The sequence below is a fragment of the Peromyscus eremicus genome, chromosome X, assembly GCF_949786415.1.
Source record: "Peromyscus eremicus chromosome X, PerEre_H2_v1, whole genome shotgun sequence".
Classification (NCBI taxonomy): domain Eukaryota; kingdom Metazoa; phylum Chordata; class Mammalia; order Rodentia; family Cricetidae; genus Peromyscus; species Peromyscus eremicus.
This window is the reverse complement of record NC_081439.1, coordinates 118,274,969-118,347,057: the sequence shown is the minus strand read 5'-3', so window position 1 is coordinate 118,347,057 and position 72,089 is coordinate 118,274,969. Positions and strand designations below refer to the sequence as shown.

Here is a 72,089-nt window from a genome sequence, read left to right as displayed (position 1 = left end):
TTCTCATGTGGTTCTGAATCCAATTTGTTCTACTATCATATATCAGATAAACTGTACAAACTCCTGCATGCATTTGAGAATTTAATAATTTGAGAGTTTAATAATGTCGTTATGCAAACCTGACCTTCCAGACCTATTGAATGGCTCTCAGAAACAAACCCTAAATGATCTCCTTCCTATAATTTGCAACCTACTGGGTTAAGCCACTTATAAGAATCAGTGACAGTTCCTTTTGTTATGTTATCGGAGGACAAATTAGATTGGGTCAGTTGGTCAGTTGTGAGCAGTCAGAAGAAACCATTTGGTATTTGAACACTGCCTGTAGATGGTCTAGAATGCTGTCAGAACCAGGTCTTTTAGCATTTATTCAGCTTTGGAGTCATAAAGTAAAGCGAGTCTGCAAAATTGACTATTGCTTTAATCACAAGGATTGGGAATGCAGGAAAACCTATCAGAGTTCCTCTTTTGAATACTTTCCTGAGTCCTGCTACCAAGGAAAACAAACAAAAGAGCAATGCAGTACAGCCCACAACCCCCGAAGTTCTGAGAGACCGTGTCTCAAAGGGGGTTGATGATGTTTTTAAGGATGACACCTGATGACCTCTGGTCTCTGCATGCTTGTGCACACACATACATGTTCACCCACATCCACACACTTGCAAACCATATGCACACGGACATATACACAATATAAACACACATATACATGCATTAAAACAGAAGGTGAAAGGAGCTGTGCGTTTGGTTTCACTTTACAAAGACAGAAATTGAGAAGCCAGCCAGCTGTGGTGGTATGTGCTTGTAATCCCAGCACTGAGAAGGTTAAAGCAAGAGGATTGGGAGTGAGACCAACCTGGCTGTATAGTTAGTTCTAGGCCAGCCCAAGGTACGACATAGTAAGACCCTGTTTCAGAAACACACACACACACACACACACACACACACACACACACACACACACACACCCCTCTGAAAAGTAACGGGTTCCATTTCTGTTACAGAGAGTCGTGTCGGAGATGAGTTTCCTGTAGCTCTTGCCTGCCTGCTTCTCAGCCCATGTGGAAAAAACACCACTCAAAAGATTTTCAGCCCAAATGATGGGGATTTTTTTTTCAGGTTAATATATTGGACCATGCAAAGAACCAACAGCATATACTTCTTTCTTTTCTTTCACTTAAAAGCATTTTACTTGTAGTACTCTTTATTCCTAAAATTGTGTAGTAAGTGTGTAAGACATTGTGCTGGACCAAGTCTCATCTCAGAATACTTTTGACTTGAAAATTGTTTCTTCTCTGTATACTTTGTAACCAAATGCAATCAGCGTGCCTTCAATTATTTAGCTTATTATTAATTAAGTTGAACTTAGGGCTCTAGAGTAGTTAAGGGCAAGTGAAGCACAACATTATGATTTAATACGCTTTTTAGACCCAGCCCTCCTTTTAGTCCGCGCAAGACAATGCAGGGTTCAGAAGTACTGGGGGGTGGGGGAGGCATTAGTAAATTCTCTTCAGGGCTATTGCCTTTTCTATGTGCCAAGATGAACATTTCCTGATAGCAGTTTACAAAGAATCACATTTAAAATGTAATATTTTCATGCTTGTTTCTTTTTCTGAATTTATGCTTATAATTCATGTAGCAAATTAGTTGTGCTCTATTATCTTCTGGACATTTCATGCTGTAATTCTTCTTTTCCAAATAAAAATGAAACCTTCGGGTTACACAAATTCATACTCTAGTTTTTGTTTGTTTGTTTGTTTTTCCCATCACAAATTAATCCCATTTATTTATTCCTTCAGAGAAGAGTGGCTGATGCTGCTACATTTGTCACGGAAGCAGGAAGTGAATTCTTTCTGTGACAGTCAGCAAGCAGTTAGGCACGTTGTCAAGCTTGTAACATGTGATTTTTTATTACAACTCCATAGTCTGAGTGAAATAAGGCCCTAGCAGACTGGAGGAAGAAAGCTTCAGAAGACCTCTGAGGGAGTAGCTTCTCCATGAGGAATCTCAGGATCAACGGTAGACGAGTTTGCAATGGGTATGGGGACTTCAGGCTGGTGTGCATGGGTAGTGAGTCCAAGTATCCGCCATGTCCATGTCTTTGTTACACAGTCTTCAGCAGCAGAGATCACAGGGATGCTTTTTCATTTTCATTGCTTCAGCCGTGCTTACAGAGCTCACCACAAAGCTGGCAAACTTTTGTTGAGTGAAAGACGCTGTGAGAGAATTCTAGGCTATGCAGACTTGCTATTTACTTAGGGCTCAGGGGATTTAGTTGGTCATTGCGCTTTCGTAATGTGACAGACCACATTCCATTTGGTTGTTTAAGTCATTTATTAATCACATATCTAATGCACACTAAGTGTCAGGGTCTTTGCTTTGACACTTTACAAGAGAGCCATAATTCTCTTTATCAGTTTCAATATTGACATTTGAGCTTTACCATCCAGTTCTTATACATTTGGCAACCATGGTTCTGCCCACATGCTGTTGAATTGTGAGAGCACCAAAAGCTGGAAGATAATGCTTGAAAGAATATTGAACGAAGCTCCCATAATTATTTCAAAAAATATTGAATGAAAAAATTATGTCTCCATAATGTCACTAACTTGAACTAAAAGCCACACTGATTGTACTCTCTAACTCTGAAGGTGAGTGAGCACATGTATGAAGCTTGGAGCTGGAGATATGGTTCAGTAATTGAGAGTATTTATTATTCGTGCAGAGGACCCAGGTTCACTCTTTAGGACCAACATGGTGGCTCACAGTCATCCATAACTCCAGTTCCAGGGGATTCAATGCCCTCTTCTGACCTCTCTGGACACCAGGAACACATGCGATGTGTGCAGGCAAAATGCTCATCACATCAAATAAAATGAGTAAGTCATTAAGTGTGAATCTTTAAAGTAATAACCTGTTCCCCCCCCCCCAAGTCCTCTGTAGGTTATTTGAAGGACTCAATAATGTGCCATACAAGCCCTTGAACACGTGCAAGCTCTCTATGAAAACTTGCTACAGTGTAACCCATGTGCTCTTGATCCTCTGATCCTAATGCATTGATTGGTTAGGTTGGTGAAAAATAACAGAAGAAAAGAAGGTCTGATTTGAGGAGATAGTTTACAGATTTTCATTGGGTAACCATAGGGGTCAGAATGCCCAAGTTTGCAGATATAATTATGATTAAACTGTCCAATATTTGAAGGCCAAAATTCCCTAATATTTGCCTAGTATTACACTGGTGTGAAAAATCTTTCTGTAATTAGAAATAAAGCTGCAAATAAATTATGCTTGTTAACATTTCATGTTTCCTTCAATAGATTGGTGTGTGTGTGAGTCAAAAACTGTAAACATGTTAACCTTCTTATAAGGTTGCTGTGATAATCTAGTTAATAATCCTTCCAAATGCTTTTATGATGTTAGTCCTACTGTCCAAGAATGCTTTACCAATTTTACCAATGTATATTTTTATTTAATTCTAGGAACATGTTATTTTTGTGTGGATAGCTTCCCCTACCTACATGCACATATACATACATTTACAGGCAGGCACACACACACACACACACACACACACACACACACACACACTCACGTACACCTGTGTCTGCACCCAAGACTTCAATGTGAATAAAGCATGAAGCAATGAGAAATAACACAGTGTTTCTGTTAACCCTACCATTAAAAAGGAAAGAAAATTTTCTTTATACAACAGTATTCTCATAGATTTTTATCCTTAGTGACATTTACCTATCTATAAAAACACAGCACACAGATAACAAGATTGATTCACATATAATTCCTATGAAATGCAGGATTGTGCCTTGTGTACCTTGTATTGAATTCCATGTGATGGTACACAGTTTTTTATACACATCTAAAAGACTAGGAGTAATGTGTTTGGTTCCAAGTTTCATGTATACAGTGAAACTAAGACTCTCAGTGGAAATACTGGGTCACATAGGAAAGCCAAAACGCTCCAAGCTGTGTCACTTCTGAAAGGCTTGCTGCACTCATGGTTGGATTATTTAGATAATTATTGAATTATTTAGATGGCTAGTAATCAAAGCAATTTGTTAAACCAACAGTAAGAACTGATGATTAGATATTTAAAATCTATTCTCAACAATTGTACCACACACAATTATTTTTCAGACTATGCAGAACATTCACTAAGATAGAACATATGCTGTTTTATGAGACAAATCTTAATTAAAGAGACTGGAATCATTTAGTGTGTCTCAGGGTTTCTGTTGCTGTGACCAAAAGCAACTCAGGGAGGAAAGGATTTATTTCATCTTACAGTCTGTAGTCTGTCATCCAGGGAAGTCAGGGCAGGAACTGATGCAGAGGCCATGAGGAGTGCTACTTCCTGGCTTACTCCTGATGGTGTGCACAGCTTGCTTTCTTACAGCACCTAAGACCACCACCTCAGGGAAGGTACAACCCACAGTGAGCTGGGCCCTCCCACATCAATTACTAATTAAGAAAATACCCTACAGGGCCAGTTTGATGGAGGCATTATCTTAATTGAGGTTCCCTATAACAACATGACTCTAGCTTGTGTCAAGTTGACATAAAAACTAGCCAGCACATAGTCTGAAGGTATTATGTGATCGAACAGTATTTAAATTTGAAAGCGTATACATGTAAACAATGTATAAGATCAAGATGAAAACACAGAGGAAATTAGGTTGATTTCCAGTTATATGAACAAGAAAATGTAACATCAAAATTCATGGATGTAGCTAAAGAAGGAGGGAAATGTACAATTTTAAATGCTTACATTACATACTTAAAATCAATATGACTCACCAAATTAACATAATGAAGGAGAAAATTACATGTAATCAGTTCAATAGATGCAGAAAAGCAGTTGACAAAACTCTATAGTCATTCACAATAAAACACTGGAAAGAAAAGGACCTTTTTCAGTCTGGTAAAACTCACTGATGAAAAGCCACCAGCTAACATACATAATGAGGAAATACTGGATGCTTTCCTTCCAAGACTAGAAACAAGTCACAGATAGCCCCTCTGACAATTTCCATTAAGCATTATACTAGAATTCTTAGCCAGTGCTATAACTTCAGGAAGAGATAAAGGGCAAGAGTGCCATGATTACTGGATTATATATGTGCACAAGACTATAAGGATTCATGCACTAGAAATACTGGGTGACTTTTACAAGGCTGTAGTGCACAAACTTACTGTACAAGAATAAATTGTGATTCTATCTCCTAGCAACAAAGAATTGAAAAAAAACCCTAAAGTTAGAAACAGCTATATTTCTAACAACCTAAAGTGTTAAATAGGAAAGCATATAATGAGATGTGAGAAGCTTATACATTGAAACGTACACAATTTTGTTCACACACATTTAAGATGACGTAAACAGTGAAAGACCATGTTTGTAAATAGGCATTCTCAATGTTAAGAAATCTGTAATTTACCATATTACATATAAACTTGAATAAATTTACCTGTCAGTTCCATGCAGCTTAAAAATCCAAATCTCATCAGGCATTTTTGAAAAAAAAAAAAGACAAATTGTACTCTAAAATGTGTATGAAAAGACAAAGCTTTAAAACAGAAGAATTTTGAAAAATTTGGAGGACCTAACTCAACTACATGGTATAAACTACAGTCATCATCAAATGATGGCATAATTATAGAGATTACAGACATCCTTCATACAATAAATGTAAAACATCATTTGATTTTAAATGAACATAAAATTACATTAAATAGAACACAATTTGAAATTTGCAGAATGACTAAATCTACCTAATTAGCATAAACATTATTGTCTCCTTTTGGTGAAAGCATTTAACATACACTTGCTTTTTTGTTTTTAGATTATTTTTATTGAAAATAATTGTTTCATACAATATATTCTGATCACAGTTTCCCTCCCTCATCTCTCAGATCCTCCCCACCTCTCTACACACTCAACTTCATTCCTTCTTTCTTTCTCTCTTTAACGGGCAAATTAAAAAAAAAAAATGAAACAATACAGACATGGAGAAAAATTTAAAAAACACGAGAAACACATTCAAACACACACACACACACACACACACACACACACACACACCATAAAAACACAAAATCAGAAACCATAGTATATAAGCAAAAAAGACTTGTAAGGTAGAAAGTGCCCAAACAAAGCAATATGAAACAACAATAACAAAAAGCAAAACACAAAACCAAAATCCTCCAAAAATAGCATTGAGTTTATTTTCTGTTGGCCATGTACCGTTGGGCCTACAATTAAGAGTAGTTTGTTTCCCCAGTGAGATTCCATTAGAGAAAACTAAGTTTTCCTTTGCAAGCAGTTGTCAATTGGAGATAGCTTCTGGGTTAGGGATAGGGCTTGTGTTCTCTTCCCACTTTCAGTACAAGGATCCCATCTGGCTTGAAGCTGTGCAGGCCCTGTGCATGCTGCCACGGTCTCTGGGAATTCATGTGTGTGTCAGTACTGTTGTGTCTGGAAGGCACTAACCTATACTTTCTTAGTATTTTACTGAATACACTCAATTTCTATTAACAGTAGTCTCCACGTTGTACAATAGCCTGCCCTCTTGAACTTATTCCAACATCATCTCCACCCAAACTGCTCCAGATATTAGTGATTAGGCACAGAAACACAATGCCACATTATATCACTCATGCATGGAATCTATAAAAAATGTTTTTAGTCATGGTGTCATGGCATGGCAATGGAATGGTGAAAGGAAGTCTGTTTTGACAAATGGTCTTCAGCAACTAGGTATTCACATGGAAAAAATGAGCCTCCATCTTTATACCTGATTTCATACAGGTTTATTTGAATTCAACCATAGATCTAAACATAAAACCCAGAATGATGAAGCTTCTATAAGTAAACACAGGGTACTGTGTTCTTGGCATTATGTAGTTAATAATTTCTTATATAAGGCAATAAGTACCTTATATAAGGCAAGAAAGACTATAAGACAAAAAATATTACATAGAAATTGAGTACTATTGAATAGACTTCAGTTTTAAACATTACAATAGGATAGGATAAATCTAAGGCATTTATTTATTATTCTAATCACTATCAAAAGTTAATTTGTTCTAACAAATTACATTTTCCCCAAGGTAGCTGATTCCATGTTAATATAACTGAAGACTTAAATCTGAAAATGCAAGCCAAGCATGACAGTGCACTGCTGTAAGCTTAGCACTCATGATGAGGCAGGGGACTAGCCTGGGCTACATAATGGCACACTACCTCAAAAGAAAGAAAGAAAGATAGAAAAAGCTACAAGACATTTGATCAAGTTGTGAGCTGCTTTTGTTTGTTTAAATAGTTAATAAGAAAAAAACCCATGAGTCCCTTAAAGAGCTGTTTAATACATCTTTTAAAATATATAAATCAGGTTTTTCAGCCTTAAACACATATAGACATGAGCAACATTAAATGAACTCAGCAGGTTGTATTTATATATCTGTGTGTGTGTGTGTGTGTGTGTGTGTGTGTGTGTGTGTGTGTGTGTGTGAGTATGTGACCATAGTTAAGAAGATGTCATGAATCTGAGAGGAAGTGTGGGAAGCATGGGAGGAGTTCAGGGGAAGTTGAGGTTTCAGAAATGTAAGTACAGTTTTCGTAAATGAAATTCTCCAAGAAATGTAAAAAAAAAAGTCAGATTTTAGAAGCAATTTAGAAAAACCAATGCAGTCAAGAAATAGCAATGCGATGTATTTGCTAGAAAACAATAACTTTTCCATGCTCATGCCATCAAAATTCAATAGTAAAATCTCAAAGCTTATCTGCTTGAGTTCTATTTACTGTTGACATTTGCATTCAGCATTGAGAAGATTTATTATAGTGTTTTTTTTTTATAACTTAGAGCCATCATTTTAAATATAGTTGTCCTCTTACTTAATTCAGGACAAAATTAATTACTTTAATTTTTAGCTAACTAATGAAGGACATATAAAATTACATATTTGATTAGCTTTAATTGGAAGTGACTCCATTATTGTAACCCCAGTGGACTTGGGACTTATTAAAACCATTTGACAACTAGATGGTAAAACAACAACTTCATCTGCTCTGAGCCTGTGCTGATTTTGAAGCATGGAGAGCTAACTATGTGTTTTGGGTAGAAATAATGTTACTTTCTAGTTACTTTTCTTTTTCTTTTGTTTTTTTTCCCAAGAACAATGATGCTCTTTTTCATCACATCAAGCTTTGCTTTGCTCTTGAGAGAGTCACAGTACAATTGATTTACATGCCATAACTATCTAAGCATTTATTTTACCCCAATGCTGCATGCTTAGATAAGGTGATAAGGTCTCATTGGTTTGCATTCCCCAGAGGGTTTTTTTTTTTTAACTTCAGACATAATTGAAATATCCATTACTTGTTGAGAGCTCAGCGGCGAAGGCGAATAGCACCAGCTGCTCTTGCATGGGACCCAGGTTTGGTTCCCAGCACCCACAGGGGAGCTCACAACTATCTCAACTTTAGTCCCAGGAGATCGAAGCTCTCCTGTAGCCTCCAAGGGCACCAGGCACACACATGGTGCACATACATACATCTAGGTAAAACACTCATACACATAAAATAAAAATAAATAAGTCTTTAAAATATTGAAATAATATGTCCCTGTGCACAGTGATATTAAAGTAAAAATTTTAATAATTTAAGACAATACCAAGTTCTGTAGATTCAAATGTAGTTATGGTCTTAAATGTTGTAATCACTGTAAAAAATGCTGTATTTGAGTTTGTTTATAAATGTAACTGCCATATATTAATTTTATTAGGCCATGAATGTGTGTTACTATAAAACATAGCAGCAATTTCCCTTGAAGTCTTCAAAATTTAATTACATTGTAAATGTACTTACAATGCAAATGTAGTTGCATTAATTCTACATTAAAATGTCTAACCTTAATTTCTTAGTGTATTTTTTCAGGTTACTATGATATCATTTATAGTTAAAAATACCTTTTTTCTCCCTGAGGGGAACTGTCCTGTCTATTTTATGTCAACTTGAAAGAAGTTACAGTCATTTGGGAAGAGGGACTCTCAACTGAGAAAATGCCTCCATAAGCTTGGCCTGTAGGCAAGTCTGTGGTGAATTTCTTAATTAGTGATTGATATGGGAGGCGCATCCCATGGTGGGTGGTACTACTTCTGAACAGGTGGTCCTCAGGACTATAAGAAAGCACTCTAAGCAAGCTAGGAGGGAACAAACCAGCAAGTAGCAGTCTTCCATGGCCTCTGCATCAGTTCCTGCCTTGAGTCCCTTCCCTGACTTCCTTCAGTGGTGGAATGTGACCTGGAAGTGGTAAGATGCAAGAAACTCTTTCCTCTCGGAGTTGCTTTTGGTTATGGTGGTCTATCACAGCAGTAGAAACCCTAAGACAGAACTACAAGTACTTTCACTTAAATGTTTATCTTCAGGTTTTTTGTTTTGTTTTGTTTTCTGAGATACGGGTTCTCTGTGCCTTGGCTGTCCTAGAACTCGCTCTATAGACAGGCTGGCCTCGAACTCACAGAGATCTGCCTGCCTCTGCCTCATGAGTGCTGGGATTAAAAGTATGTGCCACCACTGCCTAGCTTTATCTTAAATTTTGCTTCCTGATTGTATGTATGTGACAGAGAGGGTGGTGATAGGTCTGATCATAACCAATTTTTAAAAAAGTTGATAAAGTAGTGCTTTGCTCAAAAGTGTCTTTGCTTTGCAATTAAAGCAGTTTCAGGCCTTAGATAGCCATGAAAAAGTCCACTTCCATACTGCCCTTGGAAAGTACCTAGCTACATACATTTGTTCGAATTATCACTTGCTTTTGCCAAAGTCTCTTAGTTGCGAGTGCTAGACCTAATGATCTCTTTATATTCCACTTAGGAGCTAGAATTTGCATCTTAAGGTAGAGGGGGGAGGACTTGACTGAATTTTCCATTTTTGCAACATTGGGTTTGTTTTTAACTTAGTGTGCATCAATTACAAGGTAAGTACCTTTTTGTGTCTTTATTTTGAGCTCTTAAGGAAGCACCATCAGTGAACTAGTTAATGAATATTTAATTCATTTCCAGATAATTACCTGAGAAATAAAATGTGTATTCAAGTTTTTATTTCTTTGTTGGCTGAGGTGTAAATATTATTGTTGAGATTTCTAAAACAATGCATTGTTCTCACAATATAGAATATATAGATGTTAGAGAAGTCACTCTCTGGGTGATAATATTCTGTTAAGAAGAGAAGACATTCAGAGTGTATTTTAGAAAAGGTGAGTGAGAAGAAATACTCCACTTGAAACGAAATTAGGTCTGTGATTTTGGTCAGGGGTTAGGAAGAAATCAATCCAGTATCAATCACGGACCTCTGAGGAAAGTGCCTGTTACCGGTAAGTACAAAAATACAGGGACCTCCTTTCTGCAGGGCAGCAGCCTCTGCAGTCAAGTGAGCAACCACACAGCAAACATGTTATTTTTACTATATGCCACCGACTTCTTCCTCTGCACAATGCTTTGGGATAGTCATCTTGGAAGGAGTCTTATGGGATAAAACATGTAGAAAACAAATAGTATTTAGGACAAAACTTAACTTATTTATATTACCCAAAAGTAAGTTGATAGACCTGACAGACAACCTGATGGTTTATTTTTCTTTAAAAATGTGAATACATTTTAGGTCTCAGAGTGTAGCTCAGTAGTACAACATCCAGCTAGCATGTGCAATGACCTAGGTTTAATCTCTAAATGAATGGGGGAAAATAAAAAGAAAACAATTTCTTTCTTTTTTAAATGATTTATTTTTATTTTTATATGCATTAGTGTTTTGCCTGTATGTGTGTCTGTGTGAGGGTTGTTGGGTCCCCTGGAATTGGACTTACAGACAGCTGTGAGCTACCATGTGGGTGCTGGGAATTGAACCCAGGTCCTCTGGAGGAACAACCAGTTCTCTTAACTGCTGAGCCATCTCTCCAGCCCCAATTTATTCCTTTCTAATTCAAAATTTATTTTGTTTATTAAAATTTCATGGACTATTCAAATCTCCTGTTTCTTTGGTATTTTGTGAGGGCTTACCTGCTGCTACTTGATCACTTGATTTTTCACATGTATAAATAAACACATTTAATTCTGAGGAAATATTTTTAGCTTGTTTCCACAGACTAGGACTAATGATGCGTATTGAGAACAGTCAGGGGTTGGACTTTGTAAAGATAAGCTCCTTAAGCTAACTGAAACATGCCTGAAATGCAGAACAAAACAAAATGGAAAGCATTTCCATGATAAATTTTATCTAAATATTTGAGAGGTAAACACTAGTTTGATTACTCCCCAAATAAGCCAATGCGGCCAGTCTGCAGAGCAGATGGGAGAGTCAGCGTGGGGCAGAATCACAATGAAGAGAACAATTTCAAGCATGCGAAGAACATGGTGGGCTGAGCTCCCTTGGCTAATAGCTTGTAGTGCACTCTGAGTACACCTTTTCAGGTGGCAAGTTATGAGCTATCACACTAAGGCAAGTAACTTAGTAGGCTGTGCTTTTACGAACAGAATAAATGTGATGGAAGGAAAAGTCCTAATGGCATTTTAGAATTTAGCGTTGGAGGCTAATATAGAAAAGATATGAGTATCTCTGTACATGTACAGCTGTAGTAGTTTCAAGATACCTGGATCTGATGCAAAATAGGCATCTATCTATGAGGTTTACTAGCTTAAAAATCTGTGTGTATTTTTTAAAATACCAAGTGTTGGGAAGGACATGAAGAAAGAACTGTGTCATTCCCTGCTACTGGGAGCATAAGTTGGTATGAGTCTTTAATTGCTGTGGGATGTTCTGTATGGCAAATGTGTTGCTCTGATTGGTCAATAAATAAAACACTGATTGGCCATTGGCTAGGCAGGAAGTATAGGCGGGACAAGGAGGAGAATAAAGCTGGGAAGTAGAAGGCTGAGTCAGAGACACTGCCAGCCGCCATGATGACGAACAGCATGTGAAGATGCTGGTAAGATGCAAGCCATGTGGCAAGGTGTAGATTAATGGAAATGGATTAATTTAAGCTGTAAGAACAGTTAGCAAGAAGCCTGCCACGGCCATACAGTTTGTAAGCAATATAAGTCTCTGTGTTTACTTGGTTGGGTCTGAGCGGCTGTGGGACTGGCAGGTGAGAGAGTTTTGTCCTGACTGTGGGCCAGGCAGGAAAACTCTAGCAACATTTAATGACTTGTTTGCTAATATCAAATGTAGTTCAAGTGTGTGCACTAAGGCTTAGTGATTTCTCTGGTGGACATGTACCCACATAGCTGCCAAGATACTTTTACTAGCATTGCTTGGCGGAAGGAAAAAATTGCAAATTTGGAAGTAAACAACAAGCAGGTAATTAGATAACTACATTACAGAAGGTGATGCAATAAAATCTGTATAGAAATAAAAGGAGATGACTTAGAGCCACACATAGTATCACCAATAAACATAATCTCATATAAAAGATATAGAATAGAAACAATATGGTAGCATTTATATAAAATTATGAAATACAAACTATGCAAATGATATTTAATATATAACTTAGAGTAAACCAATATGATTCAAAATAATGAAAAGAAAACCAAGGATAGGAGGTAGAGAGAGAGAGAGAGAGAGAGAGAGAGAGAGAAGCACCCAAGAGTTCATGTTATTCTCTATACATTTTTATGTCAGTAATATTTTCATATGAAAAGTATTCTGCCTTCTTTGGTACAAGGAAAGTGTAATAAAATGTCTTTTCCCATGATGATTGATGATTGAAATGGCATCAATATTACCTTTCATATGTCCCTCTGGGTTTTATTTTTATTTTTTTGTTATTATCTTACATGTGACTGAAAATCAGACAAAAACTCTTTCTTACAGGTTTTATAAATAGCTAAAAATTACTATGAACAAATATATTTACACAGCGGAAATCTACCATAAAATAAATCTTCATGGATTTATAATGAGTAAATATGCTGTGTGGAAGAAATACTTTCACTTAAGAATGTGTGAACAGAGCTGGGTGGCACATGCCTTTAATCCTAGCACTTGGGAGGCAGAAGCAGGCAAATCTCTGTGAGTTCATGGCCAGCCTCATGTACAGAGCAAGTCCCAGGACAGGCTCCAAAGCTACACAGAGAAACCCTGTCTCGAAAACAAACAAACAAAGTGTGAACAGTTGTCATCTGAGAACCTCTTAAAAGCCATCATAACTCAATACTTTTACCTTTTTTTTTTTCTTCATTTTGAGACATGGTCTCACTGAGCAGCCCTGACTGGTCTGGAACTCACTCCGTAGACCAGGCTGGCCTCAAACTCACAAAAACCTTTCTGCCTCTGCAGCCCGAGTGCTGGGATTAAAGAATATTCTACCATGCCTTGTAGCATGAATCTTAACAGTTCTTATTCATAAAAACAAACCTGGAGTCAGGTATTGGGGTGAATGCTGGAAGATCAGAGAAGCAGAACAAGCCACAGCTTCCTCACCTTGCCAATTCCTCAGCTGATCCTGTTTTCTCAGACTGGAAGCCTCTGAGTCCTCATCCAGAATGAATCTCAGCTGAACTGCTTCTCAAAAGCCTGAATGCTTAACCAGCTAAAAGCTTCTAGTTTCTGGTCCTCATGCCTTATGTATCTTTCTGCTTTCTGCCATCACTCTCTGGGATTAAAGGTTCACTTTCTGGGATTAAAGGCATGAGTCACCACGCCTGGCTGTTTCCGATGTGGCCTTGAGCTCACAGAGATCCAGAAGGATTTCTGCCTCTGGAATGCTAAGATTAAAGGTGTGAGTGCCACCATTTTCTGGCCTCTGTATCTAGTGGCTGTTCTGTCTCTGACCCCAGATAAGTTTATTAGGGTGCACAATATTTTAGGGAACACAATACCACCACAATGCCTGGTTCATCCTACTTCCTTTTAAATATTTTTATTTATGTGTGTGTGTGTGTGTGTGTGTGTGTGTGTGTGTGTGCCTGATTGTGAGCATATATATCACATGTGTGTGCAGTGCCCTCTGAGGCCAGAAAAGTGTAGAAAACCCTCCAGATCTAGACACAGATGGTTGTGAACTAGACTCACAGATGGCTGTGAACTGCCTTTGGGTGCTGGGAACCAAACGTACTCTACAAGAGCAGCAAATGCTCAGATCTGCTGAGCCATCTCTCTGGCCCCACATTTTCCTTCTTGAAGTTTTTTTAAACTATAATTTGCAACATGTATTTAGTGCCCTTTCACAGCAATAATTGAGTTTCTGTGCCCCGTAGAACTTCTGAGGAAGTGGCGGCTGTTCGGCTCAGGGACTAGTCCTGAGCAGTGAAAACAGCTATAGAAGTAAGAGTTCAAACTAAGAATGTAGTAACTCCAAGAAACTCAGTGTACACTTGCTAGATAAATAAACCAATGCTAGATATGAAATGGAAGGGAAAACCGAGACTACTAACCACACTCTTGTGCAAAATTCCCAAGTATCTAAAGTAGGAATGATATATTTGTCTTGAACACAAAAGACAATAAATATGCCAGGGACTTGACGGATGGTTAAGAACACTGGCTGCACATGGGCCCCCAGTTCTGAAAGAGGGAAGTGGACACTGGCTCCCATCCATAACCCAGAAGCTATCTCCAATGCCAACCAGTCACAAAGGAAAAATTAGTTCTCTCCAATGGAGTCTTACTGGGTATATAAATCACACTTAAGGGTAGGCCTCATGCCTAGCAGTAGATTGCCAACACAAAGTGAACTAAATGACATTTTTTTGTAGACTTTTTGCCTCATATTTGCTTTGACTGGGCTTTTTTTTTTAAACCTTACTGGTCTTTTGTTTGTATATTATGGCTTCTGATGTTATGTTTTTATGTTTTTTGTTGTTGTATGTGTGTGTTGTATTTGCCTGTTGGTTTTCTAAAGAGAGAGGGGAAAAAAGGCATGGAGTTTGGTGGGTGGTGAGGGTATGTGAGGAGAAGAAAGGAAGCCGTGATCAGACTATACTGCATGAAAATATTTATTTTCAATAAAACAAAAACAAAAACAAAAACTGGTTACTCTTTCAGAGGACTTGGGCTTGGTTCCCAGTACCCACATGGCAGCTTATAATAGGGCATAGCCCCAGTTATAGGGGATTGGTGTCCACTTCTTGCCTCCATGGCACAAGGCAAACAGTACACATACATGAAGGCAAAACACTCATATACATAAAATAAAATAAGCAAACCCTAAAAAGACAATATATCTATGCAGGCATCTACATAAAACAAAATAAATCTAAAAAATTTAAAAAAAAAACACTATACCATAGAAAAGGAGACAGATACAGAAGCCAACTTTCTTCATCCCTCTCTTCGTGGGACCTAAGGATTATATTATCACTAATGCTTTGGTAGTGTGAAACAGGTTAGCGGAGAGGACTGCCTCGAGCGCTCGCCTCTTGCGTGGCGCTTCCTATGCGTTGCTTTCTTTTCTTTTCTTTTTTTTTTCCAGAGCTGAGGACCGAACCCAGGGCCTTGCGCTTGCTAGGCAAGAGCTCTACCACTGAGCTAAATCCCCAACCCCACGTTGCTTTCTTGATCTTCAAGCTACACGGACCTCTCTCAGCAGTGCTTCCTCTCTTCACTAGGCAGCTCTGTTGTTATTATATCTTATGCTTATAGATTCAGTTTTCTTTGCAATTTTATTCTTCTTAGAATATGTACCCAAATGAGCTAATAATGAAATTTAACATCTCAGACAAGCTGTTGTTCTTGGACACAAGGATTTTTCAGCTAGCCGGTCCCCTATATGTTTTCATGTCTATGCTCTCTTCCATATTCTCTGTTTTCAGTCCTAGATGATAAAGTTTAGGAGTAGAACCCCTGGGGCTGGAAATGATGGCCCAGTGGTTAAGAGCACAGTTGTTCTTTTAGAGGATCCGGATTCAGTTCCCAGAACCACATGGTGCCTCGCCTCACAGCCATATTTAACTCTAGTTCCAGTGGCTCTGACGCCTTCTTCTGGCCTTCAAAGAAGTCTGCCATGCACTGTATACACATGGTACATAAACATGCATGCAATTAAAGCATCTATATACATAAAATACAAATAAATTTTTAGCCCAGCTGGCCTTGAACTTGTGGTTCTCCTGCCTCTGCCTCCTTCAGCAAATCCTACTGGCATGTGTCACCACAACTGGCTTCTTTAAGCCTTCAATAAATTGTTAAATCTTTAGAACCTCTGCTTCCTTGGTTTATAAAATGTAAAATTTGAGGAACAGACAATGCTATGGTATGGGGGATCTGATGCTCTCTTCTGCCCTCCACAGGCATCAGGCATGCATGTGGCATACATAACACAGTGCAGGCAAAACACTCACACAAAAAACCAAAATAAATAAAATAACTTTAAAAAGGAACACTTCAGTCAAAAATCAATTGAACACTATTTATTTGAGCACAGAACAAACTGCAGAGTGGGGTCTTGCTCAGACCCAGCACGATTTATTTGAGAGCTCTGTAGCAGTGTGAGCAGTGAGCCTTGATAACCGAAACAAAGGAACACAGCAGAACTCCTTCCTTAGTTAAATGGTAGTGCACGGTTCTGATTAGTAACATCTCTAGTTCCTTCCACTGTTCACACTAGACTTTAGTGTACTAAGGAAGAAATCCTAGTCTAGTAGCCTCCCAAGTATTTTTTAAACAATATTTTTTATTAATTCTTTGTATGAAGATCTTGGGTGGAGGGGCTAGAAGATATAGATGGTGAAGGATGAGAAGAGGGGTTCCATCTACACAACCCTGGGGAAGCCATCATCCCTGCTGGGTGAAGACCCCCCAGTTTGGCTGCTTAAGATCACCTCAGCTCCTGCTCATACCCACTCCCCCCACACACACACACTCACTGCTTTGTAAATCTCACAAACTCATTGGGGAGGAATTTTAGTAGCAAACCTCATAAAAATGCATGTTTATTTTTGTTATAAAGTTCAATAAGAAAATATTTTTATGTACAGAGGAATGTTTATTAAAACTTGTACTATGTGTGAGTCTTTTGTTTTGTTTTGTTTTGAGACAGGGTTTCTTTGTGTAACAGCCCTGGCTGTCCTGGAACTCTGTAGACCAGGCTGGCCTTGAAATCAGAGAGATCCACCTGCTTCTGCCTCCCGAGTGCTGGGATTAAAGGGGTGTGCCACCACTGCCCAGTGGGTCTTTTTTAAAATCTTAATGATCTCAGCAAGCAAACCATGTCATAGGTACAGAGCTGCAATCACTCTAAAAGTTTAAGATTGATAGTAAGTTGGTAAGATTTTATAGATTGGTAACTTCAAGTTTCACATTGCACTGAAGCAGCTTTAATTCTTTAAAATTACATTTCTTTGTGTACATGTGTCTTCATGCCATGGTGTGTGTGTAGGTCAAAATTGTGGGAATTGGTCTCTACTTCCACCATCTTGATTCTGGGGATGGAATTAGGGTGGTCAAGCAGGGTAGCAGGAATTTCCCTGGTTTTGTACACTTACCACTCACCCAAAAGGGTTGCTCTTGGACTACAGTGAGATGGTCTGGATAGATCAAAAGAGCTCTGCCATGTTCTGTGGGGTGTGGAGAAAACACCTTGACCCCATTTCAGTAACTTGTTTCTTTGTGCATCTGCTATTCTTACCTTTTATTAGAAGTTGTGATTAACTAAAACATCTGAAGGACAGGCTGAAAACAGTCTGCTTGAAACTGTGGGAGGAAAGGAGGAGACAGATGTATGGATATAGAATGGTTGGAAAGAATGTGTTCCCAGTGTTCCCACAGTCTTATTTTTTTCCTGCTACAAATCCTTCAACAGCCTCTATGGTTTACAGAGCACTCATGATGTTTGTGGTCATAAGTGAGATTTCTAGATGGCATGAGTCTCACATTGGTAAAAGCACCCTGATTTCTGATTGCTTTCCCCAGACAGGCCTGTCAGCAGCTGTAGTTGTTCCCTGGCTTGCATAGCTGCACCAGCGCATTGTTTGATTCCTGGTTCCTGTGGCCTCTTGGAGCTATCCAACAGCTCCTGCAGTAAGTAGCCTGCCGTCTCCTAGTGCTGCACGTGTCTTCTCCCCCAGCACGACTGCAAAGACTAAAGTGCTATGGTGCTGGGTTGTTGTGTGCCAGATGACGCCGAGCAACAGACTCTACAAGTCAAATGTCACATCTGGAAGGCAAAGTGCTCACGGTTGGGATAAAAGCCAGCCACTAGGACTGAGGGTTCATATTCATGTGTTTACTGAGTACCTGCTATGAGCCAGGGACTGCAGCTCCAGTTTATCTGACTGCTGCTGTGCCTTCCAGGCTACCTACTGCTCTTGATTTTATCACTTGTTTTCCCACTCAGAATATCATTAGTAAGAATGCCAGGCAGCTTTTACTCCCAGACTTTCTGAATAGATTTCCATCAACGCAGATAGCCCTGGCTGCTGTACAAATACAGATAGTAGCAGGAGTGTACTCTAGCTGAAAGTGCTGTGTTTCACAATGCAAGATAGGAGATCTGAACTCTCTTCTAGGCTCTCCATTGTGTTACTTGGGCCTGGCTTTCTCTTGACCTCAGTATCCTCATCTGTACAAGTGCAGTGGATTGGATGATATTTAATGGACCTTGCATTTTGAAACTTTTAGGATGAAAATATGTAGAATTTATAAGGAAGCAGTTTGTAAATGGTTGTGTTTAGAAGAGTTCCCTTTCTTTTTCCTTTGGCGAAGAAAATAGGACTATATTTGGTTCTTGACACCATAAAGTAACTAATATTTCAAAGAACTAAAAGCAACCAGATTTAAACAGCAAGGTAAAATGTGTGCATGGTATTAACACACTTTTCTTTACTCAGCAAGAGTTCTATTTTAATCTGTCACTTCCAATATTATACTAGCATGTTTCAGCCCATTTAAGTTAAGTAGCTACAACAATTTGGAATGCATTAATGACTCTTATCTAGTGACTGCAAGTGCCCTAGGCAGAATCCAGTGAGGCCTTGCCTCTGGGACTGATAGCCCATAGGCGCACTTAAAGGCCCACATGTTTAGTAATGGCAACATGTCGCAGACAGCTCAGAATGGATTCAGTCATTTTTGAACTTATGGGAGAAAGGGTAATTATGGCTCAGGGGTTCAGAAGCTCAGAAGCTTCTCCCTGTGCCACACAGAGGGCCAATGGCTTGAGGTGTGAGGTGAGTTCACCATTGCTGCTTTTGTAAGGGGTGGTCTCCATGACAACATGATCAGTGACTCTTTTCCCAACTGAGCACTGGGGTCATAGAGCCTTAGCTATTCAAATTTGAAGTAACATGCTTCATTCTCCTCAACTGTAAAATTGACACTTAGAGTGGCTCAATGATAATGGAACTGATTAATCAAAGTATGGTCCTCTTTCCTGATGCTCAATGCATGACTAATTGCTATTCTGGAATAAACATGAACTCCAATTTACCTAACATTTAAAAAATTGTTTATCTTTATTCATGTGTATGTGCGTGTGCCTGCTTGTATGTAGAGCATCACATGTGTGCAGTGCCCATGGAGGCTGGAAAGGGGCATCAAATCTCCTGGAGCTGGAGATACTAATTAATGGTTGTGAGCCTCTTGATGTGGAGCTGGTAATTGAACCTGGGTTACTTACAAGAAGCAAGTGATACAGCAAGTGCTCTTAACCACTGAGCCATCTCTCTAGCTCCAGCTAATGTTTATTGAGCAACTACTGTATCCTAGTGTAGTATGTACACTGATGGTAATTTACATACTTAAAATTTTTTTTCAAATGCAAACACGCTTATTTCAAAATTTAAGCAGCATTATTGGTAATATTATGCAGGGAACTCTACTTGAATATTTGTTGAATGAAGGAATGAAGAACAAAGAAACACTTGGAGAAGTTTGGAAAGATGTTTATTGATACTTTTTACAAGACAAAAAAGAGGAATTAGTGGAACTTTAGTAAAATCAGCAGTAGTGAAGTAGGGTTTGTTTGATGGGGGCAGGTGACAGTGCCAAGGGGTTCAAATCATGCTTTTGTCATTTGTCCCCTTTATGCATCATTGAGTACTCAATATCAAACAAGTTTATACAGAGATCCATAATATGAATTAAAATACAAGTTCATTAAGTCCCAGATGAAAAACGTGTTGGACAGTCAGTTACCCTCTAGAAAATTCAATATAGCAAGATTAATTATAAGAACAAAGCTCATTGGTGAGCTGAAAACCAGAAATGGGCAATTCAGTTGGCCATTTGCAATGACTCCGTCCTTGAGCCCGCTGTAGGAGACATGACACTTACGTTGGTTGTCTTGTCGACTGGCACTGGAGAAGGCTGAACACACACTGTTAAGATATTCCTTGAGAACTCAGCTAGTTCTAGGTTAAAAACTGACTAAAGCATTGTTTTAGATCAATTTTGTATGTTTTCTCAACTCCCTTGTTTAGTAATTTCATGTTAATAGCTTGAAATCTACCAAGATTATACCATAGAGATGAGTAGTTGCTACAAATAAGGTTCTGAGTTGTTTTTAAGAGCCCTTGCTTAAATATTTACCAATATGCTACTATACACAGTGAACTTACATGGCTGAATTCATCTTTTTTTTCTTTTTCTTTCTTGTTCTTTTTCTTCAAGACAGGGTTTCTCTATGTAGCCCAGGCTGTCCTAGAACTCACTCTATAGACCAGGCTGGCCTCAAACTCAGAGATTCACCTGCCTCTGCCTCCTAAGTGCTGGTATTAAAGGCGTTCACTACTCTGTCTGGCTCATCATTAACTTTCTATTACCATGATTTCTTTCAGACAGGAGGCGATGCATTTTGATCAATGTCATTGTTTTTATACTTGCAATGACATGTGGGTTTGCCTTCTTGGAACCATCCCTAGTCAGGCCTCCATGATCACCAATTATACATTCTTAGGGAACTATCCTGGGTGGTGCATTGAAGGGGCAATTCCCCTTATGATTGTAGGTAGTGCACCTTATCCCCATGTTATTAAAAGTAAGTTTGAGACCAAACTGAAAGCAAATATGGGTTTGCTGGGTGTGTATATATGTGTATGACATTTAAAAGGAGTCCTCTTCCTCCTCCAATGGCTAGGGAAAGGAAGAGTGGGAGTGAGGCGGGGAACACTGATTTGGGGGTTGAGAGTTTGAAAAGATACAGGATTCAGGAAAAAAAAAAACAGGAGAGGAAGTAATGCTTTTGATGAATTTTAACCTATCAGCGGCTCCTGTGTGCCTCTGGCCTTAAATGGGCTAAAGATTCTGGTAGAAAACCAATAAACTTGAGAGAGGCAAGGAAGATCTAAAACATGGATTGCAGCTAAGAAGGGAGAACCAGGTAAGTCACTACAGTCGAGGACCATCCTTCCTGATGGGCACCATGGAAAACTTTCCTTTCTAATTTTGTCAAGGGCTGCACTTATGGAAACAGTAAAATCTCTTCCCAAACTAGTTCTCTAGTGATTATATCTGCTAACCTACTTGATCTAGTACAATATAGATCCTAGATGGGATCCTCATCTGCACAGAGAAAAATCAGTATTTATAAACTTATATATTCAAATTTAACAAGAGGTGGAAAATGACTAGTTAGTAAAGGGCTTGGTCTATTTCCAATCCTAGTGAATAGCCTTCAAAAATAGTTTTTTTAATTAAGTTAGCTTTGTTTTTTCCTTAATCCATTTGACATACTGGGAAACCTTAGTATATATTCCATATTTGCCTTTTATTGCACACTCTTCACCCCAGCTAATAATGCCAGTTAAGAAACTGGTCCCTTCCACTTCAGTAACATGGGGTCCCCCACTATCTCCTTCACAAGAATCTTTGCCTCCCTCACGGTAACCAGCACAGAACATGTTGTTATAGATACTGAATGTTGTGGACCGAAGGCACGTGGCTCGGTCAACTAGTGGAACTCTAAGGTATTGAAGAATGGAAGCCTGTCTGCCTTTGTTGAAGACTTTCCCCCAGCCACTTACATAGCCAGACCCAAACTTGAGGAAGATGTTTGTATATTCCCTATTGGCAACACAGATAGGGGTTACATAGCTGTTTAGTATTAAAGGTTTATCCAGCTCCAGCAAGGCAATGTCATGGCTGTACTTATTAATGGTTGCGTTGTAGTGGTGATGAGGAATAGTTCGAATCACATTTCGCCTTTGCTCGGTCTCTTCCTTTTCATCAATGTTATATTCACCTGTTGAAAACAAATCTTGTAATTTATTGTCTTTTGCATAAACACATTTCCCATGGGTCTACAGTCTGCTTGGATTCACTGATCACTAGCAACCAACTCTCAATGATCTAATATAGTGGGTGGGGAAATTGATGCATCAAAAAATATTTGTACAATGCTGAGAGTGCTTTATGGGTTCACAAAAAGAATTCTGGGGCTTGGAAGCTAGAATAAGTTAGAATTTGAGATTATGGCCCCTCTATCATTAGCCCAATTTATTCAGTAACAATCTTATTGGACCTTTGTACAATACATATGTCCATCATACACTGATGTTGCCAATTATTATCTATTTTGTTTACTTACCTGCAACAACCTCAATTTTATCACCAGGTTTGAGACAGTGGGCAGCAGTTACAATCCATTTTTCATTAATGATGGCACCGCCACAGAATGCCTCAATTTCACCATTTAAAATGACCTGTGGAAATGAAATTAAGAATCTCACTGCATACGATATTTGATCCAGAGAAAAATGAATACATATGCTGTTTGCGGGAGTAGGTAAAAGTTGGCTTCTAGGTGCTGGCAGAAATGGAGGATTTCTGGAAAGTGTCAGCTCTGCAGATGAATTAGTGTTTCTGGAGCACAAACCAAAATGCTGTTTCTATAATGATCTTGAAGCAAATGCAGAATGAGAGATAGTATGGTAGGGATAGCGCTCCAAGTGAGGCAAATCTGAGGAGTGGGTTTTTTGTGTGTGATGTGGGGTCCTTAAGTTCCTTTTCCCATGTTATCTAGAGTCTGCTGGCACAAGTTTTTCAAGGAGATACAGTGAATATGGGGTGAAATACTAACTCTGCAGGATGAACAATTAAATTACTATTGAGTCTCTTGCCTTGTATGAGGACATCTCTTTTCTATAGGTCACTTGAAAGAGAAAAATGACTAGTTTTCTCAGGAGTTGTTTCAAGCCTCCCAAATGAGAATATTATGAAATGAGGGCTAAGGACTCCACAGGGTCTGTGTTTACTAGTCACCTATGTGCTGATCACCAGCAGGACTTGCACATTCCTTCCATCTCCCCTAATCATAGCCAGCTTGCTATGTAGGCTGTCCTTGTTCTAAACTGTCTGCTTTGCTGTACTTGATTTTTAGACAATGTGGACAGAAGTGCCTGGAGTTCTGCATTAAACATGGACATTAGCAGATAAGAGGCTAATCCATTCTCTTTTTTCCATATTCACATCATAATCAAAGAGGACCATCACTGTTTTTTACCCAATCAACATCTAAATCAACTTAGAGAATTTCAGTTCCATTGTAAGCAAAGGCCTTCTTGATCCACATTTTCAAGGATAAAGCTGAGAAGCATGGACACTAGAGGGCGCACTCAGCATTCAGTAAACTTTGCAGGAGCCCACTAGCCTCTGTAAACTGATGCCCTTTGCCTAAGCCATAAGCAGCCCTTCAGCTAAGACTGTTCCTAAACGTGACAGAGGGATGTTGGTCTCCTTGCATGTGGGGTAGAGATGGTCCTTTTGAAGGACTTGTTCTGGGCCTGAATTCAGCTTACTGACCACCTGCTGAGTCCTGGACACTGAAGCACTGGCTTTGTATCTAAGGTCCCGACGGGCTCGTCCAATTATTACAGCCCTTTCACCCTCTTTCCCACTCTCAGGCTCTCTGGCTCTTTTTAGCTATTGTTTTATATTTTGAAAAATTACAAAAATACAGAAAAACATAATAATGATATAATAAACACCAGCATTTCTACCACCCAGATTTAACAATCTTCCTAATTTTATACATTTATTGAGTGCATTTATTTGGGGCTAATGACTGTATTGTTTATACATGTTTGTAACTCAGACACAATACATTATGGAATATTGCTCTATCCATTCTCAATGAACAAACTAAGGTTTAAAGATACGTAACCACTCATGCTACTGAGATGGTACAGTAGCTAAAAGTACTTGCCACCAAGCCTAATGACCTTCGTTCAATCACTGGGCCCCACGTGATAGAAAGAAAGAACTGATTCCTGCAAGTTGTTCTTTGATCTCCACATGTGACCTGTGGTATATGTGTCTCACACCCTCCCCCCAGTCTGCCTGGCCCCAGTGTTTATGTTTCTGAGCATTCAGAATCTCTTCAGAGGCGGTCTGAGAATCAAATGTGGTAGAAAAATCTCAGTTTCTGGTAAAAAACAGATTTGGGGGCTCATAGAGACTTAATGAGAATATTTTGTGGGTAGGACTGGACAAAGTGGAATATTCTTACAGTTCTTACAGTTACCTTTGAAAACTGTTACATACCTAGTGAATCTGGATTCTCATGGCTTGGTAATCTTTGTGGTTTAAAAATGTGGCACATATACACAGTAGAGTACTACTCAGCAGAGAAAAACAATGACGTCATGAGGATTGCAGGCAAATGGATGGAACTAGAAAATATCATCCTGAGTGAGGTAACTCAGAAGGACAAACATGGTATGTACTCACTCATCAGTGATTCTAGATGTAAAGCAAAGGGTAACCAGACTGCAACCCACAGCTCCAGGGAGCCTAGCTAGTAAGGAGGACCCTAGGAAGGACGCATGGATTGCCCAATGATGGAGAAATGGATAAGATCTACATGAGCAAATTGGGAAGTGGGGGGTAATGGAGGGCAAGGGACGGGGGATGAGAGCTTAGGGGAGCGGGAGGTTCAAACTGGAACAGGAACAGACTGGGAGAACAAGGAAAGAGATATCATGATAAATGAAGACCCCATGGGAATAGAGAGAAGCAGAGTGATAGGGAAGTTCCCAGGAATCCATAAGGATGACTCCACCTCAGACTACTAGCAATAGTCGAGAGGGTGCCTGAACTGGCCTACTCTGGTGATCAGATGGTTGAATACCCTAACTGTCATCATAGAGCCCTCATCCAGTGACTGATGGAAGCAGATGGCAGAGATCCATGGCCCGGTGTCAGGCCGAACTCCAGGAGTTCAATTGATGAGAGAGGAGGGATTCTATGAACAAGGGACATTGAGATCATGATGGGAAAAAGTACAGAGACAACTAGCTAAACTAGTGTAAACACATGAACTGTGAACCAATAGCTGAAGAGCCCCCATGGTTCTGGACTAGGCCCTCTGGATAAGCAACACAGTTGTTTAGCTTGAACTGTTTAGGGGGCCTCCAGGCAGGCAGCGGGATTGGGACCCATCCCTGGTGCGTGAGCTGGCTTTTTGGTGCCCAGTGCCTATGGTGAGACACTTTGCACAGCCTTGGTGCAGGGAGGAGGGGCTTGGACCTGCCTCAACTGAATGCACCAGGCTCTGCTGACTCCCCATAGGGGAACTTGCCTTGGAGGGGATGGAATGGGGGGTGGGTTGGGGGAGAAAGCTGGGGGCAGGAGGAGGGAGGACGGGGTAATCTGTGGTTGGTATGTAAAATGAATAGAAATCTAATAATAATAATAATAATAATAATAATAAAAAAAAAAGAAAAAGAAAAAAGAACATGCTAAGAAATTAAAGTACTGTTATGCTTAAAAATGTTCACTCAGCCTGAGAATGTACTTTGGAAGGGCCAATGGGAAACACAAATCTGAGTCCCCTTGTTCTAAAGCCAGGATAAAATTGTTGAAGATACTGAAATAGAAAGCATTCCTTTTTTCTTCTAGGGTAGCTTTTATAGCCCATCATTTAAAACTTATTTAGTGCTATACTCCTTCCGGCATGGGGATATTTGACTGCAAGCCTTCACAGGTGCCCAGGGCCTGTAGTCTGCAGTTTAGCAAACATAGTCTTGATATTCCACTGTCTGCTAGTTCCAGAATATCCCCCACACACCTCATACCATTCCTAACAGGGGAGGGTATGTTAGTCTTCCCTTGATAGACTAGCCATCAAGGGAGAGAGGTGATTCCCAAACAAATGCACTTCCATGTTAGAATGTGTACGGGACCTGGAAGCCTCTTTTCCTTATCTGAGTGTGCTGGCAGAAGCATATTCTGGGTCCAGAGATGCTATGTGATTATGCACCTTTCCCTAAATGGTATAGAGTATGTGCACTTGACATACTCTGCCTTTGTCAACCCTGCCAGGAAGAGTGTAGCAATGGCATTTGGGTTGAATGATGAGAAGTTTGCCTGAGTACCATTGGTTGGGGGATGGTAATGGTCACTGGGCAAGTGTGTGGAGAGGTAGGTTCTATGAGGCATTATGGGTAGGAGGTAAAAGATGTGACTACAATAATCCAAGGTTCCAGGTCCTCAGCACTTGTTCTATTGTCTCATTAGACTTCAGTTATGGAACACAAATACAAAATACTTAAGCCTTTGATATGAGACCCTTCTCAGTATAGAGCACTGTACAAATGTACTGTTCAAAAGATGATGTGGCTGATCCATATCTCAAATGATTTTTACCATCATGTAAATTTGGGTAACATGGTTCTATGTTGGTCCTGAATATTACAATCTTCTTTCTCTGGAAGTAGAATTAACATGCCACAATGGAATGCTGTTTCTCTTTTAGGTACTATTATAGAATTATTGAACACCTCTCAGCTTAGAGAGGTCAACCTGAAAGATATCCATAGCCCCTGGGCACATAGACTATAATATATTTTATATGACTCTGCCAAAGGATTGATGCCTGGAGATTCTACTGCTTTCCAGTGGATGACTGAGAAATATGGTTGTGTCCTTTTAAGTCTGAAGAGCATTCTTGGCCAATCCCTAATTGATATTAGAAATTTTAGCAAACATCTTTGCCAAGAAAAAAAGGACTAAGATATATTTACAATTAAAATATTACAAATGCATGGTTTGGAATGTTTGCTTGGCCATCTCAGGATCATAGCTATCTAAATATTAGCTACTTGGAAGATGAGCTGTCTGCTTGGCCAAGGACAAGTTCTTGTTTTGTTTGGTTTTTTTGGTTTTTCGAGACAGGGTTTCTCTGTGTAGCTTTGCGCCTTTCCTGGAACTCACTTGGTAGCCCAGGCTGGCCTCGAACTCACAGAGATCCACCTGGCTCTGCCTCCCAAGTGCTGGGATTAAAGGCGTGCGCCACCTCCGCCCGGCAAGGACAAGTTCTTGTAAGACTTCAGAGAATAAAGGGGAAAAATAGGAAAGCATATGTTCTGAGCAAGGCATCTGAATTCTGATCTGTCAATTATTTTCATGGTCACAGTCTAGTAGGAGCTTTCTTCTAACAGCCCCCATCTCCAACATACCTAAATACAATGACAAAATACATTCAATCTGTATTTCTGCTCTTCATGGCAATGGCAGCCCATGACAATAGCTGTTGTCTCATTGTTCTCTTTAACTTTTAACTCCAGCCTAGCCTTTCCCCGTGAGTTCACTAAAGCTTTTATTCTCACTTGCTATCTATTCTAGCTTTTTAATAACACCATTTATTCCATATTTTCTATTATACTAAGCAAGGTACGTGATGTACCACAGATGTTGCTCACCAAATTCATGGCAGTAGGTTATTTTGTTGAGCACACAAGGAATACTCACTTTGGTTTAATTACAACCATTAAATACAATGGCCATTGATATGTACTTCATTAAACAATACTGCAGGTTAATAGTCCAAATGGTCTGTCCAAACTACCTTTATAGATGTAGGTGAGATTGCATGTGTTATTTTCTTTTTTTTTTTCTCTTAATTGTATTTCATCATCTGAGCTAGGAATAATAATACAAGGTTGTCTTTTTCAAGTAAGATGTCTTCTTTCTTTCTTTCTTTCTTCTCTCTCTCTCTCTCTCTCTCTCTCTCTCTCTCTCTCTCTCTCTCTTTCTTTCTTTCTTTCTTTCTTTGAGACAGGGTTTCTTTGATAGACTTGCTGTCCTAGAACTAGCTCTGTAGATCAGGCTGGCTTCAAACTCAGAGAGATCTGCTTGCCTTTGCCTCCTGAGTGCTGGGAGTAAAGGAGTGAGCCACCACTGCCCAACTCTTGTTTTGTTTTTGAGATAGGGTCTCACTATGTAGCCCTGGCTGTCCTGAAACTTACTGTGATGAACATGCTGGCCTTGAAATCAAAGATCCACCTGCCTGTTCTACCCAGGTGCTAGGATTAAAGATGTGCACTATCACACATAGATAAGTAAAACATTTCTGCAGAATTATGGCCGGCACGTAAAAGAAAACATCTCTGGCTCATTAATATTTTAAGTTTGGTGTCTGTCATGGGGTTGTAACCTAGTTGAAGGAGTAGATCTGTGCAGACAGCAGCATAAGCAAAGAGCTCAGGTTGCTTCAATGACAGCTTGGGGACCAAGCTGAGGAAAGCCGAGAAGGGGGAAAATAAAGATGTTTAAGGAGGATATTTATGCCAAAACTACAAAAATAAGATAAAAATACATCTTTGAAAAAGATCAGGTATTTCTTATACAGGGTTACACAGACCTTAGCAGAAAGCAGAAAAGGTGTGCACATGCGCATGCGCAGAGCTGTTGGATGAGGCACGACTGTGGGAGAAAAACGAAATGAAAGCTCTAGACAGGCACTGTGTGGTTTCCTCAAACCTCTACTTTGGAGTTGTTGATGAAAGTGATCTAGTAATATAGGCGGTAGAGTTTGCCTTTCCTTCCCTCTCGTTCCAAAGCTTTCATTCTTTCCTATATAGCTGATTCAGTTTCTCAGTTGGCTAGATACAGTTTCTAAGAAAAGTGTGTTTCTGTTAATGTGTGGTACACTTAACTCTCTGGCTTCCCCTCTCATCCCCTGAAATGCTCCTTAGAGTCCCTGCTTCTTTTCAAAGGAGCTCTGATCCCACTGCAGGAGAACCTGAAGGAAAGACTTCTGCCTGGTTTGCATCTTCGGTCTGGGTGGAGGGGAGGGGAGGAATTTGAGCCTGAATTGGGTAGCTGTGCTGCTCAGGACACCTAGATTTCCAAGGAAGTAATTCTGTCAACTTGTCCTGACAGGCCACTTAGGCCCTGGCCCCTAGACAGGCAAAATAAGTGGAAGCCATGGAATAAGATGAGAGATGAGAGATGAGAAATGACAGTGGCCAGGCTCCCTGAAATCCCCTAGCCTGTGCCCACGGATTTCTCACCATGGATGAACACTCTGTGACCCTCAAGCTAGAACCACTGCTCCTGGGATCAAAAGAGCTCTGCCTGTTGACAATTCCAAAACATTTGCTCAAATAAGTCTCATGTTAAACCGGCCCAGCCTAACAACTAAGCCAGGTGCTCAGAAAGGGCTTCTTAACTGAGGCCAGACCACTTGGCCACAGCTTCACAGCTTCTCCCTGTAAGTCTACAAAGAAACAGGTGTCTCCAGTTGGTAAGATGTGGACAGCTCACCTAAATGTCCAAATTAAACCTCTCTCTCTCTCTCTCTCTCTCTCTCTCTCTCTCTCTCTCTCTCTCTCTCTCTCTCTCTCTGTCTCTGTCTCTGTCTCTCTGTATGTGTGTGTACTACTGAGACTTGAGACTTGAACCCAGGGCTATACTCATGTTAAGCAAGCACGCTACTACTGAGATATCACCAGCCCCACCTAAACCTTTTAACAGATGAAACATGTCTAGTTTATTCCAACTATTGGTGATTCCTGATGAAAGTCAATTCTTTGTTCCTTGTGGGATTTCTTCACTTGAGTGCTCACTTTGTTCTTCTCTCCCACTGACTTGCCTGACAAAAGAACCAATTCTGATTGGAAAGGCTTTTAGGAAACATCAGCAATTTGAGACACTTTTCTAGGTGACAGTTGCAAGTGATGTCTCATGTTTCAGAACCACTATATTCTTCCTCACAGAGCTGCAGCCACCATCTACTAGTCTCTTCTACTTGAAAAGAAAATCCAAGGTCTGCTATGCATAGGTATCTGCTAAGCACCTGCTCTAAAGGGAGTGGGTGGGAACTCCAGACTGTGTGACTAAACTGAGACTATATTCCCCCATCCCATATTTTTGCCATTTCATTTACTAAGGGTGGCAATGCTAAGACCTCAATGTAAACATCTTGGGATTAAAAACATTCTGCCTTATTTAAAGAGGAAATGATAGTCTTTGTTAATAAGTCCCTGGATAAAATTGCTTTATGCCCCTCTGGCACATCGAGGGTCACTGTCACAAGATTTTTTTTTTGTTATGGCCACTGTGGTGGTTGAAATAGAACATATCCCCTCCATAGGCTCAGGTATGTGAACACTCAGTTCCCAGCTAGTGGTGCTGTCTGGAGAGCAGGGCCTGCCTGCCCATCACTAGGGTGGGCTTTGACAGTTTGTATCCTCACCCTACTTCCATTTTTCTGCTTCATGTTTGTGGTTGAAGATGTGACCTCCAGCTGCCATGCCTCCCCGCCATGATGGACTCTTATCCTTTTGCAATCATAAGCCCAAGTAAACTCTCCCTTTCTTAAGTTGCCTTTGGTCATGGTGCATTATCACAGCAACAAAAAAGTAACTAATGCAACCACCTTGTACATGGACATTGGAAATATAAGGAATGAAAATACACAAGAACACACACACAAAAAATAGAATTAGCTACGCTGATGTTAAATAGAATGAAAACATTACGGTGTCTGAATCCAAGAGAGATTGTTCAAAGGTCACTAGAGAGGGTTAGTTTGACCAAGGATAATGACGAGCAATAAAGATGTGGGAGAGCAAAGGAAAGGATGATGGGGGCATAAGGGAAGTAGCTCTGGGAAGGTGCCTTTAAGGAGGGATAGAGGGTATATAAATGTATATACAGAGATATTTTATTGTCTACATATTCAGTGTCTGTATGATTTTCTTCTGTCCCCAAGTATATGGCAGAGTAGCAGACATTTTGAAGACTCCTGGATAGACACACAGCTAGGATTCATAGCTTGTTTCAGAAATTTCTAGTGTTGTTAAACCTGAAATTTAGATGAATCCATCTACTTGACCTTGGTTCCTTAAATTGTAACTAATTTGATGATTGCAGTGTTATCCAAACTATCAGTCTCTGATGTTGTAAAAGTCCTTACTTCACTAGAGAAAATATTTTGGTGTGAAGAATCATTGAAATCGCTTCTAAATTATGACTGTGGCCTAAGGAGTTTTAAAATAGACTAAACCATGATATATACACTAACAGAAATACATGCAATGATGGAAATATTCTCTTTATACTTGTCCTGTCTAATATAATAGTCACCAACCACATGTGGCCATTATTCCTTGGAAGTGTGGCAGAAGTCACAGAGAACCAAATCTTTTAACCAGTTAATTTAAGTAACCACATGTGCTGATTATCTTATGGGCCAGCCCAATTTTATGTAAGGAACAGACTAGCTCCTTGTATTGAGGTGGGAGGAGGTGGCCTGTCTCCCTCACAAATGGAATCACTGAGGCTTTGGTTGAATGGATAATTAAGTCCTGTGCTTTGCTACTAATCTAACTCTTGGTTATATACAAAAAAATACACACAGGTAATATTGTACATGCAGTTTGTGTGCAGAACACACTTGGAAGACTATGTAGAGTCCAATGTTTGGCATTTTGGAAGCTGGTTTCTGTGTGCTTCCTTCAGTACAGTGGCTTTTCAAACTACGATATATGTCAGAATGACCTGGAGGGCTGCTTTGAACCCAGCTTGCTGGGCCTCTCCCTCTAGTGGTTCGAATCCAATGGGAATGGGATGGAGTGTGAGATTGCATGCCTAACAAATTCTTGGTGATCTGTACATACTGCCAGACTTGGAGAAATGTGGCAGTAGATCAGGCCTCATATGTTTATTCTCAGAAACTAGTTTTTGCCTTAACCCTTTCCATGGGAGTCCTTTTCTTTATTCCCATCACTTTGTCTGGGCCTAGAGACTTTCTCACTCACTAGTTTGCCCAGGGACTAAAGGTGTTCTGTGAGCCCCAATGTGTATGTCTGTGTGTGTGTGTATGAGAAGAGAGAGAGAGAGAGAGAGAGAGAGAGAGAGAGAGAGAGAGAGAGAGAGAGAGCACTCATTTACAGACATCCCTATTGCTGACCAGTTGTTTGGAATCCTACTGTGCTATTTGTTTAGTACCAAATTCTTTTTTGACCTCATCTGGTAGCTGTCCCTGGACATGTCTTTGACCAGATGCTTACCTATGGGGTTTTTATTTTGCTGAGTGATGGAATCTACCTAAGTACATCTCACAATTCCCATAGGTCTTTCTAATGTCCTAGCACTGTTCCTTATCTGGCCTGTCTTTTGCCATCTGTACTCCAGCTTTTAAACACACTATCAATATAGAGTACCTGCCAAGGGATTTGACCTGGTTTGGCATTTTCTCCACCAACAATTCGAGTGAAGTCATTCAATGATTCACTATTTTCAGTGACGTTATCCAGAATGGTGCTGTCAGTGATGTCATCCAGAATGAATTCAGCTTCAGTAGAATTTTCATAGCCCATGTCAGAAAAAATAGTCTCTGCACGAGTGAGCTTCTGAGAACTGTATGAAACAGAAACTCTTCCACATGGAAATGGAACTACAGAAATAAAAAAAAGGAGAATATTCTGATATTTCACAGTAGCAAATGGAACTACATTACAAAAATTGACAATGAAGCTCATTCATTGCTGTCACTTTGGAAAAGTAGGCCCATCTACATTAAAAAATGAATATAATTTCAAACTAAAAGGCTGACTGTGTTATTTTCATGCAAAGTTTTAATGCTTCCATGGGGGAGATCATTTAGCTTTGGAATCCACCATCTTTATGGAAATAAAATAGGTGTTCTGAAATCAAATTTACTAAGACTTTAAAAAAATCTAATTATTTTCTATCTAGCTTCTCAATTAAAGTCTTACTTCCAAGACCCCTTCCCACGACTGGAAATCTGGAAGGGAAGGAAATCTGCTATGTAACTTTCCTTTTAGGATAAGATACAAGGGGCTTCCATTACATGTTATTAACAGGGTCTCTTTTGTAGACTATTAATGCACCAGAGATTCTAATGTGGAATTTTGAAGAGAGCTCATTGTGATTCAGTTGTATTTGCCAAAATTTACCAAATAGGTATAGGTTACTAATATGATAACCAAAGCCATATTTACTAAGATCTTACCATCTTTTTCCCCCGCTTGGTTTGACTTATTTCCCAACAAATCATCTACTGATATACTGGGGGCCACCAGTATGGAAATTTGTAGCCAAACAAAGTCACCTCACACTTCATTTTCATGGTTTCCTCTCCTTTTAGTTACGTTTCATATACCAGACATTTCTATAGCAACCAGCTATGGCTAAGTATCATGAAGGCAGTTTGTGGTTGAAAAATAGGAAATTAGTTTAAAATACGCATGAATAAATGTACAGGATCAACAATGGCTTGAGAAAAGGGACCATTATCTTTGAAAAGGCAGGACAGCTTATTTTAAGGTTGGCCTACTTCCTCTGTTAAAGCTAAGGCTACATTCAAATGGAACTCTTAATAGTTGGAGATGCTTTTCAATTTTCATTTTCCTCTCTTAGAGCATGGAAGAGCTTCTAAGGACTAAGCCTCTGTGCCAGCTGCCTTCATTGGAAGTTAGCTTTTTAATGTTAAGTGTGAACAGATGTGTATGCACGTACACACACACACACACACACACACACACACACACACACACCCCTAAGGCAAGCTGTGGTAAGGCAATGTATGTGAAGAAGCAGGCAGAAGGAAGGACCGGCAGAAGGTGAAGCATCAAAGGCTTTTCATTTTACTTGTAGCAGACACAATCTTGTATTCTGGGCCTCTCTTTAATTTCCTCTGCCTGGTACATTACTGAGATAGGTATCAAAACCACAGTTATAGAGGAATGGTTCATAATTGAATGTACCAATTTAATAAAAAAAATCTTGCTTTGGAAACACAAGAGAAATTGTATCTGGCTTGCTTCAAAATTGTACTTCTTTTTTATTTGTAAGTGTGGTATATGTGTATGGGCACATATGTGTGCTGGTGTGAGAGCCCAAGCCTGTATGCATGGAAGCCAGGGGTTGACAGCAAGCAACCTCATTTATTTCTCTGCTTTCTAAACTACTTTTGAGGCTGGATCTCTCCCTGAACCCGGAGCTCACCATTTCGGGCTGGTCCTATCTTCCACCTTCCCTTCAGTGCTGGGGTCATGGGTTCACACTGCCTGGCTTTTATGTGCTGGGAATTTGAACTCGGGTCCTCATGTTGGCACACCAGGCACTCTATTCTCCTTCTTTTAGTCTTGCAAAGCTTTTCTCTCTCCCCCCACCAATCAAAACTATGGCTTCAGAGGTGAGCAATGTATATGGAGATGTTCTAAACACAGCGATTATCTGTCAACATAGTGGCATGCTCACACATCTGTGAAACGTTGCCTTGCCCTTTACTGTGAAGATGGTGTGGCTCAGCCTAGGGGTGCATAAACAGTTGCTGGATCCAGTCCGACAGCTAGTATAGAAACCCAGTTTAGGACTCAAGTCAGGAAGTAACTTTAATAGACTGAACTAACTCGGCCTCCAACAGACTTATGCTTAACACTTGGCATCTTTTTACTGGAAACTTACAAGTCAGCCAAGTATTTATATGTCTTTTATGCTGTGGTAACATATTACTAGTTTGATATGCTGAACCTCAAATATTGCACATAGAGATCACACAAACCCATTTCTTTGTGCTATAGAAATCATAGAAAAAGCATGGACTCAGAAAAAAATTCAGGCTGTACATAATTACTGAATTTAAGCAATGGTGCCATTTGGAAACTTAATTTGTTCACTTCAAGCTACTAAGCTTTTGTTCAGTTTCAAAAGGGAGTAGATACAAGTAAGTATTGAAATAAGGAAATCTAGGGGCTGAAGAGATTTCTCAGTGGTTAAGAGCACTGACTGCTTGTGCAGAGGAACTGAACCTGGGTTATTTAACTGGTGTTATGGAGGGTTAGGGAAGCACCTACATGTTAGCTCACTCAGCCTCTGTAACTCCACTTCAGCGGATCTGATGCCCTCTGTTTACTTCCATGGGCATTGTATACACAATGTATAATACATACACGCACACAAGACACTCATACATATAAAATAACAAGAAATAAACCTTTAAAAATGTCTAAAATAAGGTAGTTCAAACGCTAAAGATCCAAATAGAGATTTTCATTAAAGAACTTATTTAGGGGGCTGGAGAGATGGCTCAGAGGTTAAGAGCACTGACTGCTCTTCCAGAGGTCCTGAGTTCAATTCCCAGCAACCACATGGTGGCTCACAGCCATCTGTAATGAGATCTGGTGCCCTCTTCTGGCCTGCAGTCATACATGCTGTATACATAATAAATAAATAAATAAATAAATAAATAAATAAATAAATAAATAAATAAAAAAGAACTTATTTAGATTCTGACCTGCTGGTTCACAGGACTTCTGGTCTTCTGCAAGTTGGTATCCCTCAGTGCAGGAACAAATTACCTTGTTATCAGCACCGTTTTTACAAAACTGCTTGCACTTGCCATTTTTAATGTTACATGTTGCATCTAAAAGAAAAGAAAAGAAAAGAAAAGAAAAAAAAACCCTAATGGCTTATCTGATAAACATTTCAAAAAAATATACAGAACTACTGGCTCATGTGTGGGTTAAACATAAGTTGAAACAACCTGGGAGCATTGAGTTAAGAGTAGAAAATGAGGTAAAATAACATTCTCAGTAATTCATGAAGATGGTGTTGGCCACATTTTGATTTTATGTATAACCAAATAATTGGATATTGTACTTTGGCTAAATCATGAGCTACAACTAGAAACCTATTGATTTAAGCATAATACAAATTCAGAAAAGTCAATAAAACTTTTGTGTCAAGTTTTGCAAAGTAAATGCACCTGTTCAAATGCTGCACAGGTTAGTAAATAGGACATTACAACCCCCACAAGTCCTGTAATGTTCCCTCCCCCAATAATTCTACCCTTCCTCCTTTACAGAAGTTATCACTACGTGGGCTTCAAACAGAGTAAATAGCTTTGGTAGTTCATGAACTTTATGTAAACAGCATAGATAGTGTTCTCTTTTAGCAATGTATTTAAGAGATTCATATATATGCTTTTGTATAGCAGTAGTTCATTTACATTGCTGTGTAGTAGTCCATTGTATTAATACAATTTTCATCCATCTATTCTATTATTTGTTAAAATACTGATGTGCATATGTGTGTGTAGATATCCACAGAAGCCAGAGTGTGTTTAGAATACTTGTACATCTTACTTTTATTACTAAACACTTTAATTTTCACTCCATCCCAAAACTTATTTTCTATTTATTCTGGTATAAATACAATTGGTATTTGCATATTGCCTCCATATCCAGCATCCTTTCTGTATGTTTATTTATTTTAACTGTGTAACATTCATATGATAAATAGTTCATAGTGTTTACTGATAGTCCAGTAAATCAGGAGAGGAAAAAAACTGTTATCAAGAGAAGGGAATAAAAGAACCAACCTGAGATTTCATTTTTGCTGCCAATAACCCACTAAGTACATGATGAAAAAAGATGGCATCTGCTCTTTTGCATTTATTTAGTTTTTAAGACCTTTCCCCTCATGAGTGTCGATAACATTTCTGGCTCTTTTCTTGTTCCTAGCTATCATATCGTTGCTACAAAGCAATACTGAAGTGTTCAGCCAAATCAAATACCGTGTGTAGAAAATGTTCCATCAATATTGAGATTGTGATAAGTTAACAGAGGCAGGTGGTGAGAACAAACTTGTAGTGTCCAGGGCATGTGTGACGGGAATGAGTAAACTTGGTGTGATTTCTCTATTCTGCTTCTGTGTCCTTGGTTAAGCAACCAGACCTTTCAATCATTTTCTTATTTGCCATTGCCCTTTCTGGGCCAGCATGTTGCTGCTACTCTTGATCCCTGGCTTGGTTGGTTCATGTGGTGGGATGTATTGCTGTAGAGTCAGCAGCCTTTTCCCTGCAGCCAAAGGCTTGGGATTCTAGAAATAGAATTATAGCACAAGAAATTTCAGGGGAAAGGTCAATAGAGCAGGACCTGAGAAACAGAACAGAACTCATTAATCAGTTGTTGAGCACTTAGATGTCAAGCACTAGGTTGGGTATGGGTTTTCCTTGGTTCTGACAGCACCAGCTTGCTCATCACAGCCTTAACAAAATTTTGTTCTGTTTAACAGGTTTGCCAGAAAAACATGATGTTATTCAGCTAAATGAAATATTTTTTCCCATTCCAAAAATACACAATAAATGAGATAGTTGTGTCTGGGGTGTCCTGCAAAAATTAAAACAAAAACAAAAACAAACAAAACCCCAAACCATAAAACAACCTCAGAGAATATTCTTTTGTAATTTTTTCTTCCCACTCTGTTTTTCTGTTGGGAAATGTTTCTTGCATTCTTTAGGAGGAAAAGATGACTAGATTCTTGCAGACCTTGATCTACCTGGTGATAGATACTTGGATTTCTTCTGTAGCAGAGGAAATCCGGAGATCTTTATTCTAGCCAAAGGCAGACAGTAGCCAATTAATTCTTGTTGTTTTCTAACTAGAAAGCATGCCCCAATGTTTGCTTCTCATTCCCCTGACTAGGAGCTCTGATGAACAGGGGAAAAGAAAGCAAAAGATCACAATAGTGGAAATCTTTGTTTTTCCTACACAAGGTGAGGCATGGGCCCACACACACCTATACATTGTGCCGCCTAGTGACTTTTCAGATTCTTGCTCAGTTCAGCTTGAGGCAAGAAGCTTAAATGGGAGTTTGTACATGCTTTGTTGTTGCTCTCCTCTAGTGTCTGAGATAAAGAGCATTCTGACAGAATTCCATTTTGTTTCTGAACCAGCTGAGCTGAAAAGATTTTTTTAAAAAACCCTTTATCAAATTGGTTGGATCTGATCAATATACCCCAGAGGCTAAGTGTGGTGGTGGCTGCAATACAGCTACAGAGCCCTGACCAAACATAAATGTGGGAACCAAGGGGCATTGAGATGTTGCCATTTGTAGATTTAGCACTTTTTCCCTATGGACTGTAACCTCCCACATATTGTTAGAGCATTTCTGAGCTTATGTTCACATTCCTCGAGGCTGTTCTCTTCCTCCTCTTAAACTGTCTGTCTTTTAAAACAAGATAGAGAACCGGAGAGCTGGCTCATTGGTGAAGAGCATTTGCTGCTTTTTCAAACAAACCAAGTTCATTCCCAAAACCCATGTGGAGGCTTACAGCCACTTTTAACTCCAGTTCCAGAGGATCCCATGCCACCTCCTGGCGTCTTTGGGCATTGCATGCACATGGTACCCAGATATACATGCAGAAAAAAAAAAAAAAAACCTTAAACATAAAATAAAAATAAATAAATCAAACTAGAGAGACATGATTTTAAAATTTAAAATTATTTCACTACTATATTTTTATATGTATGGGTAAGTTTTATCTGCAAGTAAGTTTGTGTACCATATGCATATCTGGTGCCTGCAGATGCCAAAAAAGAGCTTTGTATCTCCTGGAACTGTAGTTACAGAGAGTTGTGAGCCACCATGTAGGCTCTGGGAACTGAACCCAGTTCCTCTGGAAGAGCAGCCAATGCTCTTAACTGTTGAACCATCTTTCCATCCCAACCTTTACATTTGCAATGATCATCTACTACTCTGTGGCCTTCAATTATAACAGACTGAGTTATCCATTCCCTACACTCCAATAGTTTCATCATTTGATCCAATAATGAGTAACTACTCAAAGTATTCCTGTATATATCTGGAATATGAGGACTAAATTTCACTAAGTAAGTCTGAATTTGGAATGATGATCTTTCAGAACCAATGGCACTTTAGAGATGTTGAGCCAATTAACACACCCACAGGAGTAGAACTCAAACAGTGGTTTATTGCTACACCAGGGACCCTAAACAAATGGAAGTCCAGCCTGAGTATATTAGTTCACCCACTTGCATTCATTCTTTCTTTTGAAATTCCTTTGTCCTTTCAACTTTTCTTTTTATTTTGAGATCTTTCAGATTTCAAAGGAAGATGATCAATGAACTTCCCCTTGGTACTGAACAATATGACAGGGACTTTCATCCCCTTTCTCAATAGGGCAAGTGCAGCTGCTGCCTTTCATTTCATTTATGCCTTGTTCATCTGTCAGAGAGGTGGCTATACTGCCTTAATAGTGTCCTGATACTTTTCTACTCTTTATCCTTAGCCATGTAGCCTGTGGTGTTAAATTCTTTCCTTTGGATTGAACCTCTATTCTCCTAGAATTTCAGAGTGCAAAATCTTTTCTTGGTACCATATGCTTCTCTCAGTCACAATGTCAGCAATACTGCTTCCAGAGGCAGTAATCAAGTAGGAGAAGGACTTCGGGTTTTACTGTGCAAATCACAAAAATCCCAAAAAAAAGAAATATTCTAGGCTATGAGAAGAAAAAAACCCCAAAATCTTACATTTGCAAGTTACTTTTTTCCTTTGTTACTCTTTGATATAATCAATACTGTTGATTGAGGAACAATCTCTGATCTTTATAACAAATTTAACTTATAAAATGCTTTGTTCATCTGGAAGAGTTCCTATTACATGGGAGCCTGTTTTGGCCAGGTCTGTAGATTATCCACTGCCCCTGCCTAGATTGACAGCAACTCAGTCACAAGTTCAAACCATTTTATGGGTGCAGTTTTCTCAGAGTTTTGTGTACAGTTCAGCTGAAGTTCACTTCCTCGCTCAACCATTTATACCTCTTATGTTTGTGCTGCAGTCCTTTAATGTTCATAAAATGGGAATAATAATGGTACTGAGCACATATGACTGTATTAAGGATTAATAAGTAAAGGGAATGGGATATTACCACTCAATATTAGCTTGAATTCATACCTTGGAAACTGACTACAGAGAAAGCGAATGTTTATAAGCTTTGAAGTGTGTTTTAAGATAAATGTATGGTATATAAATATTTCAATTTCCTGTTTCATCTGGTTTAAAAAGGAAACTTTGAACCATGAATAATAAAAAGTTACTTACCTAATTCACAGTTTCTTCCTTCAAATCCAACTTGGCACCAACATTCATAGGAATTAATATCATCCTTGCATTTTCCACCATTTAAACAAGGATTTGACTCACACTGATCTCCATCTTTAAGACAGGTTAAGAAATTGAATTATCAGATAAACTGAGTAGACATATGTGGCTAGGATTCTGATTTTTAGGGTCAAGGAAGAACTACTGAGCTGTGAGCTAACTGCAGGTTGGCAAGTGATGCACCTGTTTTTCCGAGTTTCTAGAAGCCACTGCAGCAAAGGCCAATGCCATCCTGGAAACTGCGCAGAGGGAGGAATGCAATCCGAGGGAACAGGGAAGATGTGTGTGTATGGAAATCACTATATCAGCAGACAACAACAGGGATTGTCCATGTTTCTTCATGGAATGGGAACAGGTTAACCATAAATCAAATCAAATTGAACCACTTCAACAAATACTATCCATGTTTCATACAAGGCCATTTTATTGTAAGTATTGTAGAGCAAGCCATGTTAGACAATAAAGGTGTTTCCACTCAAGGAACTGGCAGCCCAGACACAGGGCAAATGTATCCACTTACCAATCATATGAAGCAAGGGTCTGTGACAACAGGGAAGGTGCCAGAAGCTTAAAGATGGTTTTCTGCCTACCACTTAGCTTCCAAGTGAGCAACAATGTTCAGTGCACCATCAGCAACTTAAAAGTACTATTGGATGTGCTTTATGAATAGATTTGCTGTTTTCACTCTATGTTTTCTGAAGTTTCTACATTTACAGTCTTTGAAGACACTGATAGTAAAACAAACAAACAAACAAAAACAGGAAGAAGGAATAGGCAAGAGGGGAAGGGTTAGGAACAGAAGGGAACCTTTAAGTCTGCTTTCTTAGTGTTTGGCCTCCATTCATACTACTAAGAAAGCTTCAGGGGGATAGGCTGAATTCAACCAGAAGGAGAGAGCTATGTATTTTGAGCTGTAGAAAACTTGCTAACTAGGTCTGTAGGACTCCACATAAGAGAAAGAAAACCACGAGATAAAATGGTATCAAAGATCAAAGAGAGAAAAAAGGGAGGAATCAAAGAGAAATTTCTAGTTACTAGTCATACTTTATATATAGCCAAACTCCTTGACATATACTGTGTAGAGTCCCATGTTCTTTCCCTACTGTCTAATAGAAGCACGTGTCTAGGTTCCCTTGACTAAGGGACTAGAATCCTTTTTCAGAAATAAACTCTCTGGAAAATTGGATTGCTGTAAAAATTAGACCTTGCCCTCTCTGCCCCTTGATCCAATGTGCTTTTGCACAGATACTGCAATTTGTTCCAATTCTATGAAAACAAAATACATTATCTCTGGTTTATTATTATTGATGTTCAGAACTGGTCTAAAAACGAGCTACATTTGCACTTTATATTATAGACCAATGAATCTGAATTATTTAGGGTGTTTCAGTGAAAGGGTCTGGGCTTGCAGCCAGCTGCACAGGAAACTCATTTGCTGAGACATATCTTCAAAATGAGTGTCATTTTATTTTGCATTTAGTCCTCCTTTGGGTTCCTATCTCTGTGTACTATAGGCCAGGAGAAAGCCATAGTTAGTAGGGGTCAAAGACAGCAGGAGACAAGACAAGACAAGTGAGATTCTCCTTTAATACTGCTGCCTTCTGGATCTGGAAAGGTTGCTCAGTGATCAAGAGCACTTGCTGCTCCTGCAGAGGATCTGGGTTCAGTTCCCACCACACACATGGTTGTTTATGTCAGTTCATAACTCCAGTTCCAGGGGATCTGATGTCCCCATTCTTGCCGCCATGGTTACCAGTCACACATGTGCTGCACAGACACACATACAAACAGAATACATACATACATACATACATATATATATAAAATGAAAAGAAATAAGTCCTTAAAAGCAACAACAACAACAACAACAACAGACTATTAAGTTCCTATTGGATGAAAAATAACATTCAGATTTCAAGGTCATAGTGAAAGAAGGGGGTTGGTAAGAGAACTTGGTTTCTCTTCCAGGTCTTGTGATTCGCTTATCCCCTCTACACCTGTTTCCTTTTTTGTGAGACAGAATTCATAATGCTTCACACATGGGAATGTATGAAGGTTAAATGTGATAGGCATTCTATAGACTGCTTCTGTGAACTGTACTCTACAAGGTGCCTGACAAATGCTGGTTTAGTCAGGCTCCTTGTATGATGAAATCATACTAGAGAATGACACAGCATTAAGGAGCCTGGGCCCAGGCTATTTCTGAGTAGTACAGGCTAATTTTACAGTAGGTAGGAACCTTAACTCACGTGAAAACAAGCATGGGCTTTGTTCCTTTTCTGTTTTGTTTGTGTTGTTTATGTTTTGGTAGTGAAAACAGCAGTGACAGAAGTATGCCCTTAATGTTTCATGGGTATTTGTAATCAAGGAATAGCAAAGATTGAACTTAGCTCACCTAGAAAGCCATTGCCCAACTTCAAAGTATGCTGCTGGGGCTGGGGCTTGGGCAGGGCCTGGGGCTGGTGTGTGTGATGGATGCACAGTGTGAAGGGATCATGAGAGTTCAAGTGTAGCTAGAGTGAGTGTTGATATGAGTGTTGTTTCTTTGGTGTGTGTGTGTGTGTGTGTGTGTGTGTGTGTAGAAGTCAATCCTGGGTGTTTTTCTTCACTCACTCATGACATTGTTTCTGAGACAGTCTCTCACTGAACTTGGAGAATATTGATTAGGCTAAGCTGGCTAGCCAGAAAGCCCTAGAGATCTTTGTCTCCACCTCCTCAGTGCAGGGATTATAGGCAAGCACCACCCAAACCTAGCTTTTATTTTGTATCACTTATTCTATTTTTATTATTTTTGTATTTTACCACTTTTACTACATTTTAATTAGAATATAGTCCCAACATTTCCCTTTCCTCTGTATCCTCTAGCCCTTCCCCAAACCCATCCCTTCAACTCTCTCCATGCTTCCCACTCTAAAATTGATAATCTCTTTCTCTTTCATTATTATTGTTAAATACACACACACACACACACACACACACACACACACACACACATATATATATCCATGCAAAAATACTTAATTACAACCCACTAGGCCCCCTTTTGTTCTTTGTGTGTATATGGTTTCAGGGTTATTGAAGTCATGGCTCTTAGAATAGAATCTACTAATGCCACTTTGCTAGACCAGAAGAATCCCTAACTACATTTCTTAATCTTATTCTTATACCCACAGGTAAGTGTAGCCACCACATCTCATCAAAGAAGTTTCTATGTATAGCAAATGGAGACTATTACAGAAAACACCACTGGACACAATGCAGAGATCAACATCATGGGGAGCCCAGTCCCAGTGGATACATTTGTATGATAGTTCTTGGGTGTATGGCTCAGTGAGCATCACAGAAGATGGGACAGAAAGATGTAAGAGCCAGAATACTCCAAAGTCTGCTGTGAAATAGTCTTTCATAGAAATGGCTGCATAAACAAGATCTTAACAATGGCAATATCAATGGACATGTTAGCGTGGAAGGGGAAAAAGTCTCACCCCTAGGCAAAGATGTATAGGTGACTGCTGAGAGAAGAGAATTACCTCTCCAAGGATTATCCTTATAATGGCTATCTGATACAAAGTGGTCAGTCCTGAAACTATATACCAAATACACACAAACAACAAAAATGGTGGGTGATAAGGATTAAACTCAGGTTTTCATCTGTGCTGGCTGAACTTTTTTTTTTTTTTTGTTTGCTAATGATATAAGCTAGTATCATCTTGGAAGAAAGAACCTCAATTCAGAAAATACCTCCATCAAATTGTTTGTAGGCTGGTCTGTGGAGCATTTTAATGATTAATGATTGATGTGGGAGGGCCCAGCTCCCAGTGGGTAATGCCACCACTGGGTTGTGTAAGAAACATAGTTGAGCAAGCCACTAAGCAGAATTCCTCCATGGTTCCTTTTATTGTTCTATCTTTAGTTCCTTCCCTGACTTCCCTCAATGTGATAAGTGAAAGTCAAATAAACCATTTCCTCCTCAAGTGGCTTTTTGGTTATGTGTTTATCAAAGCAATAGAAAGCACTTTACTAACAGAGGTATATCTTCCCCCACCCCCTGGTTTGCATTAGAAAAAAACAAGCCACAATCTTCAAAGTTTTAACTCCAGTATAAGTAGAGTTTGGATGAAGTTTTAGGGGCAACTTGGGAAGAAATGGGCATGGCAGCATTCATCTTTGAAACTAAGGGAAGACAAAGGTTTCCTCTTTGCTTTCAGGACTTCAAATGGAATGTAGAGAAACCAGAGTGAGTTCTGAGGGTATGAGACTGTCTAGTTCCTCCAGAAAAGGAACTGTAGAAAATCCAACCGGACCTCAAGTTAATGGAGCTCAGCGACTAGGTGTCCCAGTTCATTTGTTTCTGTTCGTGTGGATAGTCTGAAGGAGGTGAATCTGGGAAACTTCCCTCAAAATCCTAATTCTGGATTTAAATGGTTTCAAATTTGTAATTGCAGGCAAAATTTAAAAATGTACAAAGAGACAACGTAAATAATAAAATTGATTGTTGTTAAAGTATTACATTTTTTTTCCTTTGGGTCATTTCACTGCGGGCCTCCATTGCATACTGCTGTAGGGGACAGGAACCCATCAACAAGTGAAGTAACTAATTTCCGCCAAAACAAAGCTCATGTTCTATTAGGTGGGAAAATGAACAATAAATTGTTGTGAAAAATGCTGCAGGTTGAGTATCCTCAATATGAAATTATTGTAGTAATTCCAAATTACTCCACAATCTAAAACTTTTTGGATACCAACATGATGCCACGAATGGAAAATTCCATGCTGTGAAATAGTTTCATAAACAAAATTATTAAAATTATTGTATGACATGATCTTCAAGGAACATGTTTAAAGAATATATTGATATTCTCATAAATATATATTATAAACAAATCCTGCATTTAGACTTGAGTCCCATGCCAAAGATATTTCATTACATATACGCAAATAATTTAATGCTTGCAAAAAAGCAAATCCATAATCTAAAACACATTTGTTTGCAAGTATATTAGATAAGGGATACACAACCTGTAGTTAAAAAAAATAGACCAGGACACAAGTATCTAAAATGGCAGAGCTGCCAGGGAGCAGGTTGAAGTATTAATACCTGATAAAGGGAGGACTCATTGAGTTGGTGGAATCTGGGCAAAGTCCCTGAGCAAGGTAAGGACGTGAGCCTACCAGAAAGTGGGGAGAGTCAGCAAACAGGGATAGCCAGATAACTCCTCTAACGTGGGGACACTGCTAGGTTGTGCAGGGATCCCCTTTGTAGAATGAGGAGAGTAGTAGTAGAGGTGATCAGAAGGGCAACAGGAGGGGGGGGGTAAGTCAAGACATGGAGGATTTAACATAGTAAACATTGTCAGTCAGCATCTTTAACTCCACTAATGACAGCAAACTTTCATTCAGCTCTGAGATGCACTTGTTTTTGCTTTCTTTCTGCATTGAAGATTGTTACTGAGACTTTACAATCTCTACTTATATAAAGAAAAAATCACAATTCTCAAATGTTTCATATAGCAGCTAGGAAATAAAACTAATTGCTTACCAACATACTGTTTCCAAAATTCGGTCTGTAAGAAAAAAAAAGACAACTTCATGATAGTGTTTAAAGTATTTTGACGTGGATTCATTTTCTTTTGTAACATTTGTGATGTAATATTTACTGATACTTTAAGATTTCAAATACAAGTTTATTTCTTAAAAAAATTGATTTTAAAATAGTTTTCATTTTGTTTTATGTGTATGGGTGTTCTGCCTGCATGCACACATGCACCATGTACATGCAGTACTCACAGAGGCCAGAAGAGGGTGTTGGATCTCCTGGAACTATAGTTAGAGATGTTTGTGAGCTTCCATGTGGATGCTTGGAATTCAACCTGTGTCCTCTGGAATAGAACACTGGGCCATTTCTCTAGTCCCCCATTCCTTTTTTAAATTAAGGTTTCCATCTTTTGCTCTGGGACACATTGCTCTGGTATGATGTGGGTATACTCACAGTTTTTTCAGTGTTTTCAAAAACTTCTCGTGCTTCTTCAAAACTACACCTTTCTTCTATACATTCTCTCTCAAGGTTTCCTCTAACAAACTCTTCCAGTTTCCCTGAATTATATCTTTTTGGACGAGTAAGAATTTTGGTGGCATTTTCATGATCAAGAAAAACTGAAATTTAAAAGAACCTTTCTTTAGTTTTAGAGAAAAAAAGAAAACACTCTGAAAATGAAATATGTCTTTTAAGAAAAGGTTTGTTTTTGATACAAGTAATTCTATAGCTAATTTCTCTTTGGGGCATGGAGCCAAAATCTGTGATATTCTCACAGTACTGTATAAATATTGAGATTTAGGAATTAAAATTCAATTTTACTTTTAGTAGAGCTCCAATAATAAAAGGTCACATTTTTAGCTGTATTTGTATTTAAAAAACTTTGGATGAAAAAGGAAGTTCTCAAATAAGCAGTTAAGTTTACACTTTGTCATCACTTGAAAATAGCTCAGTGTAGGATCCTTGCAAGGTGATCCATCATTACCTTGGCTGGGCTGTTTCGAGGACGTAGTCTCCCAGTGACTTTTCAACAAATATCCCGTGAAGCACAGAACAGAAGCCTGTTTTGATTTTGTTTTGTTTTGATATATATATGTGTGTGTGTATATATATATATATGTATATATATATATATATATATATATATATATATATATATAAATAAAACATGAAGTTGGAGGTTGGGTGGGTAAATAGATTGGAGGAGTTGAGTGAGTGAGGAGGGGAAAGAATATGATAAAAATGTTTTGTATGAAAATATATTAAACAACAACATCAACAAAATCCCAACTGTAGGCCAGCTACAAATGTGTTCTCAGTGCCTCTCATGTGATATCAAGGAGCAATCATGCCATAGTCGATTTTATCTTCGGGCCCATGATGACTTTAGTTGGTATATGAATTCCAGTGATGTAAACATTTCACTGACATTCATGATGTGGTTTCTTTTAGGTATGACTGCCTACTCTTTAGGACACTTCTGCTTTTTTGAGGATTGAAGGCTTTGAATTTTCTGCCTTCTTCCCTTTCCTTCTCTTTGCCTCTTCCTCTTTGTATCTATTTCTGTTTCTCTGTCTGTCTCCCTCTACATGTGTACATGTGTATGCATATGTATGTGTATATGTTCACATATGTATATATATATATATATGTATATAATGTACATAATCAATAGCAGGAACGTGAGAAACTGCTTGGAGTTACTCCTTTTCTAAATATTGGGGCTGGAGAGATTGCTCAGTAGTTAAAAATACTTACTGATCTCACAGAGGATCTGGGTTTAATTCCCACCACATAAATATCACATTACATAAGTAGCCACATCATAAGGTGGCTCACCACTGCCTGTAACTCCAGTGCCAGGGGATCTGATGTCCTCTGGCCTCCATAGATAGGCACCAGCATGCATGTGGTGCACATAAACTCAATCTCATATGCATACATACAAATACAAATAATAAATAAATAAATCTTAGAGAGAGCATCGATGTAGCTGATAATATTCCAAACTGAACTTTCTAGGGCATTTAGTACTACTTTCTCATTAACCCAAAAGGGGAGAAGAAATGGAACTTAATTTTATCACCTTATTTTGTGGTAGCTATATCCTTTACGGAACATTCTAGTCCACTGACATCCTGGCTCTCTGAATCCCTTTGGGAATATTTCCTCAATCCCTGAATTTACTTTAAATATCTTCCTATGATTCTTCCAACTTTCCCAATTCATTCCACTCCTTGTTAGTGCTTTGCTTGCCAGGCAGTCTCGAGGCGAGGCAGGTGTATGTACCACCAAGTTGCCTATGGGTACCTTTGTGTATTTATATCTCAGTTCCCACAGCAATTCATTTGCTTGGTTCAAGTGACTCCTATAGAACATCTATGATGGTACTGATTTAGAGTGTGGAGGAATGAAAAGGCAAGCTTTGTAATCAGATTGGACAGGATTTGAATCATGTATCTGACTCTTTTTGACTGTGTGAACATAGCAAGTCATACAATATCTGGATCTTAACATTCCCAAATGTAAAATGGGTGTAGCAGCGGTGTAAGGATGTGTACCTCATCATCATGTTGACAGGATCTCTGAGATAAATTACAAGCCAGCGTATTCCTGGTTACTCACTTTTCCCCCAATCTTCTCATGCTATCTGCTTTTCTTTGCCTCTGAGCTTTCTCCCTTCTCCAGCTCTTCTATGTGCTTTGTAGTGCCTTTACTTCCTTCCTGCCCTCTGTGCAAGGAAATTACCATTGTCATTATTGGTAGTAATCTTGGAAAGCATCATTTTGACTTCATGTATTTCCTGATTGCTCCTTGTCCCACAGTAGAGGATCAGCCTGGATTTAGAGTCAGAAGTCTGCCTACAGAGCCTGTGCTATGTTGGTATCATCACACTATACTCAACCCTTCATACACTCTATATATGTCTCCTAAACCTTTCATATACATGTGGCTATTGAATCACTTCAGCTCTATTTCATTATTATCACTTCAATTGTCCATCTTCTCTCTATGGCTACTGTCTAGGTTCTGAACATTTGTTTCCTTTGGATGATTGCAAGAGACATAAGGTTGGACTGGCTAGCCTGGAGCCTCATTAGTTACTTAGAGTGTTACCAGACTGAGCACTAGAACATAGTGAAGGGTGTGATTTTTATACTTACACTTGTTACACCTCCACATTGCTCTCTACTGTTCAATCTCCTTAGCTTAGGACCCTTTAAAAATTATTAGATGATCTGGCTCACCCCATTTTTTTTGCCTCATTTCTAACAGCCAATATTCAAACTAGACAGAGCATCTGGAATACTTACATTATTGTGGATGTGGCTCTTTCTGTGTGAGGGTTACTATCTACATAAAATGCTCATATTAGTGATTATTTTTATTGCTCTCTATATACATATGATTATATATGATATTATACACACATGTGTGTAGGGTGTGTGGATGGGTGGATGTCTGTGTTCTTGCTAGTTTTCATATCAACTTGACACAACTTAGAGTCGCTTTGGAAGAGGGAATCTCTTCTGAAAATATGCCACCATCAAATTGGCCTGTGAGCAAGCCTGTGGTGCACTTTATTGATTGATGATTGATGTGGGAAGGTCAATCTCACTGTGGGCTGTGCCATCCCTGCGCTGGCAGTCCTGGGTTGTGTAAGAAAGCAGGCTGAGCAAGACTTGAGGAGCAAGATAGCCACAGTACCAGGCACCACAACAGTAATGCACTAACATCGGAATGCATAAAAGACAGTTTTGATCTGTATACTTTGTAAAACCAAATTTGTTTCACAGACCGATTTTGATTTCCAATTCTAAATTGGCACACTACAGCACTAGTCATGAACATGCAGTGTCTCCTTTTTGAAGCCCACGACAATTTAACAGAAGACAGTGCTACATGAATACTGTCCACCCCAGGGACAATTCCTTGGCTCCCTGACCACAATGACTCTAAAATCTTGTTGCTTTTCTCCTCACTATTGTTTGAGGATCATATATTTAACATCTCTTTAGGATTATTTCCAGTCATTATTGCCCCAGATCTGAGATCTTGATTCTTTTATTATTTTTCCATCATCCAAGGTCTTCTGATGGACATCAGTCCTCTGACACCTACCATCCCCTTACCACTAATTTATAAGAAAGTGTTTGGATCATTTGTCCTCACATAGGTCAATCTGGTGCAGTATGTTGAATGACCTGACTTTATGATCCACATAATGAGTTTTCCAACATGTATTTTTCATCTCTTAGTCTGCCCACTTTGCAAGAGCAGTTTAACCTTTCCGTTTTCATGTCATTGCTTCAGGCTTTCAGTCTGATTCCACAGTTGACATCATGTCTGGAGTGGGAACCAGAAGACCAGCCTGTTTTCTGGGGATGCTCAGGGTTGGCACCCCTGATCCTGGCACTGTCAGCTGCTAGAGATGATTTTAGGAGGTTGACAAGTAAGTGTGATAAATGCATCTTGAGGGAGCAGGCTGTTTGTCTAAATGCAGTAAGTTTTTCTCTGTGTGCCTTTCCCTGGGGAGTAAAGTCAGTGTTGTTGCAAAAAGGAAACCAAACAGAAACCCAATATGTTATACTTTGCATGGACTAAGTTTCTACTCTATCTAGCCATTTTTATACTTGTATTGTCCCTAGAGAGGTCTCTGAGTAAGTACTAGGGTTCTCCAAACAACAGTTCTGAAACATGTGGACTCACAGATGAGCTGATTTAGTCCCGTCTGTGTAGAAGCTTTCATGACAGATCACTTAATAAAGAAAGGTTAATCTTCCAATTTTAACTGAGAAATTAAATTGTAAATATATAATTTTATACATTATAACTATGCCTTACCATCTAGTTCTAAAACACTGAAACACATGCAGATTCAATAAATACTTTTTATGTAAATAAGACCACTGTCGTTTAGATGTTTCCCCTTTTGATTTCAAGGTGGTGAGTCTAAAATCACAAACTAACATGTTTTCCTGGTTATTCTATAATTTCTTTGTTAAGACATTTTCCCACTTTCATTTTTTTAAACCAAGGACACAGAAATTTTAAGAGGAATTACATTGTTAAGTCATAAGAATAACTATCTATAAAATAAAAATGCATCACAAGCACTGTAGCTCCAGGTCTTTTTTAAAATGAAGAAGGTGAAGTTACCCGAGAGCCAGTATTTGCCAGCTGACATGCTGCCTGCTGGAATCTAAACTACAGCGTCAAATCATGGAATCTTGGTTTAGTTGAAAATGGTGGTTCTAATTTTTTTTGTATCTAAAAGAGAAGCATATTCAATGTAGCTTTGAAAAGGAAACAAACCTGCACATTCAGCACTGAGTAGATATCCCAAAAGGAAGACAGTGATGAGGCCCGGTGATTCTGCCATGATGGTGTTCAGGTGCTGCATGACCTTTGTTAGTGGATTGTGCAAGTGTCAGAGCTGATCAATCGTTCCAAAGTACGAGCTGAATCGGATTTACTTCTGGGAAATTCCTGTCCATATCCCTCAGTGGGTCTTTGGGCTATTTCCAGTGGCTTCTTGGGTCAAGTGAAGAGAATGAGCAGGGCTCATCATTAAAGTGCACCTTGGGTTTGACGGGCTTCTGTCACTGGGGCCGAGCTACAGTTGTGCTGGCAGCAAAGTTTATCAGTTGGAACTCATTTTATCTTTGTCAGAGGGCAATACTATAGAGTTTAAAGATAAAAAGGCAATTTCATTATTTGACCCTTTATGTTAAAATATCTTAAAAGATGTTTATATACTACATTTACAAATTATGAATCTGGAAGATTTGTTATGTACTTCATTGTAATCAAGAATTCACAATCTTTCTTGTGCCATATGCCAATATACTGACACATATAGACCCTGTCTCTGAACATATGCGTATGTACATGTGTATGTATCTATATCCATGGCTATGTAGAAACATATGTGTATAACTATACAATATCAGTGCAATCCCTATAAAAATTCTGACACAAATCTTCACAAATCTTGATAGGACAATTTTCAGTTTCGTATGGAAACACACACACACACACACACACACACACACACACACACACAAACCCAAGTTAGTTAAAACAATCCTAAATAATTTAATAACTGCTGAAGTCATCACCATCTCTAACTTCATATTGTACTACAGAGCTGCAGTAATAAAAACAGTATCGTATTGCTATAAGAACAGACTTATTAACCAATGAAATCAAAGACCCAGACATAAATCCACATACCTATGGATGCCTTTTTAAAAAAAAAATAAAGAAGCCCAAAATACACACAGGTAAAAAGACAACCTCTTGGACTTAAGTTTTGTACACGGTGATAGATATAGATCTATTTTCAGCCTTCTACACGTTGACATCCAGTTATGCCAGCACCATTTGTTGAAGATGCTTTCTTTTTTCCATTGTACACTTTTGGCTTCTTTGTCAAAAATTATATGTTCATAGGTGTGAGGATTAATGTCAGGGTCTTCAATTTGATTCCGTTGGTCCACATGTCGATTTTTATGCCAGTATCAAGCTGTTTTTTATTACTGTAGCTCTATAGTAGAGCTTGAAGTCAGGGATCATGATGCCTCCAGAGGTTGTTTTATCATACAGGATTCTTTTGGCTATCCTGGGTTTTTTGTTTTTCCATATGAAGTTGAGTATTATTCTTTCCAGGTCTGTGAAGAATTGTGTTGGTATTTTAATGGGGATTGCACTGAATCTGTAGATTGCTTTTGGTAAAATTGCCATTTTTACTATGTCTCTGAACCTGCTAGAAGAGAAAGTAGGAAGTAGTCTCCTATGCATTGGCATAGGAGATCACTTCCTAAATATAACACCAGTAGCTCAGACACTGAGAGAAACAATCAATCAATGGGACCTCTTGAAACTGAGAAGCTTTTGTAGAGCAAAGGATACAGTCAACAAGGCAAAACAACAGTCTACAGAATGGGAAAAGGTCTTCACCAACCCTACATCTGACAGAGGACTGATATCCAGAATATATAAGGAGCTCAAGAAATTAGACATCAAAATGCCCAACAGTCCAATTAAGAAATGGGCTATAGAACTAAACAGAGAATTCTCAACAGAGGAAACTCAAATGGCTGAAAGACATTTAAGGAATTGCTCAACATCCCTAATTATCAGGGAGATGCAAAACAAAACAACTCTGAGATACCACCTTACACCTGTCAGAATGGCTAAGATCAAAAACACTGAAGACACCTTATGCTGGAGAGGATGTGGAGCTAGGGGAACTCTCCTCCACTGCTGGTGGGAATGCAAGCTTGTATAGACACTTTGGAAATCAATATGGTGCTTTCTTAGAAAATTGGGAATCATTCTCCCCCAAGATCCAGCTGTACCACTCTTGGGCATATACCCAAGGAATGCTCAATCATACCACAAGGGCACTTGCTCAGCTATGTTCATATCAGCATTGTTTGTAATAGCCAGAGCCTGGAAACAACCTAGATGCCATTCAATTGAAGAATGTATAAATAAAATGTGGTATATATACACAATGGAATACTATTCAGCAGAGAAAAACAATGACATCATGAGGTTTGCAGGCAAATGGATGGATCTAGAAAAAATCATCCTGAGTGAGGTAACCCAGACTCAGAAAGACAAACATGGTATGTACTCACTCATAGGAGGATACTAGATGTGGAACAAGGATGACTGGACTGCTACTCACAACACCAGGGAGGCTACCTGGAAAACAGGACCCCAAGAAAGACACGGGGATCACCCAATGATGGAGAAATGGATGAGATCTACATGAACAGCCTGGACGTGAGTGGGGGTAATGAAGGGCGAGGGTCAAGGGAAAGAAAGCTTGGGTGAGCGGGAGATCCCAGCTGGATCAACAACAGAGAGGGAGAACAAGGAATAAGAGACCATGATAAATGAAGACCACATGAGAATAGGAAGAAGCAAAGTGCTAGAGAGGCCCACAGAAACCCACAAAGATACCCCCACAATAGACTGCTGGCAATGGTCGAGAGACAGCCCAAACTGACCTACTCTGGTGATAGGATGGCCAAACACCCTAATTGTTGTGCTAGAAACCCCATCCAATGACTGAGGGAACTGGATGCAGAGATCCATGACTAGGCCCCGGGTGGAGCTCTGGGAGTCCAGTTGGCGAGAAAGAGGAGGGTTTATATGAGCGAGAATTGTTGAGACCAAGGTTGGATAAAGCACAGGAACAAATAGCCAAACAAATGGAAACACATGAACTATGAACCAATGGCTGAGGGGCCCCCAACTGGATCAGGCCCTCTGAATAGGTGAGACAGTTGATCTGTTTGATCTGTCTGGGAGGCATCCAGGCAGTGGGACCGGGTCCTGTACTCAGTGCATGAGTTGGCTGTTTGAAACCTGGGGCTTATGTAGGGATGCTTGGCTCAGCCTGGGAGGAGGGCACTGGACCTGCCTGGTCCAGTCTACCAGGTTGATCTCAATCCTCGGGGGAGTCTTTGCCCTGGAGGAGATGGGAATAGGGGGTGGGTTGGGGGGAAGGTGAGGGGAGTGGTAGGGGGGAGAACAAGGGAATCTGTGGCTGATATGTAGAATTAAATTATATTGTAAAATAAAATAAAATTATATGAAAAAAAAGACAACCTCTTCAAAAAATGGTGCTGGTTAAACTGGATGACTGTATGTAGAAGAATCCAACTAGATCCATACTTATTACTCTGCACAGGGCTCAACTTCATATGGATCAAAGATCAGATACACTGAAGTTGATAGAAAAGAGAGTGGGGAATAACCTTGAATGCATTGCCACAGGAGATGACTTTCTGAACAGGACACTATTAATGCAGGCACTCAGATCGACAGTTAATAAATGGGACCTTAAGAAATTGAAAAGCTTCTGGAAGACAAAGGACACTGTCAGTGGGACAATGCAACAGACTGCAGAATGGGAAAAGATATTTACCAACTCCACATCTGATAGAGGACTAATATCCAAAATATATAAAGAACTAAAAAAATTAGATATCAAGAAAACAAATAACAATTAAAAATGGGGTACAGATATAAACAGAGATTTCTTGTAACACAAATTTCTAAAAGGTCTTATTAATAAAAACAAATCTGGAGCCAGGTATTGGAGTGAACGCTGAGTGATCAGAGAAACAGAACAAGCCATATCTAACCTCACCTTGCCAATTCCTCAGCTAATCTTGTTTCCTCAGACTGAAAGCCTCTGAATCCTCATCCGAATGGATCTCAGCTGAACTGCTGCTAAAAGCTAAAAGCTTAAAAAAGACTCTAGTTCCTGGGCCTCATGCCTTATATATCTTTCTGCTTCCTGCCATCACTTCCTGGGATTAAAGGCGTGTGTCAACCATGCCTGGCTGTTTCCAGTGTGGCTTTGAACTCACAGAGATATGAATGGATCTCTGCCTCTGGAATGCTAGAGTTAAAGGCATGTGCTACCACTGCCTAACCTCTATGTTTAATATAGTGGCTTTTCTGTTCTCTGACCCTCAGATAAGTTTATTGGGGTGCACAATATATCAACCACAGTTTCTCAAAATAGGAAACTCAAATGGTCAAGAAACACTTAAGGAAATGTTAATGTCCTTAGTCATCATTGAAATGCAAATTAAAAGGACTTTGAGATTTCATTTTACACTGGTCAGAATGGCTAAAATCAATAAAACAAATGACAGCTCATGGTGACAAGGATGCATAGTAAGAGGAACACTCATACATTGCTGGTGGTAGTGCAAACTTGTACATTCATCATAGAAATCAGTGTGGCAGTTCCTCAGGAATATGGGAATCAGTCTACCTCAAGATCCAGCTCTTGGGCATATGTCCAAATGATGCTTCATCTTACCACAGAGACACTTGCTCAACCATGTTCATCGCTGCTCTATTTTATAAGACCCAGAAATTGGAAACAGCCTAGATGTCCTTCAGCAGAAGAATGGATAAAGAAAATATGGTTCATCTACTCAATGGAATATTACTCAACTATTAAAAATAAAATAATGAATTTTGTATGTAATTGGATAGAAATAGAAAGAAATTATCCTGAGCAGGATATTCCAGACACAGAAAGACAATTATGGTATGTATTCACTTACATGTGGATATTGGCTATTAAGTTGATGATAACCAAGCTACAATCCATTGAACCACAGAGGTTAGGTATAGATTAAGGGACTAGGGGGGACAGAAGTTCTCCTTAGGAAAGGAAAATAGAATAGATAGTTACAGATGGATTGAAGGAATGGCTAAAACAGGAGGATTAAGTGGGGGTGGGAATGGGATAAGGGAGGGGGAATATGGGAAGAGATAGTTAAATTTAAGGGCCATTTGAGGGGTGGTATAGAAACCTAATACAGTACAAGCTTCCTAAAATGCATACATATATGAAGGCAATGTAAAGGAAATTGCCAAATAATGGGGGAGACAGAGCCCCAGCTGGACATCTCTTGTCACTAAATGAAGCTTCCAGTACTGGGAGCAGATTACATCTAATCGAGTTATTGGCCAAAGGTGTCCCATGGCCAATCCCCAAGAAATCCAGGCTATTGACAAAACTATAGGTTGATCTCCACAAACTGATAGCATGGCTCAGTTGCTAAAGATAACACTTAGACAATTCTCGAACATGGAGAAGTTGAGCTGGTGCCTAACTACAGCCTTCACTCCTATGTGCTAGTGTCTTTGGTACAGGAAGGTACTCTGCACCCTACCAAAGTAGAAACACAAACATCAACCCATTCACAAACCATTTGATCTACAATGGTGTCCTGCATGCTAGATATGCTAGTGTGATGGTAGCACAAAGCTTGTGGGATTGACCAACCAATGTATGACTTAATTTAAGGCCCACTCCATGAGATGGAACCTGACACTGCTTGTGTGACCAAGAATCTGAGACTAGATAGCCCAGGGAGCCAGGGTGAAACCAAATATTACTGTTTGACTAAAAGAATGTAGCAATAAATTATATTCTGCTGTACTCATAGATCACTGTCTTGCTCAGCCATCATCAGAGGAGCTTCCTCTTGTAGCAGATGGGAATAAATATAGAGACCCACAGCTAGTAATTACACAGAGAGTGAGAGACCTTGGAATACTCAAATTCCTTCCCTGACAGCTCAGGGGACACTGTATAATAGTAGACAGAAAGAGTATAAGAGCAAGAGGTTATGGCTTTTATTTCCAATAAATAAAAAAATCTCAGAAGACTATGTAGCTGGAAGTTTCTTGATCCTGCCCAGCCCCAAGGTCCCACATATGCTTATAAAATAGTCACTCAGAGGCTTGTATTAATTACAAACTGTATGGCCTATGGATTCAACTTCTTGCTAGCTAGCTCTTTCATCTTAAATTAACCCATTCCTATTAATCTATATGTTGCCATGTGGCCATGGCATTACCGGTCTGTTGGCATCTTGTTGCTCTTTTGGCAGTGGGCTGGTGTCTCTCTTGACTCTGCCCTTCTTCTCTCTGTATCTCTGTTTGTATTTCCCACCTGGCTGTAAACTTTCTTGCCATAGGCCCAAACAGCTTTATTTATTATCCAATGGGAGCCACACATATTCACAGCATACAGAAAGACTATACTTCAATTTACCTGTATTTCATTGTGGTATTTTTAGAGACTTATTTTTATTTTATGTGTACAAACATTTGCTTGCATGTATGTCTGTGCTCTGTGTGTGTACAGTACCCATGGAAACCAGAAGAGGGTGTCTGAGTTCCCTTAGAACTGGAGTTACAGACAGTTGTAAGATATTATCTGGGTGCTGGGAATTGAACCTTGGTTCTCTATAGGAACAAGTACTCTTAACTACAGAGCACTCTCTCAAGCCTCATGTAGTATTGTTTTGATATATTTTACTTCTATATATCTTAGAAATCTTAAATTATATCATCTCTACTTTTGCTGTATGTAAACAGCAAACAATCTTTCAAAGAAATTTTAAAATGAAGAAAGATTTGTTATGTTTAGGCACATATTTCCATTCTGGAGCTCTTAATGTATTGAACCAAAATTGAATCAGCTGTACTATTTTCATCACTCTGAAGAATTTTCATTGACAATTTTCATAGTGTAGGTGTCATGATACATTTTCTCAGCTTGTGTTTATTTGAAAATGCCTCCATTTTACCTTCATTTAAAAATATGATTTGGCTAGTTATAGAATAAGTTTGAGAATGTTTCTCTCATTCAGAACATTAAATGTTATTATCTTCCGGCATGCATTATTTCTGATGAGAAGGTGATAGTATTTTCTATCACATTTTTATTCAGAAACTGACTATAAGAATATAGAGTGTTCTTGGGATTCATTGAGATTTGTGAGTCTGTGGTTTGGTAATTTTTATTAAAATGTGAAAAATTTTAGATAAATAATGAAGAATGGAAATCACATGACAGAAAAATGTTTCCTTTTATGAGACACTGATTCTCTGTGTTTGTGTGTGGGGGTGTATTCACCTGTGTAGGCATACGTGGAGGCCAGAAGTTGAATTCAGATATCCTCCTCTACTGCTTTTCACTTTATTTTGTGAGACAGCCTCTCTCACAGAACCTGGGTTCATTGATTTGGCTAGATTAGCTGGCCAGTGAGTTCCAGGGATCCTCCTATCTCTGCCCCCACCTCTCACCACTGTGATTACAGGTGCATGCCATCATGCCTGGCTTTTGCTTTTTATTGTTTTATTCTTTGGAAATTTCCTACATGTATTCAATGAAATAAGATGAGATCTACCCATCATATGCCTCTCCACACTCCACTCATCCCTGCATCCCACTAACACATTCCCTTCTCAACTTCAGATCTTCTAAATTTGTTTTCTTACTCTTTTCTTTTTAAAAATGTCATACTAAGCCCAATTATTGTTGTCCTTATGTGTATGGAGTTGGGATCAATTATGTGTATGGATTGTGGGAAACCTTCCAGGAGGACTGTGTTTTTCATATGGGCAAGTGCTGGGATCTGAAGTTACATTCTCGTGCTTGTGAGCCTTCTCCACAACCCCAATCTGTCTTTCAAAGTAGACATTTCTGCATTCCTTACAGCACTAAATGAGACTTCCTCTTGCACACTTCCTTCCAAGTACTTGGTGTTGTCAGTATTCTGGATTTTGGCCATTCTAAGAGATATATGTAGTGAAACCTCATTGTTTCAATTTGAAATTCTCTAGTGACATGATGCCCAATATTTTTTTTGTCATTTGTGTATCTTTGGAGAAATGTGTCTTAAGGTCCCTGTCCCATGTTTTTTTTTTTTTTTAATTTTTATTTTGCAATACAATTCAGTTCTACATATCAGCCACAGATTCCCTTGTTCTCCCCCCTCCCGCCCCCCTCACCTTCCCCCCAGCCCGCCTCCCATTCCAATCTCCTCCAGGGCAAAGCCTTCCCCACAGACTGAGATCAACCTGGTGGACTCAGTCCAGGTAGGTCCAGTCCCCTCCTCCCATGCTGAGCCAAGGGACCCTGCATAGGCCCCAGGTTTCAAACAGCCAATTCATGCAATGAGCACAGGACCCGGTCCCACTGCCTGGATGCCTCCCAAACAGATCAGGCCAATCAACTGTCTCACCCACTCAGAGGGCCTGATCCAGTTGGTGACCCCTCAGCCATTGGTTCATATTTCTTGTGTTTCCGTTTGTTTGGCTATTTGTCTCTGTGCTTTATCCGACCTTGGTCTCAACAATTCTCTCTCATATAAACCCTCCTCATTCTCGCTAATTGGACTCCCAGAGATCCACCTGGGGCCTAGTCATGGATCTCTGCCTCCAGATCCATCAGTAGTTGGATGAGGTTTCTAGCACGACAATTAGGGTGTTTGGCCATCCCATCACCAGAGTAGGTCAGTTCGGATTGTCTCTCGACCATTGCCAGCAGTCTGTTGTGGGGGTATCTTTGTGGATTTCTGTGGGCCTCTCTAGCACTTTGTTTCTTCCTATTCTCATGTGGTCTTCATTTACCTGTCCCATGTTTTAAGGCAACTATTTATTATTGAATTTTGTGTTCTTCATTTTGGACAACAGTCTCTGTTCAGTTGTTTCTTTACAGGTGTTTTCTCCCATTCTGTGTTTTTTCTTTTACATTTACATGGCAACTATTTTTTCTTTCATGAATTTTGTCTTTAGTGTCACATGTAGAAAGTTATTATCCCCAAACCCGTGGCCATTTTTATTTTCTCCTGTATTATCTTCTAGGAGTTTTGTAATTTACATTTAAGTCTGTGATCTTTTTTGAGATGAATTTGGTATAAAGTTTACACTTAGACTCCTCTTTTTTTTGCATGTGATTGTCCATTTGTTCCATCTTTATTTGTTGAAATATTTGTTTCTTTGTCAAAGACCAGTTGACTATATTATGAAGAACAGTTTCTAGGCTCTCTGTTTATTCCATAGATCTATTTTGACATTCTTTCAAGGGTACCACCCTTAATGATTGTTGTAGCTTTATGGTAAGCCTTGGAGTCTAGTAAAATCAGAATTTGGACTTCTGCTTCTCTCTAGGTCTATTATGATTCCATATAACCTTGATAATTAGTCTTTTGATAGCCATAAAATGTCTTGCTGTTACTTTTTAAATATGAATTGCAATGAATGTATAGATGGTGTTGGGAAGAACTGACATCTTGTCAATATTAAGCCATGAACATGGAATATTTCTATTTAGTTCCTTGATTTCTTCCACCAGAGCTTAGAGTCTTCTTCATATAAATCTTTTAGCTATTTTGTTATTTTTATATTTAAGTATTTAATTTTTGATGGTGCTAATATGAATGGCATTTTATGTTTTAAATTCCAAATTCCATTATTTTACTGCTACTATGTGAGAAAACAATTGACTTTCATATTTTAGCCTTGTGTCCTGCAACCTTGTTCTAATTACTAATAATTTACTATAGGAGCTTTTGCTACTGGGGTTTTAATTTGTCCTCTCATATTCAGTTTTACTAAGTAAGAATCCAATTGATTTTTTTTTAAAGGAAAGAAGGGCTTATCCTGGCTCACAGTTTGAGGGGACAGATACATTTCTATCATGGTGGGGAAGGCATGGCTACAGGAGGTCAGCTGGGCATATTGCATCAACAGTCAGAAAGAAGAGCCTAATTGATTTTTGCCCATTGATTTTGTGTTCTGGCCTTGCAGAATTCAATTATTAGTTGTAGGAGACTTTTTACCTGTTTGAAAGTTATTTGGAGTTATCAACAGATAGACACATCGCTTGCAAATATCTTTCATTTATTTATTTCCAGTTTATATGCTATTATATGTGCTATTAGATATTTTCTTGCTTGTTCAGTTATGAGCTTGCCCACTACCATGTTGAATTATAGTGGTGAAAGCAAAAATTCCTTGATTTTTCCTGGCCTTATTGGGGATACTATTTAGTCTTTCTATAATAAATATGATATCAGTTATAGACTTTGGGTAGATTTGTATTTTTTTGATGTTATGCAATCAATACAACTGTATTTTTTAACTTTTTTTGTGAGTTACTAAGGATTAAATCTTGGGCATCACATATACCAGGCAAGTCTCTCAGGTCCATTTTTAGATTTTCATTTTAAGAAAGGGCATCTCTAAGTTATACAAACTGGTACTGAACTCATCCTGTAGCCTAGGCAGGCTTAGAACTTATGATCCTCCTGCTTTATACTCTCCAGTAGCTGGGATTATAGGCCTATGCTACCAAGTCTTCTTTCTTCCTTTTTAAAAAAATACTTGAAAATGTGAATTTCATTGGTTGATTACTGAATGTTGTTACATGCCTTGGAAAAAAATCCCCCTATGGTCAGGTGTATGAGTATGTGCATAGATATATGTAAATACATGTATATATGTATGTATATATGCATACACACACCCTATGTGTACATATATGCCTCAGAATCATGCTTTTTTAAAAATTACTATAGCTCTATAGTATTATTTAAAATCAGGGATGATGATGTTGGCACTGTTTTCATTGTTCAGAATTGTTTTGGATATCCTGGGTCTTTTGTGTTTTCATACAAAGTTTAAGATTTTTTTCAATTGCATTGGAATTTTGATAGAGATTCCACTAAACCTGTAGATTACTTTTGGTAGGATGTCCATTTTCACAATGGTAATTCTACTGATCCACGGGCCTGGAGGTGTCTTTCTATCTTACTCAGTTTCTTTCTTCAGTGTCCTTTCTTTCATTGGACAAGTATTTTACTTCCTTGGTTAGATGTATTCTAGTATTTTTGAGGCTATTGTGAGTGGCAATATTCCCCTGGTTTCTTTCTCAGTATGTTTGTAATTGGTTTGTAGGAAGGATACTGATTTTTTTTCTGTATTAACTTTGCATGCTCTTACTCTGCTGAATGTGTTTATCAGCTGTAGGAATTTTCTTGTGGAATCTTCTGTGTCTTTTATATATAGAATTATATAATCTGTAAATAGGGATACTTTGATTTCTCCCTTTCCTATTTTATTCTCTTTATCTCCTTCTATTGTGTTATTGTTCTAGCTGAGACTTCATTCACTATATTGGGCAGGAGTAGAGATAGCAGACATCTATGTCTTGTTCCTGATTTTATTTTTAACATCTTTGTAGCTGGAGAGTTTTCTCTCCGGGTCTCACCAAACCCCGGCAGTCCGACAGCCCACTTATGAAATAAACACACAGATGCTTATATTATTTAAACTGTTTGGCCTAATGGCTCAGGCTTCTAGCTATCTAGTTCTTACATCTTAAATTAATCCATTTCTATAAATCTATACCTTGCCACGTGGCTCGTGGCTTACTGGCATCTTCACATGCTGCTTGTCATGGTGGCGGCTGGCAGTGTCTCCCTCCACCTTCCTGTTCTCTCAATTCTCCTCTCTGTTAGTCCTGCCTATACTTCCTGCCTGGCTACTGGCCAATCAGTGTTTTATTTATTGACCAATCAGAGCAACACATTTGACATACAGACCATCCCACAGCACATCTTATTTATTTTTTAATTATAATTTTTATTGTTTGAGATTATAACATAATTATATAATTTACTCTTTCCTGTTATTTCTTCCAACCCCTTCCATGTACCCCCCTGCTGTCATTCACGGCCTCTCTTTCTTAATTGTTGTTATATATACATATGTATACATACATATAAATATATATTTATAAATATATAAATAAAACCTGCCAAGTCTGTTTAATGTTATGTGTATGTATATGTGTTTTAGGACTGACTATTTGGTATTGGACAAGCAATTGAGGAAATGCTTTGAGTCTTTCTCTGTTTAGGTTGATGTTGGTTTTGGACCTGTTTTATATTACCTTAATTATGTTCATCTATAGTCCCTCTTTCCTTAGATTCTCTAGGACTTTTATCATCAATTTGTTGTATTATGTTTTTTCATTTCTATTTCATTTATTTCAGCCCTCATTTTGATTATCTCTTCCCATCTACTAGTTTGGGGTGTTGTTTGTTCTTGCTTTTCCCCCCAAGGCTTTCATGTGCATGATTTAATTAGTAATTTGAGATCTCCCTTTTTTTTTTGATGTAGGCACTTAATGCTGTAAACTTTCCTCTTAAAACTGTCTTCACTGTCTCATAGATTTTGATGTGTTGTCCTTTCATTTTGGTTTTAAACTTTTTATTAATCTTTATAAGTGGATTGATGTTTCTTTCTTGCAGATTTTTGAATTTATATTTTCTTTTTTTTAATTTTATAATTAATTTAATTTTACATATCAGCCACGGATTCCCCTGTCCTCCTTCCTCCCACCCACCCACCCATGCTCTCCCCAGGGCAAGGACTCCCCTGGGGATTCAGCTCAGCCTGGTAGATTCAGTCCAGGCAGGTCCAGTCCCCTCCTCCCTGCACCTAGGCTGAGCAAAGTGTCCCAGCATAGGCCCCAGGCTCCAAACAGCCAGCTCATGCACTGAGGACAGGTCTCGGTCTCACTGCCTGGGGGCCTCCCAAACAGTTCAAGCTAATCAACTGTCTCACTTATCCAGAGGGCCTGATCCAGTTCCATGAGGGCTCCTCAGCTATTGGTTCATAGTTCATGTGTTTTCACTAGTTTGGCTATTTGTCCCTGTGCTTTTTCCAATCATGGTCTCAACAATTCTCACTCATACAATCCCTCCTCTCTCTTGCCGATTGGACTCCCGGAGCCCCACCTGGGGCCTGGCCATGGATCTCTGCATCTGCTTCCATCAGTCATTGGATGAGAGTTCTATCACGACAGTTAGGGTGTTTGGCCATCTGATGACCAGAGTAGGTCAGTTCGGGCTTTCTCTTGACCATTGCCAGTAGTCTATTGTGGAGGTATCTTTGTGGATTTCTGGGGACCTCTCTAGCACTTTGCTTCTTCCTATTCCCATGGGGTCTTCATTTATCATGGTATCTCTTTCCTTATTCTCCCTCTCTGAACATCCCTAATCATCAGGGAAATGCAAATCAAAACAACTCTGAGATACCACCTTACGCCTGTCAGAATGGCTAAGATCAAAAACACTGAAGACACCTTATGCTGGAGAGGATGTGGAGCAAAGGGAACTCTCCTCCACTGTTGGTGGGAATGCAAGCTTGTACAACCACTTTGGAAATCAATATGGTGCTTTCTTAGAAAATTGGGAATCAATCTCCCCCAAGACCCAGCTATACCACTCTTGGGCATATACCCAAGGAATGCTCAATCATACCACAAGGGTACATGCTTAGCTATGTTCATATCAGCATTGTTTGTAATAGCCAGAACCTGGAAACAACCTAGATGCCCTTCACCTGAAAAATGGATAAATAAAATGTGGTACATATACACAATGGAGAACTACTCAGCAGAGAAAAACAATGACATCATGAGGTTTGCAGGCAATGGATGGATCTAGAAAAAATCATCCTGAGTGAGATAACCCAGACTCAGAAAGACAAACATTCACCTCACTCATAGGTGAATACTAGATGTAAAGCAAAGGATGACTAGACTGCTATTTACAACTCCAGCGAGGCTACTTAGTAAAGAGAACCCTAAGAAAGACACAGGAATCACCCAATGACAGAGAAATGGATGAGATCTACATGAGCAAACTGGTCATGGGGGGCGGGTAATGAAGGGCAAGGGTCAGGGGAAAGAGAGCTTAGGGGAGCAGGAGATCCCAGCTTTCTTGCAGTTTTTAATATCCTGACTTTGTTCTGTGTTTTTAATGTTTTAACTATAATATGTTGTGAGAGTTTCATTTGTGGTCTTGTGTACTTGGTATTCTGTAGACCTCTTGTAACTGAATGAGGTTTCTTTCTCTAGGCTTGGGAAATTTACTGCTATGATTATATTGAAAATATTCTCTATTCCTTCACTATGGTAATTTTCTATGCCCATAATTGGTGTTTCATGATGTTTCTGTTTCTGCACTGGGGTTTCCATATCTAGAGTCAGATTGTTGTGTGAGATCTTCCTTCTTTCCTCCCTCCCTCCCTTCCTTAATTCCTTCCTTCCTCCCTCCCTCCCTTCCTTAATTCCTTCCTCCCTCCCTTCCTCCCTTCCTCCCTCCCTCCCTTCCTCCCTTCCTCCCTTCCTCCCTTCCTCCCTTCCTCCCTCCCTTCCTTCCTTCCTTCCTTCCTTCCTTCCTTCCTTCCTTCCTTCTTTCAGTGGAGGTGTTTACAATGTTCAGGAGAGGACTTAGTCTTAGTAGGGCTGAGATGCCAGTTTTTCTTTGTTTGGCTGGTTATTATAATTTTTGTGGACTTGGCAGAAACCTAGACATACTTGGGAGAGGGAATCTCAACTGGGAAAATGCCTCTATCAAATTGACCTGTAGGCAAGTCTGTGGGGCATTTTCTGACTGCTGATTGATGTAGGAAAGGCTAGCCTACTGGGGGTGGTGCTATCTCTAAGCAGGTGAGCCTGGGCTGAATAAAGGTGATTGAGCAAACAATACGGAGCATGGTATCTATTTCAATTCCTGCCACTAGGTTTCTGTCTTGAACGACTGCCCTGAACCACTGCCCTATTTAACCTGTAAGATGTGATAAAGCCTTTCCTCTTCAAATTGTTTTTGGTCAGGTTATTTATCACAGAAACACAGATTCCAACTGGGACACTGGAACAAGACATTCCAGAGTGGCATCGGTGCAACTAAACAAGAGAAGCTACTTGCTGCAGGACACTGAATGGGCTGTGCTCTAGGAGCACATTCTGAATGCTACAGGAGGCTGCCCAGGGTTCCTGGGCAGCATAGGCAGGCCTAATCAGTGGAAGGGTGCAGAACACCGTGAAGGTTGGGCTTTTGGTGCAAGAAGTTCTCAGGCAGCAGAGTTAGGCCTCAGCAGGGGATGCTGAACTCACCTATTTGCTGCAGGAGGCTGTGCCAACTGGACTCCTGGAGCAAAATTTCTGGGAGCTGTACGTGGATATGGGCGGGGTGCAGGAGTCTGGTACCTAGGGATTATTTTCTGGGTGGTGTAGGTGGGCCTAAGTGGAGAATTTCTCATCTGGTTCAGGAGGCTACTGGGCAATGCAGTTACACCTAAGCAGGGCTAATTGTGATTCCCTACTTCTTATTTTTCTTCTTGCATCTCTGGTTTTTACAGTCTGTTTTTATTTCACATATTTCTGTGGAAGTTTGAAGATTCTATCTTGTTTTATTTATAGTTTTTAAAAGAATATCTTCTATAATTTTTGTAGCAATCACTGTGGGTATTAAAATATTGTTATGTCACTTGCTGTAGTCTGTTGTATTAGTATTTTAACACTTCAAGTGAAGTGTGAAATCTTGCTTTGATTTTGGTGCCTTAACCTTCTCCACTCTTAAGTAGTATTTTGTTGGTAAGCAGATGGTGCATTTTAATTTTTATTTTGCTTAGTTTTTATTTGTTTATTTTTAAATTAGTATACAGAGTGATAGGTGAATAATGATGCTTCTAGAAGCCATCGGTTATTAAATGCAAATGCTACTTTAAGGTTTGGAAATTTTTCATATGAATTGTTGGTCAGAGTTGTCTTAGAGGCCCCCAAACAATAGATGCCCGTGCCATTGCCCTTGCTTGCTCACCAGAACTAGATAGTAAGATCCTATGCCTAAAGATACTGTGTATTTTGGCTGCAGGACATAGAGAAATGAAGCTGGAACTCATCTGGAAGCTCCCTCTCTGCTGGCTAGCTTTCACAGTACTGGAAGGTGCTATGCAGGTTCTAGGAGAGAAAGTCATCAACAGTCCCTCTAAGCCCCCACATCTTCCAGTGTTTCACCCATGTTTTCCTCACTGTTTCACTTTCTAAGTGTAGTCTTTGATCAATTTTGAATTGATTTTTGGACAGAGTGACAGAGAGGAATATAATTTTATTCTTCTGCAGATGAATGTTGAGTTTTACCAGTGATGTTTGTTGAACAGGCTGGCTGTCTTTCTCCATTTATATTTTTGATAACTTTGTCAAATATTAGGTAGCCCCATGTACTAGCTGGTTTTATGTCAACTTGACACAAGTTAGAGTCACCAGAAAGGTGGGAACCTCAATTGAGAAAATGCCTCCATAGGGTCAGGCTGTAGGCAAGTCTGTAAGGCATTTTCTTAATTAGTGATTGATGGAAGACTGCCCAGCCCATTGTGCGTGGTGCCGTCCCTGGACTGGTAGTTCTGGGTTCTATAAGAAAATAGGCTGAGCAAGCCAGTAAGCAGCACACTCCAGGGCCTCTACATCAGCTCCTGCCTCCAGGTTTCTGCGCTGTTTGAGTTTCTGTCCTGACTTCCTCCAATGATGAACAGTGCTGTGGAAGCATAAGCTGAATAAACCCTTTCCCCTGCAAGATGCTTTGGTCACAGTGTTTTGTTGCAGCAATAGGAACCCTAACTAAGACATTGTATATGTATGAGTTTATTTTGGGGTCCTATATTGTGTTCTGTTGGTATACATCTCTGTTTTTCTGTCCCAGTACCATGCTGTCATTGTCACTATAGCTTTGTAGTATAATTTGAGGTTAAGTATTGTGATAGATTGTGCATCTTAGTGATTATTTATTTCTATTATTCTTATTTATTATTCATTTGTATGTATATATGTGTATAGGTGTATGCATGTGTGTAGTGCAAGTACTATGTACCTTGGCATGCATGTAGAGTTCAGAGACAACTTTTAGGAGAAGAGAGGAGGGAGGGGGAAACTGTGGTTGGTATTTAAGGTGAAAAAAATTAAAATAAAAAAGAAATGAAAAAAATGTTTTCCTTTATAAGAGTTACTGTGGTCATGGTGTCTCTTCACAGCAATAGAAAACACAAGGTCTCTCTTATTTCTGCTGTGCTATGGACTCCAAGTTCAGTTAGTACTGACTTTGTGTGAATGGGGATTTGCCCATCTACGAGGTCAAGGACAATCTGTCAATAGCAACATCCCCAAAGAAAGGTAACTCTTCCTCCCTCAACAGCCATCAACTGCTAATAACTCCTCAGCTGGGAGCTCTCTTCTTTTCACGATTAACTATTGACTAGTTTGCTCTTACACAGGTCTTATGTAGTATGCCTATATTTCCTAAGTTTAAAAAACAGTATTATCAACTTAAGACCAATTTTTATTTCATTATGCCTAGCTAATGAGTCCGACTATTGTCTGTTGTACATAATACTGCAATTTTTCAGTAATCAACACCCAAATTTCCTAAAATAGTGGTTACTTATTTATGAGTACCTTGAAGGAACAGTGTGGTAGTCTACATGGGGTTTGTATCCAGCAACATACTACCTGGTGCTAGTGCAGTTATTTATTTATCTTTTGAGACTGAGTTGTGCTCTGTAGAATAGGCTGATCTTCAACACATAGAGATCTGCTTGCATCTATTTCCCAAGTGCTGGGATTAAAGGTATGTACCACTACTCCAAGCTTTTTTCTTCTGTTGGTACAGTTATTGTACTACATTGTCTACATATTACCAGCTGATGCTCTCCAGATAGGCTGCACTAGAAGAGAATATAGATTTCTATACTGCACATGCCTGCCAATTGCTGTTATTATCTTCCTTTATATTATTTTCTGGTTTTAAATGGATTAAAGTGGTAGTGTTTTTTTTTTTTTTTTCTGAGACAGGTTTCTCTGTGTAGCTTTGCGCCTTTCCTGGATCTCGCTCTGTAGACCAGGCTGGCCTCGAACTCACAGAAATGTTCCTGGCTCTGCTTCCTGAGTGCTGGGATTAAAGGCATGCGCCACCACTGCCCGGTTGTGGTAGTTGTTTTAAATGAGATTCCCTTTTTACATGTTAGAATATGTCTCTGTATGCTTTTTATACTTTTGTGTTTCCCATTTGGTAAGCTGTCTGCTTATCTTTGCCCATTTTCTACAAGTTCTGTTGATTATGAAAGCACAAAATAATTGCCTCATGGGATATTTATTATAGTTATTATTGTAGCCCCAAAGTACAAACATATATGTGTCCATCAAACAGACAAATGGGTCAGAAAATGTGGTCTGTCCATGCAATAGAATATAATTCAAGAATTAATAGAAATGAAATATTTACAAATGCTACAACATGGGTTAACCTTGAAGCAATTATTTTAATTCATGGAAGTCAATCAGAAAAGGGACTTATTATATCTTTCAAGTTATATGCAAGTTTGTCTGAAAGAGGCAAATCCACAGAGATAGAAAGATTAGTAATTGCTGAGAACCTAAGAGGAAGACCAGGAAGAAAAGGGGCATTGATGTTACTGACGGGTATGGTCAGAATGTTTTCAAATTCATTGTAATAATGGTTTTATGAAGGTATTAAAATTACTAAATTGTATACCTTGTACTGGTTATTAGTGTAGAATATGAACTATGATCTTAATAAATGCATACAAAATCTAAAAATAATATGGTTTCCAATAGCCTTAAACTGAAGCACTTGTTTTAGTTTCAAGAAAGCTTAAACAACATTTGAGATTTACAAAATAATAATCTGTGGATCCTAGATTGTATGCTTCAATTCTCTCTCTCTCTCTCTCTCTCTCTCTCTCTCTCTCTATATATATATATATATATATATATATATATATATATATATATATATATATATATATATAGTGTGTGTGTGTGACATGAAGTAAAAAGGAGGCTGAGGGGAGGAAGATAACTAGTAAAAGGGGAAAGGAGAGCTCCCCCCGACCTGTGGCAGGAGGGTAAGCTGTCCCAAGAGTGTGAGAGCAGGAGAGCTGGCCTTGCTCCTCTCTTTCATCTACCATGTGGTGGTGTGGGAAAAAGAAAGATGCTTCCCCTTGTCCCTTGCCAGCTGTGGCAGGCAGGAGAGCTGGCCTCAGGGACATGAGAACAGGAGAGCTGGTCCTTGTCCCCCACCAGCTGCAGCATTTGGAAGATCGGGCTTTGCACTTCACCTGAGCAACACAGTAGAGCTGTCCCTGGTGGTGTGGATGTAGGTGAGCTGCTGGAGAGCATAAGAGTGGGAGAACTGGCCCTGTGCCTTGTTGCCTGCTACATTGGGTGACCTAGCTGGGGCAGTGCTCGAGAGCTCACCCTGTTGGTGAGGATAAGGGAGAGCTGGTGGGCTGACCAACCCAGCTTACCACCCAGGCCCAGAACCAGGGCTATGAGTTGGCCCACTCCAACATCCATCCCATCCATGAACTTCTGGAGCACATAAAGGGGGGTGGATCCTGTAGACCCAAAGTTGCAGATCTCCACAACATAGGTGCTGTGGATATCGCTTTATATAAATAAAGCACTGATTGGCCAGTGACCAGGCAGGAAGTATAGGCGGGACAAGGAGAGAGGAGAATTGAGGAAGGAGGAAGGAAAGGGAGACCAGCTGGAGCCACCGCCAAGACAAGGAAGATGTAAAGTACCAGTAAGCCACGAGCCACGTGGCAAAGTAAAGATTAATAGAAATGGGCTAAATATAAGAGTGAGAGCTAGACAATGATAGGCCTGAGCTAATGGCCAAGCAGTTTAAATAATATAAGCGTCTGTATGTTTATTTTATAAGTGGGCTCTGGGACTGGCGGGACTTGGTGGTGGGAGCCGGAGAAAAATTCTCCAGCTACACATAGGACAACAACAGGATATCCAATAGGACTCCCAGTGAGGATACAGAAGCCAGAGACCTTGAATTAAATCAAAGACTCATTGCAATCCACGACGAAATTTTTCTTTAAATTGTATTTTTTTGAGGGGGGGGTTGCAAGGGCAGAGGGACGATATGAAAGGACAGGGAGATGAGTGGGATTGGGGTGCATGGTGTGAAATCCACAAAGAATCAATAAAAAGTTTACAAAAAACAGGGAAAGGAGAGAGGGTATGGGGTTGTGATTATGGACAAAATACATGAAATACATGATATACTTGAAACACTATGTACAGTGAATATATGCCAAATCAAAATAGAAGGATGATAAGGAGGAATATTTGCTGTGGAAAAATACAATTGCTAACTGAAAAAAAACCCCTTCATTATGTTAATGTAATTATGATCGCTATGCCAAATAATTGACTTTAGCAAATTCATGTATATTTACAAGTGTTCTTTCCCCCATTCTAGGGTATTATTAAGTATACTTTATCACTTGTTCACTATTTCTTAAAATTTTATAAGTAATATTCATTAAAATAACTGAAGAATAAAACTACTAGAGCTAATATACTTAAATACAGTACAGAAGCCCCATGAAATTTATTTCCCACATTTCCTTTGTTGCCTCTGCTCTAGGCAAGTGTGAGGGAAGATAAACCTAGTATTAATTGATAAGGAAACAAAAACTAAATAGAAATCTCTGAGATGCCCCCTTTCAAAGATGCGTGGAAGAATGGGGGATAATTGATTGATATGGCATGGCCTAGTCCATTGTGGGCTGTATCACCCCTGGGCAGGTGGTCCTTGTTGTATAAGAAAGCAGGCTGAGAACAAGCAAGGGGAATCAAACCAATAAGCACCATCTGTCCATAGTCTCTGCTTGAGTTCCTGCTCTGATTTCCCTCAGTCATGGACTGTGACATGGAATTGTAAGAAAAAAATTTCTCCCCCAAGTTGTTTTTAGTTAGTATTTCATCCCAAGAAAAGGAAACCCAAGTAGGAAAGAGGGCAATTAAAAAGTTTTGTCTTTTTAATTGAAAAAAAAAAATAGTAAATATTTATGGTTTACGATGTTATCCTTTAATTCATGGTGCATAGTAAATGATCAAAGCAGACTAATTGATGATCCTATCACTTTACATAATCATCATTTCTTTGTGGTAAAAACATTTAAAATCAACTTTTCAGGAATTCTGGAATATGTGATATACTAATTATTATTATTATTATTAAAGATTTATTTTTATGTGTACAGGTGTTTAACTTTTTTAAATGAGAAAAAAGAAGGGCTTTAATTATGGAGTGGGAGGGTGCTAAATGCCGAAGAAGGAGGGAGAAGGGTAAAATAACAGTAAGGATGTCTGAAAAAAGTCATCAAGTA

At 39.2% G+C, this 72,089-nt stretch overlaps 2 protein-coding genes across 3 annotated transcripts in view; one reads left to right on the top strand and one right to left on the bottom strand.

Annotated features, from left to right (window-relative positions):
* Positions 1-1,728, top strand: part of Mcf2 (MCF.2 cell line derived transforming sequence) — a 100,213-nt gene extending 98,485 nt beyond the window's left edge. Inside the window, exon 29 of the mRNA XM_059250541.1 lies at positions 1,002-1,728. Within this exon, the coding sequence (XP_059106524.1) occupies positions 1,002-1,031 (30 nt within the window). The 3' untranslated portion in view covers positions 1,032-1,728. The remainder of the gene's footprint in view (positions 1-1,001) is intronic.
* Positions 1,729-21,630: 19,902 nt separating this feature from the next.
* On the bottom strand, positions 21,631-51,090 carry F9 (coagulation factor IX). 2 transcript variants are annotated; one of them, XM_059251383.1, is made up of 8 exons: positions 51,003-51,090; positions 46,143-46,306; positions 45,693-45,717; positions 40,094-40,207; positions 35,484-35,612; positions 32,386-32,618; positions 22,524-22,638; positions 21,631-22,178 (listed from the first exon to the last, which is right to left on the bottom strand). In XM_059251383.1, exons 1-8 carry the CDS (start codon positions 51,088-51,090, stop codon positions 21,631-21,633), a joined length of 1,416 nt encoding a protein of 471 aa, XP_059107366.1. The 2 variants fall into 2 exon arrangements, with proteins under 2 accessions (XP_059107366.1, XP_059107367.1); XM_059251384.1 differs by lacking the exon at positions 40,094-40,207.
* Between the last annotated feature and the right edge of the window lie 20,999 nt (positions 51,091-72,089).

Coding starts and splice junctions, on each gene's coding strand:
- F9 (XM_059251383.1), bottom strand. CDS start 51,090: ATGCAGCACCTGAACACCATCATGGCAGAATCACCGGGCCTCATCACT. Junction 32,619..35,483: donor GAAGTCCTGTGAACCAGCAG/GTCAGAATCTAA, acceptor TTATTTCTGTAG/TTCCATTTCCATGTGGAAGA. Junction 22,639..32,385: donor CAGGTCAAATCCCTTGGCAG/GTACTCTATATT, acceptor TCATTTCCACAG/GTCATTTTAAATGGTGAAAT.